Here is a 72,089-nt window from a genome sequence, read left to right on the forward strand (position 1 = left end):
CCTGTCTTCTGTTGCCAAGGTCTTCTTCAGGAATGGTGTGATACTCTGCCAATAGTGATGCAGGAGCATTCCTTACTTCCAGCTCCTTCCTAGGCCTCTGGGTTGTGGCGACACCCAATATTTGTAAACTTCCTGGTCTGCCATTATCATTCTGCATCCATAAAGCTCCTTTTCCTAATTTTTGATTTACTATTAGGTAATCACAATTTTGTGATTTCCGATTTCCTAATTGCGAATGCGAATCCATAGGAATCGCTATGTGTGAAATTTTGTGATTCCCACCCATCGATTTCTATGAATTCGCGCTTGGGAAATCGCAAATGCAAATTTTCATACATATGGCCCTTAGCCCCTAAAGTATAATTAAGAAAGTCTCAGTAGGTCTCAGTCTCAGTAGTGATTTATGTACTGCTCAGGCACAACAGAATATGGATATTCACAGAGGGATGCAAAAACTTTCACCTCATGAACATGAATGAGGGAGGTTCGCATTTTGTAATCCTCTATGAATAGCTGCCAACCAACAAATGGAGGCCTTCAAGGGGCAGCAGACCTCCATTCCTGCATTCATGTTCCCTGTTTATAAACATTGTTTAAGGTAACCAATGCCACTTAAAGGAACAGGTGTACTTTTTTCTTTTAAGTTGGCTTGCAGGCAGACTATGAGGGAACATTTATAGCTCCCACGGGACCACCATCCCTTTTGCAAATCAGTTTCTCACCCAAATCAAATTGATAACTGATCAATGATTTGCATCTTTTAGTACAGTCTCAAACAATTGATGCATTTCACTGCAACTCCCAATTATAAGTAGATGCTAATTTCAAAGCCCCTCCTAATTGTAATTCTGAATGACTCACAGAACCCATTTTGCTGGTCATAAAGTCATTTCCGACTCGTTAAAAAGGGTTGAGTACATCAAAAAACACCTTTCGTGTTCTCAAACATTGTGATTTTCTGAAGGTCGACACAAGGTGTGTTTTGTACATGAGGACACGAGTGATAAATGTAATTCATGAAATGCTTTAGTGTTGTGTTCAGAGAGGAGGAGAAGCGTGATGTGTTTTTATCAACCTTTCTGTTTCCTTTAGTCATCTTTTTATAGCAAAGAAGCATCAAAGAAAACATACACGGAAATCCAATTACATTTTATCTGCCTTCTTATCAGTTATATTTTCTAACCAGTTATATATAACCCACTGTCTGCCTCACCAGTATCACTGGCCTCATTCAAGCAGAGAAAATAGAAAGGTAGGCTGAGCTGGGATAGTGTCTGGATGGGCATGATCAATCAAACATTTTTCTTCCAGGAGATTAAATATGAAATTCTGAAATTTTCCTTAATCCTATTCATTTATTTGCCAGGCAGTTATTGATAGGATTTCATGAAAGTACACGGGCCCCTTTTTGATGTCAGAGAGAAAGAAACATTTACAAATTGCAGCAATATATATATGTAAGCTGTTTCCCTAGGGATGTCTTTGGTTACAGAGTGAGAGCGTGCATTTACAACATTTATTGCCACTGAACTGATTCGCCACTTTATAAAATTAGCAAATTCTAGCACTGTACGATGGTGGGACACAAGAATGAAACAAGTGCACATGGAATAGGATGCAGCTGGCATGCAAGACACATTGAATAGGATGCAGCTGGCATGCAGGACATCCTGGGTTTTTGCATACAAGACGTGATTGGCCAAAGGAGAATCTTAGGTTTGTGATGGAATAGGAGGCAGTTTAGAGGAGAGCAAAGTTTCATTGAAACATAGATCTTGACAAGGGGAACACAGAATGTTTTTAATGCATTTGTTTACTCCTTATCATCACAAGGCAAGCAAAAGTAAATACATTATGCACATGCACAGTAATGTTTTGGACGGGGTCATGACCCAAAAAGGCAGAGAAGTTCATGTAGGCAATCCCTAGGATTTCAGTTTTCCATTACAGTGAGGTGTGCTCGCAGACTGGGTGCACAGAAGTCAGAAGCAGTTAGGCCATTGGAAGCAGATAAGTGTTCGGTTGAAACAGGAAAAGTCGTGGAAGTTTCCACAGAGTCCAAGGCCAGAATTGCTGGAAGGAACAATGTATGGGCATGAATGGAAAAGTAATCAACCCACCAGGAAAGGATGGGGAGCCAGATGGCACAGACAAGAGGTACCGCACCAGTTCAAACCTCTATTTCAGTGGGCTAAGTTGTCTTCTGGGAGGCCAAACACATAACTAATTCACATAATCACCTCTCTAGCACCTTGGGATTCCTTCATATGTATCCCCATATCATATTACCATCAGTTGAGCACTGGGCATCAACAGACGTTTAGTGGCCCAGAGATGGTGCTCAGTGATGATGCTGAAAGGGAGTATTTGGGAAACCCCTAGTATCCTCCAAGCCATGCCAAAGAGGTAAGTTCAGTGTGTACACAAACCTATGAAAGGAGTAGAAGTGAATCATTGATTACGTGAAATGCAGCAGGAACACACCGGGTTCAGCAATCTGTGCACTCTCCAAACTCACTTTGAAGGCTAAAACAACTGAAGATCCCATACAGATATGGTGGTCGAACAATTGGAAAATTCTATGTGTTTGTTTGGGCAGAGGAGAATAAATATAGATTTCTGGAGATTCAGTTAAGTTTTATCAGGATCATACATGCAGCAGTATCATTCAGGCACAAAGGTAGTAGATCAAAGATCTTAGGGTGACGTTCTTCGAATAAATGTGCACATATAATCGGCAAGTTAATGGAAAGTAATATAGGACTGTATAATTTCTGGAATGCAAATGTCACTTGCAGAATTTCTATTTATAAACTAAATATAAAATTCATGTTCTCTAAAGGTGAGTGATTCACTTTCCATGTGACTATTGCAGATCTGATAATAGCTTAGTTACTCACCGATGTTGCTTTTACCTCTTCTAATAGCCAGCTTGGAGGGCGTGAGACACTCACGTATGAAAAGAGAGGTACAAAACAAATTTGGCAATTGCAAAAATTATGAATCTACTAGAACAAGAGATGGGAGTCAAACTCAGGTCTCCAGTTTTCAATACATCCTCGCTGTCACATGGCTTTAATGAAGAAGGAGTAGGTTATCATCTAGAAAGGTAGCCAACGGGAATAACAACCAGTCTCCAGTAATCTGGCAAAGTTAACAATGTCTTTAAAAAAATACAAACTACTGCCCTTTCCCCCACCAAATTTGAAGGGAATACAACTTAGCTGGCTCAGGTTATCTCGGTAGTTTTGCTTACCTCAATTGGAGAGTCCCGTTTCATCTTTAGGGTTAAGGGTGGGAGCAATTAAAGCCTCAGTGACAGAGAGGAGCTAAAGTGTTAGATACAATAGAGAAAACAGTGGGAAGACTCGTGTGCTATCCAAAAACGACCAACAACTCTGTTTTTAGCTATAAGGAATCAGGAAAGTGGGTTTTAGCATATAATTCAATGGCACTGAGAAGAAAACTGGCCAATTACATGTATAAATGTCTACCAAATACCAGCTTTATCAGAGTTTGTGGGTCCCTTTTCTTTCCATAACATTACTTAAGGTACCAACTTTCAAAATCGGGCCAAATGCATAATCCCTGTGCTTTTAGCCCGATATTGTATTGTATTGTAATTGCATGTATATAGCGCTTACTACCCCTCACGAGAAGTCAAAGCGCTTATTCGGCAAGTAGCACGCTACTCCGGGACCCATAGAGGATTAGTGTTGAATTAGTATAGTAAAACATGCAAGTACATCTTAAGTGGTGGATAGGTTAGTCAGTTATTTGCATTTGGAATGATAGCAGAAGGATAGAGGAGGAAAAAAGGTTTGTATTTATATAGCACTTGTTACCCCTAATTGGGTGTTGAAGCACCCTATTCAGGAAGCCCATAAAGGATTAGTGGTGAATTAATGTAGTGCGATATGAAAGTAATTTCAGTGGCGGATATTAGTCAGTTATTTGGAGTGAGAAGGATAGTGGAGGGATAAAAGGGGAAGAAAGGTTTGCATTCATCTAGCACTTGTTACCCCTGATGGATGTTGAAGCGCTTTTCTGGCGAGTAGCACGCTATTTCGGAATCCATAAAGGATTAGTGTTGAAAGTTAGTATAGTAAAATATGAAGTAATTTGAGTAGTGGATATGTTATTCAGTTATTTAGGTAGAGAAGGGGAGGTGGTGGGATAGTGAAGGGAAAGAGGTTTGTATTTATATAGCGCTTGCTACCCCTGATGGGGTTTTGAAGGGCAAGTAGCACGCTACTCTGGAACCCATCAGGATTAGTGTTAAACTAGTATGGTGGATATGTTAGTCAGTTATTTGGATTGAGAAGGGTTGGGGAGGGGTAGAAAAGCAGTAAGAGTTTAGAAAGGTTTGTTTTGGGGGATCGGTGTAGTAAAAGAGGTGTCTGATGATGCAAGGAGGTTCGGAATTGGACAAGTCACATTACTGCCATTTCTGACGTTAATATAACAACTTTCTTGCCTCCACACTTCACTCCTTGTATCATTTGGGTCTTCTGCTTTTTTAGATCCAAACACATTAGGCACAAATTTTGCTTGGAATGTTCAGCTCTAGAAGCAAGAAGCCCCTTGCAAATGGAATCTTTGAGAAGAGAGAGACACACCCTCTAGAACGTTTCCTCAAGGAAGGGCTGAACCAATGCCACAGATCTAGAAGACGGCTAGTGCGTGCGCGAGAGGAAACGTCATAAGCCATCGGCGCACATGGGGCCTTATTTATGAAGGCCTTGCGCCGCCGGTGCGTCACTTTTAACATTGGAAAAAGTGACGCACCGGTGGCGCAAGGCCTTCATAAATGAGGCCCATGGATGCAAGACCTGGCGCCCCTCCTCTGGCACTGTGCCAGTACCGCACCAAGAGACTTCACCTGGCGAGATGTCACTAATTACCAAATCAAGAACCCCTCAAGCATAATGAATCCATTCCGTATGACAGACAGAGGCGGCCAATTCCCGTTAAGCCACTCAGCTTTAACAAGGAACGCAGTGGCAAGGCTGGGATTAGAGCGCAGTTTCCTCATGGTTTCAAAACAATAAATATGGAAATGGAATGATAAATAATTCAAAGACTTCTTCCTCCCTCTTCTCCCCAAATGTAGCTATGAATAATTAATGAAAATACTTTTTTGACAAATTATTGAGTTTAACATTTACAATTATATATGCTGCCCTTTCTCTTCGCCACTGACGCCTATGCTGCTTTAACCTCGCTTTTCACCAAGTCCCCCGCCTCTATTCTGTAATAAATCAGCACCTATTGTGTTTCTGATGTGTTAATTTGTCTCTATTTTACATGTATTAAGATATCTGCTACCTTTTTGCAGTCGGCTCAGGAGAGCTCTGAAATTTGCGAACTTTGCTGATTTCCTCAATGTTGCTTGGGAAATGGTACAACAGGTTTTAGAGAAGCAGCAGAAAACAAAATAAATAAATGAAAAAAAGAGCAAGAGCATAAAGAAGGTGCTTCCTCATTCCACAAGTGTTCCGTATTCTACGGATACAAAAGTATGCTCGCTGCTGCTATATGATTGTACACATAGCACTTCTATGCACACAGTACAGTCAGTGCTCCGTGTAGTATACATATGTAGAGAAATAACACCAAACGCTTCACTTGAAGTGCGAGTGTGTTGATGATGTGTATACATTTATGCATGAGTGGTGCATATTTTATAAAACCCATATTGAGTGAGATGCAACAGTGGTTGCTGTGTCTCTCAGTCGCGCTGATGTAATGCGGAATACAAATTGGCAGATTTCCAAGCCCCTTGCGCCACTTTTGCATCACTTTTAAAATGGGAAAAGTAACGCAAAAGTGGCGCAAGGGGCTTGTAAATCTGCCTCAAAGTATTTCCAGTCGCCGCTCGAGCAGGTAAGTGGGGTTAGGCGGGGGGAAGTGAGAAACAACAGAATAGGGGAATGAAGTAAGGTAAACTGCTGCAGCACGTTTACCTGCACTAGCCACCACTGAGTATTTCCATGACATATTTGTGCAGCACCAAAGCTCATTTGGAGTGTTTAAGCACCACCTCCTCGAGCTGTGTAAACTAGTGCCATCTTAAGGATTTTGGGGGCATTGGACAAGACATATTTTAGGGGTCCTTGTTCGAAACAACTTTAAATTCATTGCCTATTTTCAAATAATTCAAGCCCTCATTATGTCAAAAATATTGAATTATATTGCAAACGTGTCCTCAAAAGCAAGCTGCCCATTGTCTGCCAGCCAAATAGTACTATAAGAAAGGTTGAATAGGCATTGATAAAGCCATTTCATTTTTGTGGTTGGATCTAAGGGCCAGATGCATGAGGAAACATTTTTGCGATTTACCAATTAGGAAATCGCAAAACTTCATGCATGAAAGTGTGTTGAATACTATTTGCGATTCCTAGGGGATCGCAAATGATATACCTCATGAATAATAATGAGGTAGGTCGCAATTTGCGACCACCTAGGAATTGCAGAAATCAGAGGGAAGGTGGCCTGCTGGGGGGCCCTAGAGGGTGCACTGCAGGATGGCTGGCTGATTAGACTGCTCTGCCGGACGGACGCATGTCCCGCTTTTCATTCAACATCACTCGGCGGTGGGCGCCATCTTGAGTGAGGAAGGTGAGGTCAGCGCTATAGTCGCGCCGTCCTCCCGCCCTCCCATTGTATTTAGGTGTGCCCTCTCCCAGCGCTCCCTGCCTTACATATGCTCTCCCTGGTGAGGGGAACTGGGGCTGCGAGCTGCTGATGAGCTGGATAATCGCGATTTGAGGCGCATTTATTTCAGCCTTCCCTGCATAGCAATTGGAGCGTTTTTAATACCTTTTTAAATCCGTCGCTTTTTAACTTTGGGGGCTGTGAGATTAAGGGGAATTGAGAAGACAGGCACACTGACACCTCTTACACCTTCTCTTCCTCTTGTTTCAGCCCAGCCGCTTTTCATTCAACATCACTCGGCGGTGGGCGCCATCTTGAGTGAGGAAGGTGAGGTCAGCGCTATAGTCGCGCCGTCCTCCCGCCCTCCCATTGTATTTAGGTGTGCCCTCTCCCAGCGCTCCCTGCCTTACAGATGCTCTCCCTGGTGAGGGGAACTGGGGCTGCGAGCTGCTGATGAGCTGGATAATCGCGATTTGAGGCGCATTTATTTCAGCCTTCCCTGCATAGCAATTGGAGCGTTTTTAATACCTTTTTAAATCCGTCGCTTTTTAACTTTGGGGGCTGTGAGATTAAGGGGAATTGAGAAGACAGGCACACTGACACCTCTTACACCTTCTCTTCCTCTTGTTTCAGCCCAGCCGCTTTTCATTCAACATCACTCGGCGGTGGGCGCCATCTTGAGTGAGGAAGGTGAGGTCAGCGCTATAGTCGCGCCGTCCTCCCGCCCTCCCATTGTATTTAGGTGTGCCCTCTCCCAGCACTCCCTGCCTTACAGATGCTCTCCCTGGTGAGGGGAACTGGGGCTGCGAGCTGCTGATGAGCTGGATAATCGCGATTTGAGGCGCATTTATTTCAGCCTTCCCTGCATAGCAATTGGAGCGTTTTTAATACCTTTTTAAATCCGTCGCTTTTTAACTTTGGGGGCTGTGAGATTAAGGGGAATTGAGAAGACAGGCACACTGACACCTCTTACACCTTCTCTTCCTCTTGTTTCAGCCCAGCCGCTTTTCATTCAACATCACTCGGCGGTGGGCGCCATCTTGAGTGAGGAAGGTGAGGTCAGCGCTATAGTCGCGCCGTCCTCCCACCCCCCCTCCTTCCTATATAATGTGTCACTCATTCAGACGGCGCAGCGGGCTGGCGCAGCGGGCGCGCCGGTCGCGCGCCGAAGCCGCGCCTAAGCCACGCCCGTCTTCGCCCGTCCGCGCCAGGAACGCGCCGGACGCGGGCCATGCTGCTCCTATACTCCCAGCCCTCAGGTACGACTCTATTGCGCTGCTTTCTATGCGCCCGACCTTATCTAGTCCTTCTTGTCATGTTCACTCCTTCACAGACCACCTCTGGGGCCCTTTTTCCTGCCGATCATGCGGTTGGTCATCCTCTAGTCCCGTCAGTCCTATCCCTCCCCTTCCCCTCCTCCCTCACCACAAAACGACCTCTTTCAACTGTGGTCTCATCAATGCCAGATCGTTAGCGCGTCACGGACAAGACATCCATGACCTTATTGTGTCAGCCGATCTTGACGCCCTATTCATTACTGAATCTTGGCTGCATGATGCTTCCAATCCCGATCTCGCAACCGCCCTCCCTCCTGATTTCACCATCCTAAGGCAGGACAGACCTATTGGTCGGGGAGGCGGGCTGGCTATCATTGTAAAGAAATCCTTCAAGTGCCATACATTCGACCTGGCCCCCCTCAAGGATTGTGAGTCCCTTGGATTTGTTATCCAAATCAGTCCTTCTTCCGCCTTCTCAGGAGGACTCGTCTATCGCCCCCCCGGGAATGCCGCATCATTCTTGAACTCCCTCGATGAAACTCTGGCAGCTCTTCTGACTCACTACCCCACTTTTACCCTTCTGGGGGACTTCAACCTTCACTTGGAATCCTGCATCGATCCCCACACCATTAATTTCTGTCACTCCCTTGAGATTTTTGGTCTTTCTCAATCAGTCTCCTATCCTACCCACTGTGCCGGGCACACCCTGGACGGCATCTGCACAAACTTGGCTTCCTTAGATGTTTCTCCCCCATTACCACAAATATGGACAGATCATTGTTTCATTCCCTTTTCCATCAAAACTAAATCTCTGCTGTCACCTACCACCAAACACTCTCACACCCCCTTCCCCATCAATTGGAAGAAGGTAGCTGAGTGCATCAAACTTAATCCCCAACCGGCTGTCCCCCCCCCTCCCATTACTGGAGATGCATCTCAAGACTCCATAAACTTTCATCTGTGGATTGACAGAATGGTCTCTGATAATTCAAAATCTACTACCCAAAAATCAGTTCGAGGTAAAAAGAAGCCCAATGCCCCCTGGTATACTCCGGCCCTCACAGACTGTCATCTCAAGTGTAGGATTTTGGAGAGAGAATGGAGAAAAACCTACGACCCCACTTCCAGATCCATATACATTCTCCAGAGGAAATTATATCTTTCTAATATAAAAAAAGCAAAAAGGGCATTCTTCACCCTGGCAATAGACTCAGCCAAACAAAAACAACAAACGATTTTCAATATAGTAAAATCTTTCACTCACCCTAAGGCATTAGCACTCGAAATCCCTCCTTCACAAACTCTCTGCGATCAAATCGCAGATTTCTTTGAGGAAAAAATCAATAATATTCATAAGGACTTCCCCCCTCCACCCACTCCAACCCAAGAGACTGACACAACCATTCCCTCACTAAATCAATTTACAACAGTTTCTCTGCTGCAAACGCACAAAGCCATCTTGGCCTGCAAATCAGGTGCCCCTACGGATTCTTGCCCCCCAATCATCCTACACCATCTTATCGAGGCCGTCAACCCTCTAATCAATGCCATTGTGAATGAATCTCTTAACTCTGGCATTGTCCCTACTGAGTGGAAGAAGGCCATAGTTAAGCCCCTCATGAAAAAGCAAAATAAATCCCCAACTGATTTGTCTAATATGCGCCCAATTTCCCTTCTCCCAGCGCTAGGTAAAATTACCGAGCAATTAGTTCATGAGGAATTAAAAATTTTTGTGGAAGACAAACGCATCCTGCACCCACAGCAATCCGGCTTTCGCCCTGGCCATTCTACAGAAACCGCTTTGATTGAGTTATCAGACACCATCAAGTTCTTGCAGGATGAGGGCAGGCAGGCTGTCCTCATCCTGCTCGACTTAACCGCGGCCTTCAACACCATCTCACATGTCATTCTAATCAATAGAATGCGTGAGATTGGTGTCTCGGGTTCCGCTCTTGCTTGGATAACATCATTCTTGTCCAACCGCTCTCAAACGGTTTCCTTAGGCCCCTTTCTTTCTGGCGAACGACCTACCATCTCAGGTGTGCCCCAGGGTTCCATCCTGAGCCCTCTCTTTTTTAATATATATATGGCCCCCCTTCTCACATTGATCGAGTCCCATGGGATCCTTGTGACATCCTACGCTGACAACACCCAGCTTGTCGTCACCATTGACAAAAGACTCCCGGATGCTGCCCTTAGATTTCAAAACTGCCTTTCACAAGTCTTCTCCTGGCTTAACCTGAATCATCTTAAATGCAACAGCGCCAAAACCGAAATAATACCCCTAGGTAAAGGCACACTCTTTTCCCCCAAAGACTGGTGGCCCCATAACTCCGATGCACCACCGAGCGCGGTCTCTTCAGCCCGCAATCTTGGAGTTCAATTTGACGCATCCCTCAGCTTCGATGAGCATGTGCGCATTACCGCAGGGCGCTGTTTCAGCCTGATCAGGCAACTAAAGAAATTTTTCAATTTTTTGCCTATTTCAGCCAGGAAATCAGTCGCGGTGGCGCTTATCCTCTCCCGGCTGGATTACTGTAACGGCCTCCTAGCAGGCATCAAGAAATCTTCCCTTAAAAAATTACAAAGTGTTCAACACGCAGCAGCCAGGCTTGTCCTGAAACTCCCCCGTAGGTCCTCGGCCTCTGCAGCCCTCAACGCCCTTCACTGGCTGCCCCTCCATAAGAGAATCTTATTCAAGCTTCTAGTCACTGTCTTCAGATCCACCAGGAGCACAGGTCCATCTTACCTGATTAAGCGCTTCCAGCGTTATATTCCAACCCGCTGCTTGAGGTCATCAGGTGCTAATCTAATCACTGAACCCCGAATAAAACTAAAAACCAAAGGCGGAAAGACCTTTTCATTCCTGGCTGCTAAGGCATGGAATCGTCTTCCCCCCAACCTCAGGCATGCCCCCTCAGAAAGCCTTTTCAGGAAACTCCTGAAGACTTGGATTTATTCTCAGTCTGACTCATCGGTCCTCGCAGCTATCTGATCCTTGCTCCCCACAGTTGATCTTCTGTGTGCTCAGCGCCATGATGCTCCCTCCGGAGCAAAAGTAGCGCTTTACAAATGCTAATAAATATCAAATATTAAAACTGCAAAAACTGCAGCATTAAAGGCGCTGATGACAGAATCGTGCATCGAAATGCAAGGTGCAACTGCGGAGTCGAGTTGAAAGTAAATGCGACCGGAATTGGCGGAGAAACGACCTCCGTAGCGGATGAGAGCTGAGGACAGCGCTAGATAAGATGGCGGCCAACGATCGGCAGGAAAGCTGAGCTACGCGTCTGAATGTCTCTGCCACTGCGTCTGAGGAGATTGCTCCGGAGCTGAGGTAACAATTACCGGCGGCGGGAGCGTTCAGCAAAGCGACGGCGAACATCAGGAGTTTTTAAATAACGGGTGGGCAGAAAGCGGAGATAATGCAAAGGGCAAGATAAAATGGCGCTGCCCATTAGGCACTCGGACTCTAAGCACTGAATAAATATGTGCATGCCAAAACTGCGATACACTGCAAGAGCGTTGTCTTGCTGACACAGTGGCCCTGGGATAGCGCAATCAGCATACGGCTTAGGAGCGCTGCCGAACACAGGCCGAATCAGCGACAGCGCAAAACCCCCTCCATATAAATAGCGCGTGAGGATCGCGGCCTAAAGATTACCGATACACAAGTGTGTAAGTGACACACCCGTACCCAGGCTTGCTGTAGCGAGTCTCAAACATCGCAAAGCTGAACAGACTGTGCCCTATAAGCAGTATTGCATGACGCCACTAAATTACTGTTCCTGCGACGGCACAAGGCCCCAAGATGGTGACCATAAGCGGCCATTTTGCCTGCATGTTTTGAATGGGAGCCACTGAACAAGGATAATGGCCGAATGTCCCTGAATCAGTATAACACCGTACGGCTTGCAATGAGCACACTAATGATGCCGCTAAACGCTTATAGCCCACGGTGCGCCATTTAATAAGTAACTCAACGGCCTGACCGACTAGTCGTCTGTCCAGCTGCTCTCACCTACTCAGCACTTGGGGATAGCGAGAATCTGTCGCCATTATTGCCAACAATCAGAACGTCAACACTAGCACCTGAACTATTTCGCAGGAAACTCTGGCAAGAGGTAACTTTTAAATACTAGGATCTCACCCGCACAACCCCCAGCTCCGAGTGTGTAACCCCACCCGACTTACATGGGCACACGATAAGGACTGCAATAAGGCACTAGCACTAACAGAAATGTACTGAGAGAGGGGATATTAACAACGTGCCCAGGAATCTCTGCTGGGGATTTATTGCGAAGACATAAAGACTGCGTACCATGGGGAAACCTGACAGTCAACAGCCGCAGCTGACTTTTGAACGGCGGAGATCAGTAAGGGGCTCCGCGGCTACCTCGGCTAATGAAGTGGAAACAGAGAGTGCTTCCGAAAATGGCATGGAATCCATCCTGAAGGCCATCCAAACTAGCCTTCAGGACATAAACGGGAAGCTTGATCATCTCACATGCAGAGTGGACAACATGGCGACAAACCTAGACCGTCAAGGTGAGAGACTGGATGAGGCTGAAACTCGCCTGTCTGCAGTCGAAGACGAAACACGCACTACCACGTCTAAATGTAGTGGGATGGAAAAGGTACTAGACGTGATCAGAAGCAAAGCGGAGGTCCTGGAGGTGCGATCGTGCCGCAATAACGTCTGAATAGCGGGGTTCCGGAGTCAAAAAATATGGGTCTTATGGAGACATATGTAGAAGACCTCTGCCGGACCATATTTGGCGCAGATCAACTCTCTCAATTGTTTATATTCCAAAGGGCCCACAGGTCACTGGCCCCACGCCCACCACCAGGCGCGCCACCAAGGCCCATAGTGGCCAGGGTATTGAACTATTGAGATCGTGACAGCATACTACAGATGGCGAGGGAAAAAAAGCAAGTGAGCTACCAAGGTATCCAGCTAGAGTTCTATCCGACTACACTATGACCGTGCAACAGGCGCGCAAAGAATATACAAACGTCAAGGCGAAGCTCAGAAGCATGCAGATAGAATATGCAATGCTCTACCCAGCACGCTTGAAGCTCACCTGGGATGGCAAACCCACACTACTCTCCACACCGAAGGCGGCTCACGATTTCGTCAGGAAGATTACAAATCAACGAAAGGAGCGACGAATGGCTGACCAAACACATGCTCGGAATAAGACGTCATTGATGCAAAGCACTCCTGCGCCGACTGTGCTCGTATGTATATGGACGATATTGTAACCTCTTAGTGGGTCACCATCTGTTGCTGCACAACTGATTAGACCACACTACTCCTAGGCGGTAAGTCTGCCTCTTGGGTGACACTCCTTCGTTAGCAGTCGAACTGTAATATATACGAACATACAGCGAATGCCCTTGGTCACATGAGGTACAAAACGGTTTGTTAGGGGTCTGAACTGTTAAACTGCCGCTTGGGAAAGTGATATATATGGGGCTGTAAGATTGAAGCTGCGAAACGGTAACCCTGCACAGAACATAGGACAGTAACTGTGTATGACACCCCCACATCAGAATACCATGGGGCAATATGTGTGATGTTATGAGCTATGATACCTGACACGCTTCTGTATTCATGGGAGGTAACTGTTCCTTACCTGAGAGTACTGGGGACTCACGGATACCCATTAGGGTCTGTTTATAATGAGGAGTCACGATATAGCACATGCTGAAGGTTCCTATGTGAAAAATACAATGCTAAATTCTGATACTACATACCTGCAGACCATAAGTGACATTGTTTATAGCCAAGACAATCATATAACTAATGTGCTACTGTGGGACTTACTGCATATGATGCCCACAAGTAACAAAGGTGACTCTATTCGTAAGCTAGAGGTTCAATCCTGTGGAGCACTGTTTTATAAAATACTTAGCGGAACGATTTTGTACACCTGCCAATTTATTATTACTATTCCACTATGGTTTGCCATATTACTGCCTATAACTAAACTAAGGTCTGTCCACATCCATTGATTTGGATGGTGTCGTGCAACCTAGGTGGACCCCCACATGGGTACTCCCCACAAGGTTTATGAGTTACTGGAATGTTAGGGAAGGGATATGGCTTTGGCAGGATTGGGCTGCTGATGTGGGTGGAGGGAGGGGGGATGGGAGAAATGCTCTTGTTCAAGGACCGAAGCACTTAAGATGCATTGCTGAAATCCGAGTTGTCAGCTTTACTTATGTTGTAGTCTTTGTATGTACATGCTGCTGGTTCTGCACTATAGGAGGGCATAAAGTACACCACTCATACAGAAATATCTCTAATTATCCATGTCAAACATGATTAATAACACTCCAGGTAGGGCGGCTTTGAACTTGCTTACATGGAACATACGAGGATTTGCTAACGCGAAGAAAATCAGACAAATATTTGCATGCATGGACAGATGGCATGTCGACATCATGCTGTTGCAGGAAACTCACATAGCCCCACGCACACATGCAAATCTTGGCCGACGATGGGCAAAATCCATTTATAATTCCACATACTCTTCCTACTCTAGAGGGGTCTCAATATTGGTAAAAAAGGGTACAAATGTTACAATTGAGAACACGATCACAGACAATCAGGGACGCTATCTTATACTCAAAGGGACAATGCGAGGCCAGCGCCTAACACTTGTTAGGACCAAATACAGACTCCCCTGACTTTTACCATGAAATATGGCAGCACCTGCATGAAGAAAGGGATCGAGCATTAATATGGGGAGGTGACCTGAATCTAGCTTTAAATGATCAGATGGATAAATCAGGTGTGATGACTGAACTGCATAGAAAAGCGCGAGCTAAAGTGCTTGACATAATGGCCGACATGCAGCTGCGCGATCTACGGAGGGTACGAAATCCAGGGGTTAGCGAAGAGACGCACACATCAGCGGCACACAACAGCTGGTCCCATATAGACTATTGGCTGGGCTCCGAGGCAACACTTTTATGGACCACGGGTATTAAACATATGCCTAAAACACTGTCAAATCATAATCCCACCATGTTATCTCTCCAAAAACCGCATTACACATCGCCTCCATAGAGCTGGAGATTTAATGCCACTGCCATCACGGACTCAGTGTATGCAGATACTATAGTCCAGGCAATCAAGGACTATTGTCAGTTGAATGAACAATCCATGGATGACCTATGCCTGCTCTGGGAGGCCTTCAAGGCCACACTGCGAGGGGTTTGCATAAGCACCACGGTGGGGATATTACGAGACATTAGAACACAATTAACACGCTGTGAGACACAATTAAAAACCCTAGAGAATCAATACGAGAATACACAAGATTCCACGGTACTGGGGAAGATACGACAGACGCTCACGGAGTACCAATCTTTTGCTGAAGATGAGATTAAATATATCCAAAAACGCGCCAAGGTCAGAACGTTTGGTGAAGGAGGCAGACCAGGTAGGGTGCTGGCTTCCAAGATCTTTGAGGGGCGTAAGTCCCAAGCAATACTGCAAATACGAGACGAACATGGACGCACCTGTACAGATCCGCTGAGTATTCTGCAGGGGTTTGTTCAAACATATGGCAAGCTATACAACTCACACCCTACTGCGTTATCAGAGGAAATACTACACTATCTTGAAGATGTAGCCATTGCATGGCTTTTGGACACACAGAGAGCCTATCTCTCACTCCTGATCACTGTAGAGGAAGTTTCGGAAATAATAAAATCATTACGAATGGAAAAGCGCCTGGCCCAGATGGGTTCACATGCGAATTTTACAAAGCATACAAGGACATGCCAGCGCCTCATCTGGTTGAGATGTTCGGCGATGCTTTTGTGGAAAAATATTCTTCCTCCAACATTGCGAGAAGCAGTAGTGATATCACTCTTAATAACAGCAAAAGATCCAGAGTTATGTGACTCTTATCCTTAATCAATGTGGATTCTAAAATCTAGCCAAAATACTCGCCGTAAGGTTACAACCCCTTATGACCAATCTGCTCCTCCCAGACCAATCTGGCTTCATACCCTCAAGAGCCACAACGCATAACACCCGGACACTGTTCGCTCTGTCCCATTACCTGGTCCCAAACACTAAGGCTGTGGCGGTCATGTTGGATGCCAATAAGGATTTCGTCGACTCTCTTGAATGGTCCTATATCATCACAGTACTTAACAGGATGGGGTTTCCCCCGATATTCACGCAATGAGTTAAGCTTCTATACACTCAACCAGTGGCTAGAATACGGATTAACGGCTATATTTCCTATGCAATCAATATAGAATGTGGGACGCGGCAGGGATGTCCATTGTCCCCATTATTGTTTGCCCTCGCCCTTGAGCCGCTTGCCTGCAAAGTCAGACAGCAGCATCACTCATTTGCACTGCAGTTTCCAAGCAGGCCTCTGCAGACTTGATAGGAAAAAACGTAAGGGGGGAGGAATAGCCATTATATACAAAAACCACTTCAAAGTCAAGTTTACCAACTTTAATTATAGCGACTGCGAGGCTTCTTCCTTCTCCATCAGAATCTCCGATACCCAATCATTCTCAGGCATCCTACTCTATCGCCCTCCGGGGTCCAGATCGAAATTTCTTAATAACCTCAACACTTTAATCGAGCTCTCCGCAGGCGCACAACATTTCACCATATTGGGCGATTTTAATTTTCATCTTGAAGCCTTATCTGACCCTGACACCTTGATGCTAACCAACGGCCTACAGCAAATTGTCACGCAGCCCACCCATAAAGCCGGTCATACTCTTGACGGGCTATTCACCAGCAACCCACATATGACGATGTCAAATGTGACAACCCTCTTATGGACGGACCATTCAGCAGTCTGTTTCTCCCTAAAACTGACATCTTTGCCATCTCACCCACCACCTTACTCTCCTATCACCATAAGAAACTGGAAAAACATCGAACCTCCTCACCTCTCTGCTTTGCTGTTTGACAGTATCACTACCACTGAACAGAATCCCTCTCTAGCTTCTGTCAACTACCTCCACAGCCTAAATAAAGCTTGTCACACCCTAGCTCCCCCTAAAGCCTTCTATCGCACCAGACTTTCCCCTTCAGCCCCCTGGTTCACACAATCTCTTCGACTGCAGCGTCAACAGTGTAGAAACCTCGAAAGACGCTGGCGCCGCCACTACAACGAATCGGAAAAAACTACCTACCAAAGTGCTCTCTCGATATACAAAGATCTTATTATTACAGAAAAATCATCCAATTACACCTCTCAAATCACCCAGGCAAAAAACCCAGCTAAAGAATTGTTTCAGGTAGTCACTCACCTCTCCAACCCACCTTCCCCCCGCTTCAATGGAACCCAATCCCTTTGCGACTCTCTCACAAATTTTTTTAAGGAAAAAGTCACTGATATTTTCTCAGCCTTCACCCTTGCACCCTCCGCTACCTCAACCAATCCTCCTTCTAACAACAATACACCCTGCCTCCCGTTCTTCGAAGCTGTTACGGAGGAACAAGTCCATCGACTCATTCTGGGTACAAAATCAGGATCACCTCTAGATCCTTGTCCCCCTGCCATTCTTAACCGAATCCCTGAAGCCATCTCTCCTATCTTGACGTCCATCTGCAATTCTATGTTCACAACGGGCATTTACCCCTCAGTCTGGAAGGAGGCTATTATTAAGCCGCTCCTAAAAAAACCACTCTTGATCCCCATCTCCCTGCCAGTTACCGACCCATCGCCTGTCTTCCCTTTCCAGCAAAGATTTTTGAAAAGGCGATTAACTTGCAACTATCTAACTTCATAGATAAAAATAACTTATTAGATGAGACCAAATTCGGCTTCAGACGGGGCCATGGAACTGAAACCGCGCTTCTAAAAGCAGCAGACGAAATCAGAATGACCCTGGATAAGGGAGGAGCCGCGGTACTGATACTACTGGATCTTTCTGCAGCTTTCGACACGGTCGATCATGCCATCTTGATCGACCGTGTCTCAGCTATAGGAGTCAAAAACAAAGCGAAAGACCTCCTCGCATCCTTCCTAGCTGATCGTCCCCAAACAGTCAAAATGGCCCATTTCACTTCCCAGACTTTCACTCTCCCTTGTGGTGTCCCTCAGGGCTCCTTGCTAAGTCCGACACTATTTAACATTTATGTTTCGGACTTAGCGAGAGTAATAAAATCTTATGGAATTGCCCTGACAACCTATGCAGATGATACCCAACTTGTGCTTTCTGTACACAACAACGGGTCATCAGTGGCAGCAAACTTTCAAACGGGAATGAGGGCTATAAGCTCCTGGATGTCATCTAATTGTCTCAAACTAAACTCTGACAAAACAGAGGTGATGACATTCGGGAGCCTGGACCCCATTTGGTCCCCTCACTGGTGGCCATCGGAGTTAGGAGACCCCCCCAACCCGTTACCAAGGTTCGCAACCTTGGAGTCATTTTTGATGACAAATTGACATTTCAGCATCACGTCAATTCAGTGGTCTCTTCATCTTTCTACATCCTAAAAAGAATCATAAATTGCTCCCTTACCTTCCATCATCGGCCGGTAGAACCTTGGTCAGTACATTGGTTTTTTCTAAAACTGATTACTGTAATGCCCTTCTATTGAACGCTCAGAAAAAGTTATTAACCAACTCCAACTAGTCCAGAACGCCTCGGCCAGAGTCCTCTTAGACATTCCCAAATTCACAACCATTTCCTCTCACATCCGTCAACTACATTGGCTCCCGGTCAGGAGCCGGACAATATTTAAGGCCCTGTGTATCACCTACAAGGTAGTCAATAACTTGGGTCCACAGTTCCTCAGAGCAGCTTTCCGCCCGCTTGTGTACTCAAGAACATTCCGTTCCTCCTCGGCACATCTGCTGAAAGTCCCTCGAACAAAAAAGGTTAACTGGGGTGACAGGTGTTTCACTATCTCTTCATCCAAACTTTGGAACACACTGCCCCTCCATATCAAAACTGCCCCAACCTTCCACAGTTTCAGGAAGAAACCAAAAAACATGGCTCTTCCCAATATAACTTATCACCTCAGCGATGGTTCTGTATTCAAGTGCCGAGACACCCCCGGGTATTTGCGCGCTCTAAAAATGGCACAAACATAAACATATTTCATTACATGCGGATGACATGCTACTGAGGGGCCAATTCCGATCCTGGAAAAAATATGTAGTGTAGTTCCTAGTTTCCCACTAGGCCCTGCGCATTGGAATAACATAAACAGTAGTATCGACGTGGAACTGGCTATATTCCAGGCCTCCACTGACTATGCTAAACTTAATTGGGTTGTGTTACCAACTAGCTCAGAGGTCACTGGAAACTTTCTTCTCTGCATAGGAAGTGATCAGCTTCCCTGGCACAGACAAGAAGGGATTCAGTTTTCCAACAACCGTGCAACATGACAACTTTGCTCCTCAGATCAAGAGTCGATCTCTAGGGTCGTGTGAAACAATAGACATAGATTTCACTCAGTCAGTCTAGTGCAGTTTACTTTCACAGTATGTAGAGAATAGAGAGACGGGCGTTTATCAATAAAGGGTTAACATTTATTGAACAGTCTTTCTTCTCATACAAGAGAAATGTATTGCCACAATTGCAATAACTGTTATTATAAAAAGTACGTACAGTAAGATAAGAATAGCGAAATAGAACTGTAAAAGCATTGATATGGTTTCTGAGCCATACAATGGTTTAAAAGTAATAAAACATATATACAGTCATATATACATTAGGCTAACATACTCAACTGGTGCTTCTAACTAAGCCTACCCCGGTGTGCCTGACCTAAGCCTAACACGTGAGAAGGGGAGTAAGTAAGTAGCTTAAGTTAAGTTGGTTTTGCCAAGGTTTGTTTCAAGAATTCTCTTCTAAGGGTTTAGTCAACACCATACCTCTGAATAGAATGATGGAGGATTAGTATCTCCTTCAGGGGTCTCTCTCGATATCCCAGTCACCCGCGAGGGTAAACCGGAAGCGCCGGGACTGGATTTCTCTGCACGAGAAATGCAGCGGCTTCTCTTCAGCGCGTCGAGGAAGGAGGGGTGACAGCGTCCGCGGGCAGCTGGGCTGGATGTCTTCGCAGAGGACGGCTGCACGGCTCCTCAAGCGTACTGAACCACAGTTCGCGCTGTAGCGGCGATAATGGTAATCAGTAGCTTCACCACCACAGGATAGCAGGCTGCAGCGACAGAGTGCTAGTTTTTACCAACACTGGTCATGCAGGCAGCTGGCATCAGCAACAGTAGCTCTCGCTCAACAGCAGCTAGCTTCGCTCTGTTCACAACAGCTCACATTGCTTAAGGCAACGTTGGTAATATTTATACCTGACAGGTGCCGGGTTTGACGCAAGTTTGCTGGACATAAGACGTCAATTAAAGATGTCACTAGGAAGTGGCAGCTATCAGTTGCTCATTAGAGTTCTATTACTAATCAAAACATAGCAAGCGGGGATTTCCAGGTTTGCTAAGTTTTTATCTTGTTGAAGAACTCGGAGTATTATCTAGGAATATCAGATAGTGACTGCTGCTCTGTCATTGCACTAATTGGTCGCAAAGGAAGTAGCAGAGAGTCATGCTGGAATGTGGCTCTGTGGCTCTGCTCGTGTGAGGCCAGAGATGACTTTTCAGAAAATCGTACTTTGAACGGTTATGCCAATATAGGGAATAAAGGGCTTTATAGCCGAATAGGGGCATAAGGTCACAGTATCGATCAGGAACCTAGATAAGCACATGACACCCACTCCACGAATTCATGTCCATCAAAATTACTAAAACTAAGCAATTAGATGCATGTGTATCATTGTGTAACATAGCCCACCCCAAAATACATAAATGCATTCGAAATAGGCGTACTTGTAATACATGGAATTTAGGTACTGTACGTTTTTTAAAGCATAGTAATCATTCAAAAATTATTGCATATGAAATCAATGAACGATTATGCATAAAGAATCACACATGAAGTATCTCTGACAGAAGAAATGCGAGATAAATCATCACATAAAAATGCATTGTAATAACATGTGTGCTAGAGGCTGGTGTTATGTTGTTATGTCTCTAGATGTGTTTAGAAATAGAAGTGTGAAGCTTCTGTTCTCTAAGAATAGTTTTTACGTTAAGCAAAGAATTGTTCGTGCCAAAAAAGAAAAGGGTCAATATTTGAAAAATTGTCCAATTCAAAGAAAAATCAGTTTACCAAAGCTCCTGGCAGTTTTTTGTTGATCAAAACTGAAGGCCGAATCCAGAGTTCATAGGAACGCTGTGTGTCGGAAAGCTTTTCAAAAGTTATTGTTTCTCTATGGGTGAGAACATCGTATCAGACAGGCTCGCAAAGAATTGGTCTACAAAATCAGGTGATAGTTCAACCAAATTAGATAGCGCTGTAACTTGGCAGGTGTGAGAATGATTGCTGTCATCATATTCGGGAGCAGCAATGCTCACAGCTCGCTGTACCTGGGTGATGTTGCTTTTGTCACTCGCTCCACTGTTACCACTTGGCTGTAGTACAGGAGTCTCCACGAATGCCGTCATCAGGATTGGTAGCCGCTGGGGACAACACAATGCGTGAGCCGTTATTGGACTTAGCAAAGTATCGACGTCCATTGGTACTGCTGATGGAAGTGAAAGACAGATGTCCAACACGCATTCATCGCCGCAAAGCATACACCGTAGCACAGGTAAAATGCAATTTTGCCATATCGGTCTGAATGAAAGGAACCAGGTCATGTTTAGATCTCTCAGCCTGGCCAATCCAAGGACGTTAGTTATCCTGTCCCGGTAGCGCATTGCTAGGATTGTTTCTTCCATTCCCATGGGAGCTATGTCTGAGCCGAGGCTTGCCATAACGTAGCAGGATGGTCAAAAATAGAATCCCTGCGATGAGTCCAAAAAATAGTGGAATACCACCAAAGATGGAGTGCACAAAATTAGGAAAGATTCCCAAAATTGCCTGGAAGGGTGTTAGCAGTCCCGTAAAGACTGTCTTAAATATGCCTGGGATGCTCGTGGCACTAGACATGTTAAGGAGTTGGTCGAGCATTTGTACGAAATGCACGGGGCAATTTGTTGATAAAAGGTCATGGACCTCAGTAGCCGTCCTTGCGACTAGAAGATCATACGTCTCTTTAGATGACGTTATAGGCACTGTTGTCTGTAAAAGCACAGATTTCATTTTGCTTAATGTATCAATTCGTATAGAATAGAGATTCAGACGAGGCCAGATGGGAGTCACTATGTCTGGAGGCCCGCTCGGGAACAATGCTTGCATACAGCATTTGACCATGGACGTTACTTCTACTAGATAACTTAGTCCGGGCGCGAGGCCACAGCACCTGTGATCCGTTCTTAGAATGTAACTCCCGTTTGCGAGTTGCATAAAGAAGGGCTCTATCTGAGTTGCAGGTGTGACTAGCTGGTGGCATGAAAGGTTGTTTGAATTTCCATCACATGCTCCGTGTAAATTAATACCCTGACACAAAAGTATACCGCTTAGTGAGTGTTTACAGTTGTCACCACTAAGAAATACATTTTTGTCACTGTCACTATAGCAAGAATGAGTGTATGGTAATTTCCATTCGGATTTAACATATCCCTTACCCAATTGTTCATACTGGCCAGCAGGTATGTACTCAAGGCATTTATGAAATCGGAAAGTTGTTATCGGAATTGTGATAATTCCGTGTATTATCCATTCAATGACAGGGCTCTCTGACATTGTCAATGGTAATCTCTCGAGTTTCTCGATGCTCAAGATTGTATAGTCTGCTCCTTTCTGTGCCAAACTGATCTGTTTATCAGTAAGGTTAAAAATGGAAAACAATGACGTTGTGTTTATCAGACGCCAAGGCACATAGCCTGAACGAAGATTTTGCAGCGTCCAGCCTAGTTCTATAATAGAGCGTAATTGAGACTGGCCATGTTGTAACATTAGCAAATCTCTGTCTATCACATCAAAGGCAGAGGATACAATATTGTCCAAAGAATATATTCTGGAAGACAGAGTCATTAACCCATTGTCTACTACAGAAAGTGTTTTCTCCAAATTAATACGATCAATTTCTCGTATTTTTTCAGCAGTTTCAATTTGCTTTACTTTCCAAGCCTCGTTGTAAGCAGCATAGATGCTGGTCGCTATGAAACGCTTTTGACGCTGTTTGCGTGGTCCAAGAATGAAATCGCGCAAATCAGCACCATCTTTTAATAAAGACAAGTGTTGCTTAATTTCAGCCAGTGTGGATGTAGTTAGCCATTCTAGGCAGAGTTTACCTACACTGTATGTTGTTATAATCCCTGGATGTTGTCTCTGGGAATATCTTGAGTCTAATCTGGTCATTTTTAAACCCTGTGTTTTATTCAGGAATCTATCTTGACAGCTATTTGTGTCTGTAGGCCAGATTAACCACTTTTTCCAATCAGGATGTGTTCTGTTGAAATGTAAAATGTGTGACACGTCTAACTCATTATCTGCAGTTGCATTCTCAGCTATTGGCTTTGGTATAGACGGTGTTTTCATTTCTTTGTTCTTAGCTAGGCCAAGACAGGATGTTTGGTGTACAGTTTCATTTAAAAATAACATTTGTTCTGGTATCATGCAGGTTCTAAATAGTGCTTCAATGCCTTGCACCTGCCAATCTTTTGTACCCCAAATTGTTTTCGTTTCAATATTATTTTTCCAATAATCAAAACCAAATGTCATCATTTTATCATAAAATGCTTCTGAATATATCAATTTAGAATTTGTCAGCATTGTTTTCATTCCTGTTTTATCTAACAGTTTATAATAAAACGTTTCTGCATCACTGGTGTTAAACCCTGAGAAGTATTTGAATTTCTCAAAAAATGCTTTAGAACTGCTTTTAGGTGGTGTAGAACAATGTTCCCACTGATTATACTTAAAAACATTTCTAGGCTGTGCAGATTTATGCAAGTAATGATCCCCATAGTGGGTGTAACAGAATAACTGCTCATAACTAGATGAACCTTGTAAATAATCATGATCTGTGAATCTAGCTGACATTACTAAATCAGACATCATGTCATTAATACTGTTAAAGTCCCAATCATCAGAGAATGTACTAGGTGTAACAAAGTCACTTAAGGAAACCTTTAGTTGATGAGGATACTTCAGGATTTCGACCGGACCATAGATCTCATAGTCTGTTTTCTCCCATACTACCCCACCAGGTATTGGAATTGCTGTGACATTTACTGTTGACAGTTCTCTTTTCTTCACGTGGGATGATCTGTGTGGTTTCAGGACTAGGTTGATGTTCTGACTTGCTGTGTCCATTGTAATATATTTTCCTTCAATGAATTTTCCCAAACATAGTACCATGATGAGCCAAAGCAGGAGGAAAAATACACCTAGACCGAACCAGAACTCTAGCCAAGGGGAAACGAAGTAGATTTCCTTCAGTTGATGAAAGAGTTCCGTTGCTTTTTCTTTAAAAGACTTTTTTGTTTCTGGCATCACTTCGGGGTCGTTTAAATCTTCAGAGAAGTTGTCGAAGTTGATGAAATAACCAGAGGCAGTTCTGTCAATTGATGGGATTGTTCTTTCAATCTGTCTCTCGGTAGCACTTTCTGATGCCACATCATTGTAGACTGGTGTTGTTTCTTGACGAACTGTTTCAATCTGTGTTTCAAGAGGCACGAGTTCCATGGCATTATTGCATAGTCCTTCATTGTGCACTGCAGGCTGATCGAATGTGATTAGTCTTTCAGTTTGAACCTCTTGGATTGTTGCAAGTTTGGGTATTCTGTTGTTTCTTGGGAGTCCACTGGGCCTACTGTTGATTATAGGCCACATGCTTGTGGTTTTACCAGATCGATGGACACGATTCTGTTCTCCTTTTTACCAGCAAGGGGCGGTAGCACAACTGATCTTGTTCCGGTGACTGCCAAGACAGGTACTGCTTTTCTGTAAGAAGGCCCAAATTCCTTCTTAACCGCGATCTTTTCTCTGACTAGATCCCCAATCTTTGGAATCCAGACAGGCCTTGCTGGGGCTGTTGCGGGTGGTGCCTCGTCAGTGGTACTTGGCTGTTGCTTTAACTTTATGTTGCTTAAGAATTTTCTTGTTTCATTCAGTTCCTGTAAAACAGCCAAACGGTCTTTTACTTCAAACTGCTTTGTTTCTTTTTGTACCACTGACATCTGACTATCGAGGTCCTGAACGTTCATTCTTATTCCGAACAATAGTTCGTATGGGCTGAAACCTTTCAGAGAATTTCTTGGCATGTTGTTAAGACTAGTCTGGACACTTATTAAATGTTTGACCCACCCAGCGCCTGAACCTAATACCTTCGCTGTTATAGATTGCTTTATGCCCCGGTTTTTTCTTTCTATCACACTATTGTATGACTGACAAGAATACCACAACCCAATTCCCATGCTAGCCATGGCCTCCTTATAGGCTCGAGAGCTGAAAGCAGGACCCTGGTCAGAATGGAACGTGGTAATTGCGTATGTGCCGATATGGACTCGCTAATCTTTTTATAACAGTTCTAGGCGTCAGCCGAGTGCTGGAGGCCTCATTATTTAAGTGTATTTCGTCTTAAACGTTGTACACTGGGACGCGCTTCTCTTCTTTGATTGCGCAGATAGACCGCCTTATGCTGTCTAGAAGGGATCCTGAAACTACACTGGCCTGTTCATTACTGCGATCTCTGTTGCAGTCTTCACAATTCTGAGCAAAACATTGAATGTCTATACTCATTCCTGGCCACCAGTACTCTGATTGCAATTCTTTCAGAGAGGCTTTGATTGTTTGGTGTCTCAGTCCCAACCCCATGTGTGCTTCCAGTAAGAGGAAGCCCCTCCTGCTCCTGTTTGGAATTACTCTATCCCCCACTCCAGGGATTCGAGCAAAAGGAACGGAGTTTGCATCGATTATGTATGCATAATTGAGTGGATAGTTTACGGGTAGTGCTGCACAGTCGCCTTTTACGGTCGTTCTTACTGCCAGCATGGTTTCCCCGTCTATATACTTATCTGTACGCTTTTTTGTGGCTACGGAAGCCGGGTTAGTTGCTTCCGCGGTGGCTGTATTAGCCAATGAATTCCCTGCAACGTGAACGCCATCACGTTGAAGACTCTGTGCGTGAATCACGTGAGTCTTTTGTAGTTCTTTGTGTAAAAGAGCTACCTCGTTCCAGAGCTTTTTATGCTTTATTGTGGCACCTGTGTCATCTTTGTAGTCGTTTTCGATCCAAGTCTGCAGCTTATTGTTGTAAGAGTTGACGCAAAAATGAGAATCGCACACGATTAGTGTGGGGAATTCGCGTTCTGCATTTTCGAGCGCCATCTTTAAAGATCTGATTTCAGTTCTTTGAACCGAACAGTTTCTTACAGATTCAGTTTTTGTTACTTTCGGTCTGAATTTACCGCACAGCCAACGACCTTTAATGATCGCACATGCTGCATCGTAGGATTTTCTCTCTACGTTGAAATGCTGTACAAAGCTATCTGTGTAGATTATACAGGCGTATTGTGGGAGAGGCAGGATTTCGATTGGCAGAGGATATTCTTCTTCATAATCTAAATCATTCAGTTCTGTGTATTGCGGGGCGAAATAGTATTTCACATCTTCCGCTCCTAGAGAATCTATGCACTGTATCCATTTTGGATTCAGTGACACTGTAGGCAGGTTTACTGGGCTGAATAGCGCTTCGAAGGCGGATTCCGCTGTGAGGATGTTAATCCTTTTGCCGTGTGCTAGTTCTCTTTCATTTGCTAATGCGATTTGCACTGCATTCACAGTTCTTTCTGTGCGACTGAATGTTTTTTCTGCTTGTGTGTACAAGTGAGATTTAATTGAAATAGGTACCTTTTCTCCCTCATTAGAGGTTAGGTACGTGAATCCGCATCTTCCTGGGATGACTCGGATTACCAGATCGCGTGTGTTGTCACGTGTATCTAATTTTGTTTTTGCTAACATGTCTGTTTGCAGTGATCTCAAAATTTCTGTGTGTTTTTGAGTCCAATTGATTTGTTTTAAATCAGGTTTAATTAGTTCGTAGAGAGGTTTAACCCTCTCTGCGTAATTTAGGATGTAAGTTCTTCCGAAATTCAGAAAACCTAGTATTGATTGTAAATTCTTCAGCGTTTTTGGAGCTTGGAGTACAGCGCACTTCTCTAAGAAGTTGTCCGCTAGGCTTTTCCCTTCACTTGATAATTCGTACCCTAAAAACAGTACTGTCAGATGGGCAATTCGGGACTTTTTAAAGTTGAATTTGTAACCCTCTGCTGCGAACCCAAGTATAATGGTGTTCACTCTTTTCAAGTGAGTATCCAAGTCGTCGTCTGTGAGATAAATATCATCTACGTAAGATAATGCTTCATCATCATAGATTTGTAGTAACTCTGTTACCCTAGCTGAGAATAGTCCTGGGCTGTTCTTGAACCCCTGTGGGAGTCGACAGAATTTTTTCTGCGACCCAAATGCGGAGAAAGCGGTCAAGTATCTGCTTTCTGGTGCAATGTTTTGACAAAAGAAACCATTAGAAATGTCTAATGTCGTTTTGTATTTTTTCCTAACTATGTTATTCATTAGGGCTGCACTATGCGAGTTTTGTACTGCAAAAGTTTTGCAACATGTATTAAGGTGTCTGTAGTCCAAAACTAGACGATATGAATTGTCTGGCTTGGAGACAGGAAACAAAGGATTGTTCATTTGAGAGGTGCATGTTTCAATCACCCCCTGGTATTCAAGTTGATCTAAGATCTCCCTGACCTGTTTTTTAGCTTCTTGCTTTATGGGATACTGCCGTTGGGCAGTTGGTTCACTTTTTAATTGGATTTTGTGAGGCGGAGAATCCTCATCCCATCCTACATGATTTTTATACAATGCAGGTGCCTGGGCTACTGCCCATTTCCTTGCATATGTGTATTTTTTATGAATCGGTATGTGATTCGAGAAGGCAGGCATAATCACTTCTTCGCCACGAGGGCACTCCCTGACAAACTCCGGGGGCCAATCTTTTTCAGCTAACAGAATATCATAGCCTTTTGAGAGCTTATCCCAAAATAGACCCTTAATTTTCCTAGTCTTATCACCCTCCATACGCAATGTTATTTCGTATATTTTATGGGGCTCGCTAAGTCTGGCGTCGGCAGTTTCAACCTGAATGTATTCTTTCGTGTCCACTGTCTCCAGATGACTCATCAAGTTCTTGCGCGCTATACTGATTTCTGCTGCACTGTCCAACATTGTCAATGCCCACTCCCCGTTTTTCAACTGTGTCCTCAGTATTCTCGGCATGGTTGATTACTCTAATACTGGCTACCTTCTTTTTCTGAAATTGAGATTTCTTATTTTGAGCAGGTTCCTTGTCTTTGGACTTGGTGTGCTCTCCTGGGTCTGACCGTCCTCTTCTTTCCGAATTCTGTGGAAGAGATCGAGAGGGACGTGTATCAATACTTTGATATCTATCAGGTCTTTTTATATTATCCCTATTTCTAAGGTTATATCTTTTCTCAGAGGGGTCCCGTTGGGGAGACTGGCGTTCTCGAGTCGGAGTTCTTTCCCTCCGTCGAGGAGACCTTCCTCTGGACTGGAAAACTTTTTCCTTGGGAGTGGATTGTTTATTTCCATCCCAGCTCTTTTTAGGAGTGTTTGAATTATTTTTAATAAATAATTTTTCTGGATTTTCGAGCAGTTGGGGTTTAACTGGTTTTCCACCCAAGCTGTCTCTACCTAATTCTTCATAGCATTTTTCTATGATTTTTGCAAGCTCAACAGGATCTTTTATATCTGTTTCCCTCAACTTCTGGCAAATCGCCACAGATGCTGTTTCTCCCTTTATATTGGCTAATAATATAGCCGTGACCTGCTTGAAATCTTTCAGTAATTTCATACCTAGATTTAAAGCTGGTTCTGGACCGAATTCATTTTGAATCTGTTTTAGCACGTCTGGTATTACCGCCATAGACGGAACACCGTGTGTTTTTGTGTAAATGGAAGCAAAGACTGTACCCCAAGTGTCGCAGTCCTCCACGTGTGGTGCGATTCCCATAGGAAGGCAGATTGTCAAGATTCTGTGTTTCTCAATAGGGGTAGTATCAGGAAATACTGCCTCTATTTGAGTGATTTTCTGGGCTAACCAGAAAGGAATTTGTTCCCGTTTTACGGGTGTTTTACCAAGACATGACTGTATGTTTTGTGGTGTAATTTTATTTGTGTTCCCCTGATGAGGGGTCAGCTGTGGTGAATTAACAGCTGGCTGGACTGTTGCAGTCCGTATTACATATTGGACTAATTGCCTATGTATTTTTATTAATGTGTTTAGCTGTGCTAACAGCTCTTCTCTAGACATTCTTACAATGTCAGGATGTGGTGTGTAGCTGGCTAGAACCGGCCACGTGGCTCCTGGTCTACCTAGTGGACCGAGCCTGGTAATGTGATTATTGTGTTTTAGGGCGCCATTAAACCAGAGCAGGTGCTCTTGAAATTTAAGTGGGATTTCAATCTCCTCGAAAGGAGCGTACTCTCCCGGAGGTTCCTCTATTTTGTAATAGTGAAACTCTTGTGTTATTGCGTTTACCGCTGGAAAGTTTATCCATGAATAGAATACCTCTGTCTGCCGATACTCGTGAGCCTCTATCACGAAAATTACTGTACCACCTTGAGGTGGCAGTCCGTTTTCTATAAGTTTTAAAGTTATAGATCTTCTTAACTGGACCGGGATGATAATAGCATCCGGGTCTGCTTCGAGGAGACTTGTGTCTTCCTCTATTAGTATGGAAGCTAGTCTAACTGCTTCCTCATTGTCTGACCTTTTAAAAATGCAGTTTTTGCAGAGTAGGTCTCCAAGGAGACAAAGATTAGATGCACAATATTTTGGAACACTGTATCCTTCAACGTTGAATAAACCGGAGCTTTACATAGGAATCTCTTCCTACTAAGGTCGGGCGGATTTTAACCTTTCACCCACTCCAGACGTCTATTGGAGTATTTACGGGTGAAAGGGGTGTGAAATATGCACGACTGAGTTACTCTACAAGTCTTACGTTAGTTTATCGCCTTACCAAACGTTGGGCGCCATGTAGTGTAGTTCCTAGTTTCCCACTAGGCCCTGCGCATTGGAATAACATAAACAGTAGTATCGACGTGGAACTGGCTATATTCCAGGCCTCCACTGACTATGCTAAACTTAATTGGGTTGTGTTACCAACTAGCTCAGAGGTCACTGGAAACTTTCTTCTCTGCATAGGAAGTGATCAGCTTCCCTGGCACAGACAAGAAGGGATTCAGTTTTCCAACAACCGTGCAACATGACAACTTTGCTCCTCAGATCAAGAGTCGATCTCTAGGGTCGTGTGAAACAATAGACATAGATTTCACTCAGTCAGTCTAGTGCAGTTTACTTTCACAGTATGTAGAGAATAGAGAGACGGGCGTTTATCAATAAAGGGTTAACATTTATTGAACAGTCTTTCTTCTCATACAAGAGAAATGTATTGCCACAATTGCAATAACTGTTATTATAAAAAGTACGTACAGTAAGATAAGAATAGCGAAATAGAACTGTAAAAGCATTGATATGGTTTCTGAGCCATACAATGGTTTAAAAGTAATAAAACATATATACAGTCATATATACATTAGGCTAACATACTCAACTGGTGCTTCTAACTAAGCCTACCCCGGTGTGCCTGACCTAAGCCTAACACGTGAGAAGGGGAGTAAGTAAGTAGCTTAAGTTAAGTTGGTTTTGCCAAGGTTTGTTTCAAGAATTCTCTTCTAAGGGTTTAGTCAACACCATACCTCTGAATAGAATGATGGAGGATTAGTATCTCCTTCAGGGGTCTCTCTCGATATCCCAGTCACCCGCGAGGGTAAACCGGAAGCGCCGGGACTGGATTTCTCTGCACGAGAAATGCAGCGGCTTCTCTTCAGCGCGTCGAGGAAGGAGGGGTGACAGCGTCCGCGGGCAGCTGGGCTGGATGTCTTCGCAGAGGACGGCTGCACGGCTCCTCAAGCGTACTGAACCACAGTTCGCGCTGTAGCGGCGATAATGGTAATCAGTAGCTTCACCACCACAGGATAGCAGGCTGCAGCGACAGAGTGCTAGTTTTTACCAACACTGGTCATGCAGGCAGCTGGCATCAGCAACAGTAGCTCTCGCTCAACAGCAGCTAGCTTCGCTCTGTTCACAACAGCTCACATTGCTTAAGGCAACGTTGGTAATATTTATACCTGACAGGTGCCGGGTTTGACGCAAGTTTGCTGGACATAAGACGTCAATTAAAGATGTCACTAGGAAGTGGCAGCTATCAGTTGCTCATTAGAGTTCTATTACTAATCAAAACATAGCAAGCGGGGATTTCCAGGTTTGCTAAGTTTTTATCTTGTTGAAGAACTCGGAGTATTATCTAGGAATATCAGATAGTGACTGCTGCTCTGTCATTGCACTAATTGGTCGCAAAGGAAGTAGCAGAGAGTCATGCTGGAATGTGGCTCTGTGGCTCTGCTCGTGTGAGGCCAGAGATGACTTTTCAGAAAATCGTACTTTGAACGGTTATGCCAATATAGGGAATAAAGGGCTTTATAGCCGAATAGGGGCATAAGGTCACAGTATCGATCAGGAACCTAGATAAGCACATGACAAAAAACGCCATACGATTCGTATTCGTAGCCGATTCCGTACGAATGGAAAAAAGCCTTCTGACCTGCGTAGTACGATCCATTTTCGCCTATTCCCGTAAGATTATCAGCGATCCGTACGAACCACAGTCGAAGCCCCGTACAAATTAGCGTCGGAAATCAACCCGTAGGATTTATAAACCTGCCGTACAACCACACAAGTACGATCCAGTTCGGGAACCTAGTACACGAATTGTACGGCCCAAAGTAGTCGCCCATGAAGATGGATTCGTACGGGATCCTTCGCCTCACAGCAAGCGGCATCAATACATACCACACGTGTACCCCTCGCGCAAGCCCACGCGAGCCCCCCCGCCAACAGCCCGTACAAGTCGATCGCACACACAAGTACCACAAGTACACACCCCCAACCAAGTCAATCGCACGCACAAGTACCGCACGTACCCCCCCAACCAAGTCGATCGCACACACAAGCACTGCATGTACCCCCCCAACCAAGTCGATCGCATGCACGCAGCCCCCCAACAAGCGTACGCGAGCCCCCCACCCGCCAACGGCCCGTACAAGTCGATCGCACGCACAAGTACCGCACGTATCCCCCCAACCAAGTCGTTCGCACGCACGCACCCCCCAACAAGCGTACACAAGCCCCCCCACCCGCCAACGGGCCGTACAAGTCGATCGCACACACAAGTACCGCACGTACCCCCCAACCAAGTCGATCGCACACACAAGTACCGCACGCACACCCCCAACAAGCGTACGCGAGCCCCCTCACCCGCCAACGGCCCGTACAAGTCGATCGCAAGCAAAAGTACTGCACGCACACCCCCCCAACCACGTCGATCGCACGCACAAGTACCGCACGTACTCCCCAACCAAGTCAATCGCACACACAAGCACCGCACGTATCCCCCAACCAAGTTGATCGCACGCATGCATCCCCCCCAACAAGCGTACGCGAACCCCCCACCCGCCAACGGCCCATACAAGTCTATCGCACGCACAAGTATCGCACGTCCCCCCAACCAAGTCGTTCGCACGCACGCACCCCCCCAACAAGCGTACGCAAGCCCCTCCACCCGCTAGCGGCCCGTACAAGTCGATCGCACACACAAGCACCGCACGTACCCCCCCAACCAAGTCGATCGCACACACAAGTACCGCACGCACACCCCCAACAAGCGTATGCGAGCCCCCCCACCCGCCAACGACCCGTACAAGTCGATCGAACGCACAAGTACTGCACGCACACCCCCCAACCAAGTCGATCGCATGCACAAGTACCACACGTACCCCCCAACCAAGTCGATTGCACACACAAGCACCGCACGTACCCCCAACCAAGTCGATCGCACGCACGCACCCCCCCAACAAGCGTACGCGAGCCCCCCCACCCGCCAACGGCCCTTACAAGTTGATCGCATGCACAAGTACCGCACGTACCCCCCAACCAAGTTGTTCGCACGCACCCCCCAACAAGCGTACGCGAGCCCCCCCACCCGCCAACGGCCCGTACAAGTTGATCGCACACACAAGTACCGCACGTACCCCTCCAACCAAGTCGATCGCACACACAAGTACTGCACGCACACCCCCCAACAAGCGAACGCCAGCCCCCCCACCCGCCAACGGCCCGTACAAGTCGATCGCACACACAAGTACCGCACGTACCCCCCAACCAAGTTGATTGCACATACAAGCACTGCACGTACCCCCCCAACCAAGTCGAACGCACGCACGCACACCCCCAACAAGCGTACGCAAGCCCCCCCACCCGCCAACGGCCCCTACAAGTCGATTGCACGCACAAGTACCGCACATACATCCCCCCAACCAAGTCGATCGCACGCACAAGTACCGCACGTACCCCCCCAACCAAGTCGATCGCACACACAAGCACCGCACGTACCCCCCCAACCAAGTCGATCGCACGCACGCACTCCCCCCAACAAGCGTACGCGAGCCCCCCACCCGCCAACGGCCCATACAAGTCGATCGCATGCACAAGTACCGCACGGACCCCCCCCACCAAGTCGTTCGCATGCACGCACCCCCCCAACAAGCGTACACGAGCCACCCCACCCGCCAACGGCCCGTACAAGTCGATCGCACACATAAGGACCGCAAGTACCCCTCCAACCAAGTCGATCGCACACACAAGTACCGCACGCACACCCCCCCAACAAGCGAACAGGAGCCCCCCACCCGCCAACGGCCCGTACAAGTCAATCGCACACACAAGTACCGCACGTACCCCCCCAACCAAGTTGATCGCACACACAAGCACCGCACGTACCCCCCAACCAAGTCGAACGCACGCACGCACCTCCCCCAACAAGCGTACGCGAGCCCCCCCACCCACCAACGGCCCGTACAAGTCGATCGCACGCACAAGTACTGCACATACCCCCCCAACCAAGTCATTTACATGCACGCACCCCCCCCCAACAAGCGTATGCGAGCCCCCACCCACCAACGGCCTGTACAAGTCGATCGCACACACAAGTACCGCACGCACACCCCCCAACAAGGGTACGCGAGCCCCCCCACCCGCCAACGGCACGTACAAGTGGATCGCACGCACAAGTACCCCACGTACCCCCCAACCAAGTTGATTGCACGCACACACCACCCCCCCAACAAGCGTACGCGAGCCCCCCCACCTGCCAAGGGCCGTACAAGTCGATCGCACATACAAGTACCGCACGTACCCCCCCAACCAAGTCGATCGCACACACAAGTACCGCACGCACACCCCCCAACAAGCGTACGCGAGCCCCACCCACCAACGGCCTGTACAAGTCGATCGCACGCACAAGTACTGCATGTACACCCCCAACCAAGTCAATCACACGCACAAGTACCGCACGTACCCCCCCTAACCAAGTCGATCGCACGCACGCACCCACCAACAAGCGTACGCGAGCCCTCCCACCCGCCAACGGCCCGCACAAGTCGATCGCATGCACTAGGACCGCACGTACCCCCCCAACCAAGTCGATCGCACGCCCCCCTCCAACAAGCGTACTCGAGCCCCCCACCCGCCAACGGCCCGTACAAGTCGATCGCACACACAAGTACCGCACATACCCCCCTAACCAAGTCGATTGCACACACAAATACCGCACGCACCCCCCCAACAAGCGTACGTGAGCCCCCCCACCCACCAACGGCCCGTACAAGTCGATCACACACACAAGTACCGCACGTACCCCCCCAACCAAGTTGATTGCACACACAAGTACCGCACGCACACCCCCCAACAAGTGTACGCGAGTCCCCCCACCCGCCAACGCCCTGTACAAGTCGATCGCACACACAAGTACCACACGTACCCCCCCAAACAAGTCGATCGCACACACAAGTACCGCACGCACCCCCCCAACAAGCGTACTTGAGCCCCCCCACCCGCCAACGGCCCGTACAAGTCGATTGCACACACAAGTACCGCACGTACCCCCCCAACCAAGTCGATCGCACACACAAGTACCACACGCACACCCCCCCAACAAGCGTACGTGAGCCCCCCCACCCGCCAACGGCCCGTACAAGTCGATCGTAGGCACAAGCACCGGACCAAGCAAACACGTCGCACAACAACACTGAACATGTCTCCTGTGTACACACCATTGAGTAAGAATGTCCTGATCACAGCCAAACTGGCAAACAGAGGTCAACACTAACACCCACCGCATATATACGACACACACAAACAATTCAAAATAAGCCACACCCACCATTTCACCAATAAAAGGGTCCACACATACAACCCATCATCCTTTGCAACATACCCATTATTGCGAAGAAACAGAGAGCACACCAACTATTGCAGCAACATACCTTCACACATACACCCTATCACATCTACACCCACACCACCCCTTCACAATCAGAACCACATACCCTCATCCATACACACCATCACCCCCTCAACCACAAACACCCCACACCATGACCACACCCAAGAATCCAAAGTTCACCAACCCGGAGAATGAGATCCTTACAGATGAAATCATCAGAGTCGAGCCACAGCTGTTTGGCGCATTGATCAGACAGACCAGCATGGCTGAAAAAACACGTCTGTGGGAGAGGATTGCAGACTGGGTCAATGCTGTTGCACCCATCAGGCGCACCAGGGGGGAATGCCAGTCTAGGTGGTATGATCTGCGGAGGATGATCAAGTAGAAGATGGACCAGGACTACGCCAATGCACACTACACTGGAGGTGGTGGTCCCCGCAGACCTCCTGTATACCATCCCTGGGAGGAGAAAGTCATGGCCCTGCTGCCACCGGTGGGAGTACACGGAATAGAAGGAGCCATTGAGTCTGGTGAGTGTACAATGAAAACATGTTACAGGGGTGTACTTACAACAGTGCCCAGAAGCATGGGATGGGTGGACATGAGTCCCAGCATGACAAAACAAAATAGAGTTTGATGCAAGGGGGAGGCACAAAGGGTGGAAGGTGGAGAGTAGGAGGCTGCTCTCATCCCATATGTCCCAGGTACACACCCAAGCACCATGCCCAATGCACAGGGATAGGGAAATATCACACAAGATAGTAGACCACAGTTGCCAAACAATTTCATGTGGTGGACACACCTTCCAGAAAAGCAATATTTTGTGACACAGTAAGGCAGTGTATCAAGCAAGCAAGCACAAACAACCTGTCACCATCCCTGTCTCCCTCTCCCTCCCACTCCCACTGTCGGCCACTCCAACTGTCGCCCACTCCCACTTTCGCGCACTCCCTCAGTCGCCCTCTCCCTTTGTTGCCCTCTCCCTTTGTCGCCCTCTCCCACAGTCGCCCTCTCCCTTTGTCGCCCTCTCCCTCTGTTGCACTCTCCCTCTGTCACCCTCTCCCTCTGTCGCCCTGTCCCACTGTCGCCCTCTCCCACTGTCGCCCTCTCCCTCTGTCGCCCTCTCACACTGTCGCCCCCTCCCACTGTCGCCTTCTCCCTCTGTCACCCTCTCCCTCTGTTGCACTCTCCTTTGTTGGCCTCTCCCTCTGTCGCCCTCTCCCTCTGTTGCACTCTCCCTCTGTCGGCCTCTCCCTCTGTCGCCCTCTCCCTCTGTCGCCCTCTCCGTTTGTCGCCCTCTCCCTCTGTCGCCCTCTCCCTCTGTTGTACTCTCCCTCTGTCGCCCTCTCCCTCTGTCGCCCTCTCCCACTGTCGCCCTCTCCCTCTGTCGCCCTCTCCCACTGTTGCCCTCTCCCACTGTCGCCCTCTCCCTCTGTTGCCCTCTCCCTCTGTTGCACTCTCCCTCTGTCGGCCTCTCCCTCTGTCGCCCTCTCCCTCTGTTGCACTCTCCCTCTGTCGGCCTCTCCCTCTGTCACCCTCTCCCTCTGTCGCCCTCTCCCACTGTCGCCCTCTCCCTCTGTCGCCCTCTCCCACTGTCTCCCTCTCCCACTGTCGCCCTCTCCCACTGTCGCCCTCTCCCTCTGTCGCCCTCTCCTACTGTTTCCCTCTCCCACTGTCGCCCTCTCCCTCTGTCGCCCTCTCCCTCTGTTGCACTCTCCCTCTGTCGCCCTCTCCCACTGTCGCCCTCTCCCACTGTCGCTCTCTCCCTCTGTCGCACTCTCCCTCTGTTGCACTCTCCCTCTGTTGCCCTCTCCCCCTCTGTCTCCCTCCTTCCCTCTGTCTCCCTGCCTCCCTCTGTATCCATCCCTCAGTGTTCCACCCTCAGTCACCACACCTCAGCTCCCTGGGCACACACACAGTTGCACCCAAGCACTGCACAGGCCTGAAAAACACCTTAGAGCAGAATGTCCAGGGATGTCTCCTAATTACCAGCAGTCATCTTCTATTTGGCTGCAACACAGCCACCAGTTGCAGTCGTCGATGTACTGTGTCAGGACACACATTTTGTAAAGCTCTGTAGTACACAATGGGCACAGGTGTGGGCACCACAAGTCCCTCCTGTGATCACTGCAAACGCAAACACCAGGACAAGGTCACACATCCTGTGCATGAACTCAAAACCACGATTATGCCAGCACGCTACATCAGGGGGCAGCCAAATAATGAACGATGGACGCTTGCAAATCACACGCAAACTACTAGCATGGCCTGTCATACACCCCCTTACAGAAACTCATCCCCTGGGGACAGGCATTGTAGTGCAACACTGACGTCCTAATTGTCATGTACCACAACTAAACACTCACTCATATGAATACACATACAACTAATACATGCACGTTTCAGAAGCTCCGGTCCATTGTGCCTCTCAAACAATGCACGTGCCCCATCTCATGACTGTTGTGGATGCACTTAAGTACCAACATGGACATGGGTATTGACAAGGTGATGTGTATTTGAGAAGTGCCACGTTCAAAAGCCATGATCTATAAGTGTGTGTACAGGTCCAGGGGTGTTGGCATTGTGTGGCCATCACGGAACAGCAAAAGACATCCAAAGTGGGAGATGTCATGCAAAATAATGATGCTCTGTCTCTTACATCAACATGCTGGATGTAAACTCTGTGCATGCTTGACGCAGACTTAAGGATTTACACCGTATCCTGGATGTTGCGTGAACCTGACTAATGCTTTACATGTGTTGTGCCGGCAAGACAATCCACAGCAATGGCTGTGTCAGTCATTGTCAAGAGAATGGAAGAATGAAAATACCCCTGAGTACATGTCAATTTACTACCACTACATACACAACTGAACAATGACAACAATGTAAAGCTTGTGGAACTGTGATGCAGATAATGGATAAATAAACAAGATGTCACTTGATAGTGCCTTAACAGTGTCTGACTCTCCCACACACAGGGCAACGTGTGGAGCCCCCCCCCAACCAGGGGGGAGAAGGATCCCAGTCCCAGACTCAGCAGGACCCAGACCCCACCGACAGCGATGCCACTCAACGCACTGTGGTTGACCCCAACCAACCTGGCTCCTCTGGATCCCAAAGACCTGCAGCAACTGTACCAGCTACATCTCTGCCAAACACCAGAACCATTCCCACCACATCCCAGCAGACAGGTCAGAGCCCTGCACATGACCCATCAGAGAGCCTGTCTGAAAATGAGGGACAGCCTTAGTCGGGCGCCCCTGAGGTGGCAGACTACCTCCACCCTGCCAGGACTCGGGGGGCCCGTCGATCGGATGTGCCCACAAGCGCAGGCCGTGCTCATGTGGGTCAGGGTGGTGGGAGTGGTGGAAGGTGGAGGCGAGAATCTGGCCAGTCAGCTGCAGGGCCCGGTATGCCTGAACTCACTAACATCCTGGAGGCATACCAGCGGGACACCAGGGAGGTAGGCCAGCTTGCGGAGGTCCTCAACCAGGTGAAAGAACAGCAGGCAGAGCAAATAGCCAGGCAACAACAACATTATGGACGGGTGGAGAAAAGTCTGGCTCAGCTCTTGACGGTGCATCGGGAAATGAGCAAATTGCTACGTCAGATAGCTGCCAACATGCAGCACCCTACCTGTGTCACAAGGCCAGCAACATCACGGCAAAGTGCGACACCAGCCGCAGGTAGGGAGGAGGAGAAACTCTCTGATGTAGCGTTCCATGCATCGTCCATGCCTGCACCTGAGGGTCCCCCAAGGAAGGTGGGTCGTCCACGGCTAAGACGTTGAGGGGCAGTGGGCCATGCACATCTCCCAGGACACTGGACCTGGCATATTGCCCCTGGGTGCAACAGTATCCCCTATGTGACTCTCCCACATGGACTTGCTGGTCACAGTCTGCCCAATGATGCCAAGCACTGTGGCCTGGACTCTGTTGACAGAAACTGTAAGGCATCTCATCCCCAGCAGTGAACTTTGGATAGCACCCCTTTCTGTACAGAACCTATTCACGTTTCCTGCACAAGATCACCAAATAAATACACTGAACCTCATACGCATTTGTTGATTTATCTTTGAACCACAGCATAAATTGATATGTGTGTGCAAATGTATACAATGCAAGGGTATCCAACAAACAGCAGCAATCCACACACTTGTATCCGAATCTGTGTGAGGACACACATCGGTCAGAAATCACTAACAACTACATACATGGATGGCAAGACACACCTATGTGGGATAGTAAATGCTGGAGGGGGGTTTGGATGCCAAAACTGCTATCACAGCCAGGCCCAGGAGAGTCACATTGAGGTGTACAGATCATTGTGACAAAACTAGTTGTCCACGTAGGGAGTACCTACAACTGTGTCCTCAGGTATGTGAACTATCATCAACATGATGCAGTACTGTGGATGTGATGAATGGCACACAGGACAAGGGTGGCAGGACAGACTGTGGGAAATGGGCTGTTGCACCCTACGCAAGCACACCTGACGAGGTGACCTACCCCTATGTACCTACAAGTACTAGACTCCTGTTATGGGAGCAACGCAAACAGAACAACTACCCACGTCTGACAAATACCTACACCAGACTGGGGAAATCACACTACACCCAAGAGACGTGGTCATGATGTGTGTCCCCTGTGGCTACTTGACTGACTGTGACAGCTATGTTGAAGTGGTGTGACCAGGTTGTGTACTGCCACGTGACTGTTAGCAAGATGATTTTTCCAGCTGTGGTGTTGACAAGGTAACACTGTACAATATTGTGCCTATGGAAGGTGTGTGTGTGCTGTACATGTCACATGACCTGGTGGTACGTAGACCCAATGTCATGTGAATCTGCATAGTCGTGCCAGTATGTGCTGCACACACAGGCATATTAGCTGCAATGGCAGAGTCAGAAGCATAGTGATACCAGGAGGGTGATTGTCTGGTGTTGTCTGTGCGCAGGGTGGCAGGAGCATGCTCTACAAATGGATGGAAGGAGGGTCATCCTATAGGTGTCTGTGTACCTGGATAGTATGCAGCAGCAGCAATGAGTGAAGACATGACGGCAGGATGGGTGTGACAACTTGCCAAACAACCACATACCACAAGGGCATATGCTAGCCACAAAGTGACATGTGTATGTGAAGGTAGGAGTGTCTGACTCACTCAGGGTCACTGCAAATAAAATGGCACAGTAATCACCAAAGATCACAGTCACTGTATCAGGGCCCTTACTGACAAGTGGGGCACAGGACACACAGCGTCAGCAGGTGTAGACTAAAGTTAATGTGTTGAAAGCTAAACAGCAGCTACAAAGCCATCGACCTTACACAAAATAAAGTATTCTAGCCTTCCCCAACACCATGCATGAGCCCACTGTACACGTAAACACATAACAAGCATAAGCTTACTACATGCCAAATAGTAAACATGCACATGAGAAGGACATGTCCGTTGACATGAAGGCGGCACAATATTAAAAATAAATCACACGTCATGCACAATATGATTATTTACATTGTGAGCCCATGGAGCCCTATCAAACATACATGTGCATTGGCAAGGACTCACTCAAAATAACACTATTAATGATGTCACCTGTAATGCCGCAGTACTATTATCTACAAGCCTGTCAAGGACTGGCCGTACCTTTCTTCATCAGAGTGGTGTGATGCTCAAAGGGTTCCATCTCCAAATAGCCCCTTGGTCTGAGTACAAACGACAGACACAAAAGGGTGATCAGGCGAGGGAAGGAGAGAATGGGAACTGCTGGGAGAGAGACTCGAAACAGGGGCAACTAACCATTAGGAGTAGATTCTCATGTCCCTGACACTACTAAAACCTTATTCGACACACTCTACCACTCACACCTGTGAAGTGAAATGCCTGGAGACAACATTAGATTAGTCATCATGCTATCACATGACATCCGATGCTATGACAAGGACACATAAAACCTAGGACAGTCTGTTATCCAGTAGAGTATTGTGTAACGCTCACAAGTGAGCTACCATGCAATGAGATCTATGTTGTTAAAAACCATTCACTGGCTCAGATGAGGTGGACCTTACAAACAAATGAAAACATTTGGCAATGCTACTTACGCAAACTGTAAAATCTGTATTTGATCATGTGTACCCATAAGGGCCATGTAGGCAAAATTGACTTCACCCACAACAGCAGTAAGAATCACATATGATGAGGAAGCTAATGACCTACTTGCAATGAAGGCACTCTGTAGCCAGTCTAATGAACTATCAACATGGCATTACAATGCTACACGATTTCATCCCCAGACTGTGGTGGCCCGAGAATGCCGAAATACCACCTCACACTACCTCCTCGGCTCGCAACCTTGGGGTACAGTTTGACGCCGACTTATCTTTCAAACATCAGGCGGCAAAAGTGGCAGGCACCTGCTTCGGGGTAATAAAAATGCTTAGAAAGTTTTTTGACCTGCTGCCCCTCGAAGCTAGGAAAACCGTCACGATTGCATTAGTCACATCCCGCATCGACTACTGCAACAGCCTGTATGCTGGTACCAATAAGGCGATTACCCATAAACTCCAGATGGTACAGCATGCGGCGGCAAGGCTTGTTCTGAAATGGCCAAGAAAATCTTCAGTAACTAAAGCCCTCAATGTACTACATTGGCTGCCTATAACCAAAAGGGTCCTCCACAAAGTACTGACAATCACCTTTCGCGCTGTGCATAATTCAGGCCCAATGTACCTGAGAAAAAAAATTGTCAAATACTGTCCAAACCGCACACTACGGTCTTCAAATGCTAATCTTTTGTCCATTCCAGGTTTCAGACTCAAGACTCGCGGGGGTAAATCCCTAGCGGTGTTGGGTGCCAAAGCATGGAATGCGCTCCCCCCTCCATTAAGAGCCCTGGACAAGGAATCTGATTTCCGTAAACAACTGAAAACCTGGATTTACAACCTTCCAGACTCAATGGCCAGAGCACTGGTATGACTTCGGTTTCAGTCTCCTTAAGCAGTAAGGCAACTTATTTCACCTGGTTGACCCTTTATTGGCGCCGAGATGCTCCCTGGAGCGATTGCTAGCGCGGTATAAATGGACCTTACATTTACATTTACATTTACACATGAGATGCAGGTAGAAGAAATATCAACTGCAAGTGATGTTGATCCAAACCACAAAATGATACCCTACCATTGCACATAAATGCTGCACGGGACTCGAGAATCATGTGAATGACCGCACTCCACTGGTGCAACACAATAATTAACATATGCATCATCCCAACATTGTCATGTCACAAGCAAAACATACATGGCAGCATGTGAATCAAAACAGAAGTGCTACTCACTGTGAAGGCTGGCGGAGCAGTATTTGCAACCTGCACTGAGGTAACAACATGACAGTGACATGATATACTGCAACAAGGGGCAATGCATCCATGGACACAGAATTACAGGACAGTTGTCTTAACATGTGGAACATACAGTCGGCCACACCTACACGACATGGTATTATGGCTACCAAACTGGACTGTCCTACAAGGTGGAGGTGAGGATCCAGTCACAATCATATGCACACAGTGAGGCTGCAATCCCCCACAGAGCCCGTGTTTGAGACCTCTGACACAATGTCAAACCATGGTATATGCAATGTTGCAGTGTCAATGTCCACACACATTGATGCATTCACCAGAGTGTACAACTACAACAGATGACTGTCAGATGGGGTGACTATCCTGTCATGGGAGTGGGCATACATGTAATAAGTGACATGATGTTGTTGCATGTATTCATGGTCGCACTACATGCACATGAACATGTACCACACGTTTCTAAACATACCAACTCTAAACAGCCTCATATGAGTCCTTACCCAAATTGACTTCTCCACATGTCCATGCATGCTCCGTTGATTAGGCTGACGTTGCAATCATAATGAGCAATAGCAGGGTGACCACGATGACCCCAACGGACAACAGGCAGGGTGAGCTGTGGCTGAGAGTGGCACACAAGGGGTCAAGTTCTGTACAATGTCATTTTGACAATGTCCTGTTGAATATCCAGATGTTGTAGTACACCTGTACATTCCAAGTTCACACATAGCATGTATGTGTGTTGCATTACATCTGCACCTGTGTGACACAGCACAACAGACATCCAAGTTACATTGCATACAGTCTGCTGCATACACATCATGCTACCCATGCAACTCTGTAGTACATGTATTACATGAAAGCTGCTATGACTCACCATTATAAAAAGAAGTTGCGGATGAGGTGACTCCGGATATCATCTTCATCCTCCTCATCACTGGCATCCTGGGCAAGGCCTTCATCCTCAACGGGCGGATGTTCCAGCTCATCAGGATTAAGGTAGAGTGGCACAGCCTTCTCCACTGCCATGTTGTGAAGCATGCAGCACACAGTGAAGATGTCACACACCTTGCGTGGGCTGTATTGGAGGGCTCCGCCTGTCTTGTCCAGGCACCTGAACCGGCTCTTCAGGAGTCCAAATGTTCGCTCAATCACCCGCCTGGTCTTCCCATGAGCATTGTTGTACCGCTGGTCTGCAGCTGTCCTGGGGTTGCGCAGCGGAGTCATTAGCCACGGCATGTTTGGATATCCAGCGTCTCCTGCAAATCGACATCATGGAAATGAGTGTGTAATATGATTCAGATGTAGAAGTTGTGACATACTTACATACATAGCTGACAGAGTATACTCACCAACAAGACATGCCCGGTGGTTGTGCAGCTGCAGCATCATCTGTGGTACCCTGCTACGCCTCATGATGAAAGCATCGTGGCACGATCCTGGAAAACGTGCAGATCATGTTGGCAAGACACACCACCAGGGCATTTATCGAGTGGTAGTGTTTCCTGTTGCGATACGCTTGCTCCTGAGCCTGTGGTGGCACCAAAGTAACATGTGTACCATCAATTGCACCAATTACATGTGGCATGCGTCCCAGGGCATAGAATTCCCCCTTGACTTCTGTCAACTGTTCGGGAGTAGGGAATGTGATGAATTCATCAAGGTGGAGCAACATCGCAGCCAAAACATCAGTCAATACATAGCTGAACATGGTCTGAGACATCCCTCCCACATCAGCTATGGTCAATTGGAATGTACCTGTGGCAAAGAAATGGAGGGCTGACATCACCTTTACCTTGGGTGTCAGCGCAGTTGGATACCCGTGTCGTGGTTGCAGGTGAGCCTCCAGTCTGTCCGTCAGGTCCTTGATCATCTGTCTGGTGAAGCGATAACGACGGATGCAATTGCGTTCCCTCATGGCTTCCAAGTTAGGTAACGGCCTTTCCAGAGGGCGTGCCCTGCAATACACAATTATTCAAAAATGTGTTCAACTGTCTGACTAAAACAATAACAATGTACATGGCACAAGCAACACTGCTTCAACAAATCTTGACAACTTTGAGTGTGGCGTGGGAGACACACTGATGTAACATGTTCCAGCTCCCAACCACTCCTCCGTGAACAGTAAAAGGCCTGTGGTCTGTGGAATGGATATGACATGCAGACAAATGATCTGATGGAAAGGTCTTAGTGAGCATGACAATGTATCATGTCAGTGAGACACGTCATGTGAATGTTTGTAGGAGGTTGCCTGCACATCCAGACAGCTGACACCAATACACACACACACCACATGTGCCATAATTTGCACAGTTCTGACATAGTCATGTTGCGGTGTGAGATTTCCCTGACTATTACATGTACATCATCATACTGCATAAATGTTTGTTTGTCACAAATGGTCTGTGATGCCATCACACATCAGAGCGGTTCATTAACGCAAGTGGCATGGTGTGCGTACATTAGTAACCCTGCAATCACGGCAAGGACACAACATAGATGCTCCTACAGCAGATGTACTGAAATGTATGAACTAGTTACTTACCTTTTGTAACAAAATATCAGTAAGGAACAGTAGTTAGTAGAATATCCCGGACTTTGAATACATACCAATCTTCTCACAAATTTGCTTCCATGGATGCCATCGATGTGCCCAGTGAGTCGGGGATATCCAGCCCTCACTGGATGAAATACGGTGTCGCTGATTGCCATCCTACAAGTGCTTGGCCAAGAATTGCCCGTACCTACAACGCACACTCTGCCAGCAGTTACACAACCCTGTCCCACAGAGAGTGTGGGAAGCGGACAAAGAGGCATGTGATGTTGTAAGACCTCAGTCCCAGACTCAGTTAGGATGATGTCATCTTTCCGTACTGCTCAGACCTCTTGGATACCCTCTACAGCGGAGCTACCGGGAATGTGGTCTATGATTTGGAGGGCTGGATGCCCATGCTCTCTGGGGTGGGGTGGGAGGACAGGGAACATGGTCAGTCCGGGAGGGGTGTGGGCGTCTGACAATGTGCCTATCTACAGCCAGACATGCAGCGTGCCTGTACATGCTGGCCAATATAGATACAGTACATACCTCAGGATAGGCCTGCAGAGGCTCAGCGGAGAGTGACTGGAGTTTAAGGACCTCAGTGTGGAGGTTGGTCCTCACGGCGGCAACGGGGAGATGAAGGGGCAAGGCTCTGGCTGCCCACGTAAACATTACACTGTACGTTGGCCGCTCATCCATAAACACGTTTGGAGTAGAGACATCACCAGTGTCTGGCTAGGTGTCCAGACCACTTGCATCCCCCAGTCCACCTGTCCTCTCGTCTTGGGACTGACACTCATGTGTCAGTGGGTCTTCATGACCCTCCCAATACTCATTGACACCCATTCCCTGATAATCACGGTTGTCATGAGCTGTGTCCGGCTCGTAGAAGTTTAACCCCCCATGCAGCATTGATGGCGGTGTACTGCCGCACAGTTCCCACGCCAGTGCCGTACAGTGTGTGGTATCGGGGACAGCACCACCCGAGAACGGAGCCAAGGCTGACACCTGGGGGACAGTTGCCAGTGAGGTTGTGAGGTGAACCAGCGAGGACCGGGATCAACATTCAGATCCAGTCTGTCCCAGCGGGTCCGGCACAAATGCGCCGCCTGCATCAGGGACAAAGCGAGTGATGGCGTCAGGGGCAAATCACCAGACACGCTAGTGCCCCCAGATGGGTCCGCTGGGCCAGAAGCTGCCGCGTAGGCCGTTGGTGGTGTGAGGAACATCATGGACATGAGAAAGCGCACTTAGTCCTCCTGCGTCGCATGCAGGGCAGGGACCGGAGGTCGTGGTGCAGGCTACGATGGCTGCAAATCTGACGGAGCTGCGTGGGCGGTGTCACCCGAATCCCATGTAGCATTGCACGTGCATTGTGGTGATTTGGAAGTGTGATGACATCTCTTTCACTTATTTGGGTTACCTGACAACTTGGCCCTGGAGGACTGATGTCAAATCCAGGGGCTCTGATGTCTCAACACCCCCACCCAGGCACTCGTCCTACGTCCAGACCATGAGCTATTGTGGTGCAGGGCCAACTGCTGGAGTCTGAGCGGCTTGTGGGACCATTCACACCTGGATTCATATGTCTGGTCCCGGCAGTCGGAGCAGCTCTAGTTGTCTTGCTTGACGTGAAAACTGTGGAGACACCGACGGTGAGGGTCAGTCACCAACATGAGACGGTTGCAATTCTCAAAGGCTTTGAAAGGGACATCCCTATTGGCACCGTCCTGAGTCAGACATTCCAAGTAAAATGGTCATAAGTGATCGTACTATTATTTTGTTGTGAAAATGAGTTAGGTTACACTCATACGGGACCAGCGTAGGTGTTGTTAAAAAAGAGGACCTGACGTGAGCACGCAGAGGTGACGTATGAGTACTCCGACAACGTCATCAAGGCACACACAACGCCAACGACACACGGTGAGCCGCAGGACATGCCTACCGACACACAAGTGTACTGCTGAGCGGAAATTGCCACATCCAGGATGGCACGTGGGGATATTCTAAGGTGAGTAAGATGATACTGTCCTGAACATTTGCTAAAGGAATAATGACATGTCTTGCCAGCTCTTCACACATCAACTGAGGCACAAGGTCACAGTCCCTGTGCTTCTTCAATGTCTGCCACACCTGTGGCATGCTGATGTACGTATGCCATGCTGATGTATGCATCCACATGGTCAACATGAGGGTAGACTACATTCCTGCTATGTGATTTCCTGGAGTCACTCTCCCAATGGTGACATGACGGAGGTCAGGAACGCAGCCTACACAATCGTTCACTTGAGCATGTCTGACGCACTCTACCCCAATGGTACATGGTTAATACTCCTTTGTAACAGTAGGTGCGTGCGTAGGCCTCGTTTCCCGATAGCATTTCAGCCATATGCGAGCAAAGCGTACCCCAATGGTACGTGCGTGCGTAGGCCTTTTTCCCGATAGCATTTCAGCCATACGCGAGCAAAGCGTACCCCAATGGTACGTGCGTGCGTAGGTCTCGTTTCCCGATTGCATTTCAGCCATACGCGAGCAAAGCGTACGCGAGCAAAGCGTACCCCAATGGTACGTGCGTGCGTAGGCCTCGTTTCCCAATTGCATTTCAGCCATACGCGAGCAAAGCGTACGCGAGCAAAGCGTACCCCAATGGTACGTGCGTGCGTAGGCCTCGTTTCCCGATTGCATTTCAGCCATACGCAAGCAAAGCGTACCCCAATGGTACGTGCGTGCATAGGCCTCGTTTCCTGATTGCATTTCAGCCATACACGAGCAAAGCGTACCCCAATGGTACGTGCGTGCATGCGTAGGCCTCGTTTCCCGATTGCATTTCAGCCATACGCGAGCAAAGCGTACCCCAATGGTACGTGCGTCTGTATGCCTCGTTACACCATTGAATGGGTTGCATTAGCAACGGCAATGTCACCGTACTTGTGTGGGTATTTGAATAAATACATAGGGAACACATAGGTGAACATTGGAATGATCAGAATACAACCCCGTTGTCATGGATACAGAGAGTTTTGAGCCTCCTACAGGTGTTCTAGCAAATTCAGTTGGGCTAAAGTATACAATGTTGCAAAAGTTGCTGTTCAGCTCTGGCTCAGTTTTCAAACCATGCATATGTGTGTCATGGCCTTATGTGTGATTTGATTGGATGGAACATAGGATGCTAACTATGGTGGCCTATCACACACTACTCCTTGGACTCACGGCCCCTCTGCAGCACAGATATAAGGATGCATGTGGCTGTGGGAGGGCACTTGCCTGCACAACATTGGTGTGGTAACCACAGCTGCTGTCTCTGAATCCTCTGGACCCTGATTGGCTAAGCATGGAGAGGGCACCTGCATTCACTGATGGTGAGAACAAGGCCCTGCTGGATGCCCTCCTGCCTAACTACAGCAAGCTGTATGGGAGACCAGAGGATCAGGTGAGTGATGTGTGCAATACCTTGGAGTGTGCACCTCTTGTGTGTGTGACATTATAGCCACTGTGTCTGTATAGTGTCTAGATGCAATGTTGTTGGGAGTGAGTGCCACGGTGTACAGTGTTGTTTCTAGAGGGTTATTTGTTGCAGTCGGGTGTGTGACAGCGTGTCACGTGCTGCAGTGCACCCAGATGTAGCATACATTGGTCTGTGAGTGCCATGCTCGAAGAGTGTTTAGCACCCGTCATGTCATCTGTAGCCTTTCAATGGCATGTAATGCAGTAGTGTTTGCTCACAGGCCACATACTCCTGGCCAGTGATGCAAATGTGTGCAGCTTACGGTGCCCTGTTATCATCAAGTATCAGGTGCACATATGTGTGTCTTTGGGACATGGACCAGGTGTACTGATGCTCTTTTACTTTACATTTGTGACAGGTATCTGCCTATGAGAAGGGTGAAATCTGGCTGGACATCGCCAGGGCTGTCAGGAGTGAGGGGGGCCTCGCAGGAGGCTCAGGAACATCAAGAAGAGGTGGCAGGACATCCGGTGCTGGACCCACCGCATCGCCAGAGTACAGCTGAAGCTGGAAGCTCCACGCTGGCATGAAGGCACCCGCCACCTCACCCCCAACATGCTCCGGGTCCTGGAAGTGGGGTTCCCAGACCTCCATAGGCAGTTGCAGGAGGGACAGCAGCAAGTAGGGGGTAAGTTCATGTCTGTTTGTTGTGATGTGTGTCACATGCTCCCTGCAGTGCTCCAAGGCATGGTTACACTCCCGTAGTTTGAGTGGTGTGGTCAGACAGGCACTCCATGCATTGGCATCAGAATGTCCCAGTTTCTTCAGCTGCTTCTTTACATGCCTTGCCCTATTCCACATTTGACCTGCGCTTTGGATGATGTTTGTTTTTCACATGTACTCCTATGGTGCAATGTCTCTGTATGCATCTTCCTTTGCACATCATCATGTTGGAGGGGGGTTTGTGACACCTGTTGGAACCTTACATGTGGCACCACATGTGCACTGTGTCTGCCGTTCTTCCTATTTAGGCACTGATCTTGAGTCTAGACATGTGTCTTCTGCACGAGTCAGCCTCAGTGGCCTTTGTCCATGGTACTCTTTCAAATTGTCATGTGTTGGCTATAGGTGCACAATGTACATGTGCAATATTTTGGGCTTATGCATACTCACCCTGGGCAGTGCGTGTGTGCATAGTTGCAAAATAAGTAGAATGTTGTTTGTAGATACCATTGATGGTCAGTCACACAATGAGGATTGGGGTGTCAACAGCTGTGATGCCAGTGTGAGGTGATGTTACACTTGGTTCAGGTCCCAGGATGGCATCACATGTCAGCTCAGGAAGGACTTTTCCCATGTGGCACAGGTCTAAGCAAATTAAACATTTCCCGGTCTGGGTTTGGATGGCAGGGTGTGTAAATGAGCTGTGATGCATCAACAGCTATCCTGTTGTCAGGCAGTCAATCATCATTGTGTCGCTCATACATGATTTTTCCCTTGACTGTTGCTTGTATCCTACTATACATGATGCGTAGTGTCTCTCACAATTGGCCACAACTAGACTTATCATTGTGCAGTGTTCAGTGTCATGTGACTCATGATGCATGCCATGTTGAGAAATGAAGCCAAATGATTTGTAGCTGATATGCCTGATGTGTACAGGTGACTGATATGTTTTTATTCTTCAACATGAGAAAAACAAGGACCCCCTGGGTAGTGATTATTGAAGCTCCTAGGGCAGGGTAAATAATGTATGTGAAAAAATTCCTAGGTAGTCTCAATAGTAGACAACAAATGATGTGGACCAAGTAGTAATAGGAAAAGGCAAACAATTTAAAAATGATCAAACAGTCATTAATTGAAAATAAACATGTTTTTAATATATTTGATAAAAATCATATAAAGAACAAGGAAATTGAATTTATATGACAGTACAATAAAATGATATGCAATTAATACATACACTAACACAATATACAGTCTTTATACATAAAAAGGACACCATCTAGAGATCAGTGGTGCCTACAACCAGGGTGAAGAAACAGTACTCGACGCGCGTTTCGGCGAAAACGCCTTCTTCAGGAGCCACAAGAGTAAAATCTGTAATTACATATAAGGAAAATTATAAAAACACAATACTAAAGTGGCCTGTATTATCAAGTTAAATACTTTATATATGCAATTTATACAAAACAATGCTGTGAAAAAACATAAACGGTTACATCACACAATGCCTATAACCCAGAACAAAAAGGTCCAACATTCATGTTTTGTGTCTAACAGGTTGAGAGATCAACATATTTCAAAACAACAGATTGCAAAGTACTCAGAAGATCAAGTAATGATTAAGAACATCTCTATATATACAAATAGTTTTTAACAACTGTATTGGTCCGGTGTGTGACCTACAATATTGTTATGAAAGAAATTGATGTCGACTTACTACTGACAACAGGATAAAGCAGCACACTTATATCTTCTAGTGGATGATAAAAACACAATGTACCTAGAGAACAAATAATCTCTATGTCAGAAAGACCTACAAATTGGTGTGACGCATAATATGGAAAAAATGACATACATTTCAAAATTGTTGACACGATGAGAAAAATCACATGAACACATAAGCCACCATAACGCCAAAAGACATGTGGAGTGCTGTCATATAATTTAAGATAAAAAGACACATTCTATTTGAAAATATAACTAGACCAATATGTTGTATTCTGAGAGGTAAAACCACATTAGTGTAGAACCAGAACTGAATATGTTCAGTTGTGAAAATACCTGTTAGAGTAGATTCGCAATTCTCTTGATAGGAGTGGTACAAATTGAAACATAAATATCACGGATTCCTTGGTTGTGATATGATAGAGACCTGAAAAATATATAATTATATCTTTGGTCAATACGTGTGACCAAATATGGTTTAATGGCAACAAACAGGCTAAGTTATGATCCAAACGTGGCTAGTGACAGACTATTTACCTGTTATAATATCTCACAGAATGTAATTCTTGATGTTGGTACCGTGTAATCCACTTAAAGCGACAAAGAATGGTGCAGTACAAAAACTAAGGAATAGAAAAGAATAATTGTCAGATGTCATTATCTGCGCTCACAGCTGAAGGTTATCGGCATAATTAAAGGATAAAAACGAGATCAGCTACCTGAGGTCAATAAACGTAGTCAGAGTGTGTCGGATATGAGATGTTAAAAACAGAAGTGTTTCTGTAGTTAGCAGGATAATGACTAAAGATAAACGAGAAAGACAAGGCGCTTGTAAATAAAGGAGCGCTCAAAATGGACATATGCAGCAGTTGATGATAGTTATCAATAATAATATAAAACGTTATTGACTTAATTATTGGCAAAAGAACTCATTTCATATTTAACTAAACTGCACCTGTTAAAATATGCAGCGCCTGTAGATAAAGGGTCGTTCGAAGTAGTTAGTTATTCATGATGGTGACAAACATAAGTGACATAGTTAATAGAAAGGGAACGCGGTTTCATGTTTAACAAAGCAGCCTCCAACAACCTCCAATATTAGAAGGTCTCCGTATAAATGTGGCCGAAAAGTGAGGAACCCCCATAGTTTCCACTGCGGATTAAACGCCATGTGCAGGCAAGTTTGGGTGTGATCACACCCATGGAGGCACAAACTGTTGCTCAGACTTTTTTGGACTGGCCATTGGCCTTTGATGAGCAGGGACTCTTATTTGCTTTTCTTTTTTGGTGCAGCTGAATAAAGTTATTATGTTCATTTTCTGAAGTAGAGTTTGTGTGATAATGTCTGTAACTGCTGTGTGCCTGGGAGCTGGTGTGATGTTCAAATTTAGGTATGTTAACATGTGTCAATCTCCTGATGGTAATGAGGTTCACAATGGTATGTTGTTATGTAACAGCTGGGCACTGCTGGGCACTGGTGGGGGTGTTAGCCACACACACACTCTGATGCTGGGCACTGGTGGGGGTGTTAGCCACACACACACTCTGATGCTTGGCACTGGTGGGCACTGCTGGGCACTGGTGGGGGTGTTAGCCACACACACACACTGATGCTGGGCACTGCTGCATACTGGTGGGCACTGGTGGGGGTGTTAGCCACACACACACTCTGATGCTGGGCACTGGTGGGCACTGTTGGGGGTGTTAGCCACACACACACTCTGATGCTGGGCAATGGTGGGCACTGGTGGGGGTGTTAGCCACACACATACTCTGATGCTTGGCACTGGTGGGCACTGGTGGGGGTGTTAGCCACACACACACTCTGATGCTGGGCACTGGTGGGCACTGGTGGGGGTGTTAGCCACACACACACTCTGATGCTGGGCACTGGTGGGCACTGGTGGGGGTGTTAGCCACACACACACTCTGATGCTGGGCACTGGTGGGCACTGGTGGGGATGTTAGCCACACACACACTCTGATGCTGGGCACTGGTGGGCACTGGTGGGGGTGTTAGCCACACACACACTCTGATGCTGGGCACTGGTGGGCACTGGTGGGGGTGTTAGCCACACACACACTCTGATGCTGGGCACTGGTGGGCACTATTGGGCACTGGTGGGGGTGTTAGCCACACACACACTCTGATGCAGGGCACTGGTGGGCACTGCTGGGCACTGGTGGGGGTGTTAGCCCACACACTCTGATGCTGGGCACTGCTGGGCACTGGTGGGGGTGTTAGCCACACACACACTCTGATGCTGGGCACTGGTGGGCACTGGTGGGGGTGTTAGCCACACACACACTCTGATGCTGGGCACTGGTGGGCACTATTGGGCACTGGTGGGGGTGTTAGCCACACACACACTCTGATGCAGGGCACTGGTGGGCACTGCTGGGCACTGGTGGGGGTGTTAGCCCACACACTCTGATGCTGGGCACTGCTGGGCACTGGCGGGGGTGTTAGCCACACACACACTCTGATGCTGGGCACTGGTGGGCACTGGTGGGCACTGGTGGGGGTGTTAGCCACACACACACTCTGATGCTGGGAACTGCTGGGCACTGGTGGGGGTGTTAGCCATACACACACTCTGATGCTGGGCACTGATGGGCACTGGTGAGGGTGTTAGCCACACACACACTCTGATGCTGGGCACTGCTGGGCACTGCTGTTCACTGGTGGGTTGTTAGCCACACACACACTCTGATGCTGGGCACTGGTGGGCACTGGTGGGGGTGTTAGCCACACACACACTCTGATGCTGGGCACAGCTGGGCACTGGTGGGCACTGGTGGGGGTGTTAGCCACACACACACTCTGATGCTGGGCACTGGTGGGGGTGTTAGCCACACACACACTCTGATGCTGGGCACTGGTGGGGTTAGCCACACACACACTCTGATGCTGGGCACTGGTGGGCACTGGTGGGGGTGTTAGCCACACACACACTCTGATGCTGGGCACTGGTGGGCACTGGTGGGGGTGTTAGCCACACACACACTCTGATGCTGGCCACTGGTGGGCAATGGTGGGGGTGTTAGCCACACACACACACTCTGATGCTGGGCACTGGTGGGGGTGTTAGCCACACACACACTCTGATGCTGGGCACTGGTGGGCACTGCTGGGCACTGGTGGGGGTGTTAGCCACACACACACTGTGATGCTGGGCACTGGTGGGCACTGGTGGGGGTGTTGGCCACACACACACTCTGATGCTGGGCACTGGTGGGCACTGGTGGGGGTGTTAGCCACACACACACTCTGATGCTGGCCACTGGTGGGCAATGGTGGCGGTGGTAGCCACACACACACACTCTGATGCTGGGCACTGGTGGGGGTGTTAGCCACACACACACTCTGATGCTGGGCACTGGTGGGCACTGCTGGGCACTGGTGGGGGTGTTAGCCACACACACACTCTGATGCTGGGCACTGGTGGGCACTGGTGGGGGTGTTAGCCACACACACACTCTGATGCTGGGCACTGGTGGGCACTGCTGGGCACTGGTGGGGGTGTTAGCCACACACACACTCTGATGCTGGGCACTGGTGGGCACTGGTGGGGGTGTTAGCCACATACACAGTCTGATGCTGGGTACTGCTGGGCACTGCTGGGCACTGGTGGGGGTGTTAGCCACACACACACTCTGATGCTGTGCACTGGTGGGCACTGGTGGGGGTGTTAGCCACACACACACTCTGATGCTGGGCACTGGTGGGCACTGCTGGGCACTGGTGGGGGTGTTAGCCACACACACACTCTGATGCTGGGCACTGGTGGGCACTGGTGGGGGTGTTAGCCACATACACAGTCTGATGCTGGGTACTGCTGGGTACTGGTGGGTGGGTGTTCTACACACCACTTACACTTACAATCACATAGCAGACGTATGTACCATACATCAATTGCAGTGGTGTAGTGCGGTGACCTAGCGTACCCCGTGCTCGATGACGTAAGTGCGGCCTGCCTCCGTATTGCACTGATGTAGCACAGTGACCTAGCGTACCCCGTGGTCGATGACGTAGGTGCGGCCTGTCTCCGTATTGCACTGGTGTAGTGCGGTGACCTAGCATACCCCGTGGTCGATGGTGTAGTGCGGTGACCTAGCGTACCCCGTGGTTGATGACGTAGGTGCGGCCTGTCTCTGTATTGCACTGGTTTAGTGCGGTGACCTAGCGTACCCCGTGGTCAATGGTGTAGTGCGGTGACCTAGCGTACCCCGTGGTCGATGGTGTAGTGCGGTGACCTAGCGTACCCCGTGGTCGATGAGGTAGGATCGGCCTGTCTCGTATTACACTGGTGTAGTGCGGTGACCTAGCATACCCCGTGGTCGATGACGTAGGTACGGCCTGTCTCCGTATTGCACTGGTGTAATGCGGTGACCTAGCGTACCCCGTGGTCGATGACGTAGGTGCGGCCTGTCTCTGTATTGCACTGGTGTAGTGCCGTGACCTAGCGTACCTCGTGGTCGATGACGTAGGTGCGGCCTGTCTCTGTATTACACTGGTGTAGTTTGGTGACCTAGCGTACCCCGTGGTCGATGACGTAGGTGCGGCCTGTCTACGTATTGCACTGGTGTAATGCGGTGACCTAGCGTACCCCGTGATCGATGACGTAGGTGCGGCCTGTCTCCGTATTGCGTTGGTGTAGTGTGGTGACCTAGCGTACACCGTGGTCAATGACGTAGGTGCGCCCTGTCTCCGTATTACACTGGTGTAGTGCGGTGACCTAGCGTACCCCGTGGTCAATGACGTAGGTGCGGCCTGTCTCCGTATTGCACTGGTGTAGTGCGGTGACCTAGCGTACCCAGTGGTCGATGACGTAGGCGCGGTCGGTCTCCGTATTACACTGGTGATGTGCGGGAGTGTGTGGCGCAACATGCCCAGACATTACAATCATGCAATGGAGATGTGCGCGTGTTGCAACACGTACAGGTATGTAGGACTTTGTTGTACTCACCTTCTGCGCCGTCTTCGGTTTCTAAGTACGAGGTGGTGGGCGTACAGGATAGGGATGAGACGGACGATGGCGTTCATGTCCTGCTTGTCGCGTACCGGGTCGTGCCGGAGGATGGTTTTACGGTAGTTTTTAGCTCTCGTAGAAAAAGAGCCGTACGGAGTGTGTAGAACACGGATCGTACTTCCTGGTTCGGGAGACGAGGTCTATTTACGTTCGGATGTAGCGTGGAGCGTCAGCCGCCTGCAAATTGTATGGACTTTCGATTTGTACGGCGTTTTTTACATGACGTACGGAGTGACGCATTAGGGTTTGATCGTACTTGCAGGTTCGTACGGATATGCCTTCAGGTACAATTCGTACGGCGAAACACGCTCCGATCCGCTAATCGGACCGCCTTTTACCGGATCGGAATCAAGCCCATATGTCCGTGACCCTGAGAAACATTTGGCACCGCTCTTAAGAGAGTATGTCAAATTCAGAGGGCAGTCGGGACTCCAAATCAATTGGGATAAGTCCTCTATTATTCCTCTCACTGACACCACTACACCACATACTACTGAATTCCCGCTAGAATGGCAACACGACCGAATTAAATACCTTGGAGTATGGTACCACAGAGACCCGGAGATTGTTATAAGAACTAATTACGGTAGAGTGTTATCTTCACTAGAAGACAAAGTAAACAGATGGATTCAATAGCCGCTGTCACTTGCTGACCGTATAGCGATTGTTAAAATGGTAATACTCCCCAAGCTACTATACCTATTCAACAACATCCCAATTCACCTACCAAGGGAGGTCTTCAAACGGATATCCTCAGTAGTGGTCAGGGTGAAATGGGCGGGCAAGCAGGCACGTATCGGACTGCGCACACTGACACTGCCATACTCCAAAGGGGGACTCTGCGTACCAGATTTTCAACTATACTATTTGTGTGCTCAAGCACAATACGCCACATACTGGTACCACAAGATTCCATATCTAAATCACACAGCTATAGTGGAGGGAGACGCTTTACCGGTACCATTAACAGCAATTATAACGCACAATCGACCACCTTTACATGCTAAGGACATCAATGCACTTGATGCCACTAATGCTGCATGGAAACATCTAGGGCACTTAGCTAATAAACTGTCACTTTATGCTCCAACTTTACCTCTACACTTTCACCCTGCATTATCTGTCACTAACGAGGAAGTGGGTATGGGCCTATTTCGTCAAGTGGGACTGGATACACTAGGTGACCTTTATTCTGACGGGAAATTCAAGACAGTGCAGGACTTATCGTATATACAAAATCAAACACTGATGTTCCACTTTACCTATTATAGATTGCAAGAACCGGTCAAAACTGCATACAAGCTACCCAGATGAACCACCGCAGCTTGCCACTTTACAGCTTATGCTGACCTCCCCCAACACCACGCATTTAGTGTTGAGATTGTACACCGCAGCGCAGAGTGAAATAAATGATATTATTAATAAGGCGAGGGAAAGATGGAACACGGTGTTGGAAGATCAACTCACAGAGTCAGACTGGCAGACCACATGCACTCTGATCAAAACGCTAACTCCCAAAGGTAATTTAAGACTTGTAAATTTTAAATATTTGCAGCAAGCATATCACACGCCTGTAAAACTATATGGCTATGGTCTAAGGCCGGAAGCGAGTTGTAAGCGATGTGGTTTTGATCAAGCAGACTTCATTCACTTAGCATGGCACTGTCTGAAGATATATGCGTACTGGTCTAAGGTAACCTCAATGTTGACAGAAATGGTGGGAATTATTCCCAAGCCATATTTACAAGAAAGTCAACAAGTCCCAAAGAAATGACATGCTTTTCACAAGGAATATATGCAAGGCGCAATTCACAAGGAACACAGCAAGTCAAAATGAGAACATACACCTCACAAGCCAGATTCACATGGCGCTATAATTCAATGGCATCTTTCTGAGAGGGTCTTGATTTCTTTTTCCATAGCGCTTCCTCTACTCTCATAATGCATTCAGAATCCCATGTTCCCGAGATAGGCCTTCTGTACTTTTCCTCTAAATCCTTCGTGTACTCTACCCATAAGTCTAAAAACAAAATGGCGTCTAGCCCATGTTTGTTGTACATGAAATGACCAGGTGTGTCTCTAGGCGGGATGTTAACTGACTCTTCTAGTATTCCTTTCCTGGTCCCTATCTGACGTAATTTCGAAAACAGTGGCATGTTGAAACCAACACACTAAAAACTCAATACACAAGAAATAGACTGACTGAAACAATCATTCACACTACAACACTAAAACACTAAAACAGATACAGTCTAACCTGATACAAAAACATGTACTTGAAAACAGTTAACTTTATGCACTGGAATACAGTACAGCCATACCGGTCTCAGAAAGAGACACGTCTTTACCGTGCCCACCGAAGTGGACCCGTCTTTACCGTGCCCACCGAAGTGGACCCGTCTTTACCGTGCCCACCGAAGTGGACCCGTCTTTAACTTTATGCATTCCCCATAGTGGTACTCACCAGGAAGCAGAACTTGAAGGCCTCGGAAACTTGATACTGCGCATGCGCCGGAACAGGTGGGCCTTCGGAAACCTCGGACCTTGCTCTCTCACGGCTTGGGCTCTGGTTGGGATGATCCGCAATCCTCACCGCCTCGTGTGGATGCCTGGTCGCAGTCCGTCCTCCTCGTGGGCCTGAGGGAGTAAGCAGGAAGTCCCGCTGGCGTGTACACTTTGAAGTCCGTCACGGCTGTAGCAGGGGGCAAGGGCTGGACCTACATCGCCGGCGCGTGGGGAAAGGGATTAGTCCTATTCGGGCACCAGATTAATGTGGTAAATAATATATTACCCTGTCATAATTTCTATACTTAAACAAAGGGTCATGCATTAAATGAGAGGCAGAATCCGTGGTGTCCGATTCAAAAGGGCTTTATTTCAATAACTCGAGTTAATGGAGAATCGGGTTCCATCACCACTAAGGTTCAGGAAGGATCGTCATCTGAAGTTTATTCACAGAGTACATTATTTTTACATTATTCTCGTACATAGAGAAAAGAGGAGGACTCTAGGCGGAGCAGGAGAAAGAGATAAGAGCATGTGGGCGTGCACTTTGAGTCATAGGGGTGTCATAGGTGGGTGGATACATGGAGAGGGTTTGCATGGCCAGCTTGAACCTTTGACCTACTTGTGTGCGCAACCTGGTCATGACGTGCAATTGACGTGTAACTGGGGGAAGCTGGGGGGAGCTGACTTTCGGTCTAGTAGAGAGGCCTTCAGTGTCAGGGCGACCTGTACATCTAGTAATATCTGATATCTGATATCTTAGGTCCGGGGATGTATTATCTGAAGCAAAAGGTCGCTCATCACCATGAGCCAGTGTGGGCATATATTTCTCTGTTCATTGCGTGGGGGCTTTGGGCTTTCTATGGATGAGAGCTCTGTAAATCACTGAAACGGAGACAGAAAAGCTAGTTCCTATCCCTGCAGACGGTTCTGTTTACTTTCTTCACTAGGCAGGAATGTGATTCTGTAAAGCAAGCAGATAACTGTGTTTGCAAAATACTGTCTTGGCACCCCGTGCGGGGCCTCTCTCAGCTGAGCTAGAAATATGTGAAAGGTCAGGGATACGTAGCAGCAGCTTTCAGAGTGTCTTGAGCCAAGAAAACCTTAATTCGGGTCCTGGCTCAACTGAGCCACAAAAGGGTTCTTCGTGATATTTATTAAACGTGCACAATGCAAAACACATGGGCAACATGGGCCTCAGTGCAGAAGTAACATTTCTTTCATGAAAATCTTGATGACTGGCATCCTAATGCAGGACGCAAATGCAGAGGCATCATTATTGTGGCCATAGAGGGAAAATGCATGAGTGTCATGCACATATACTAAACGGTGGGGTACACGCAGGGGACATATTAGCCATGTAAAATTTCATTTTCCTCAATTCCCTGCCCTATTCGTGTGTGTATGTTGGGACTATTGAGCAGTGTCCGGGCAACGAAACGTACATTTTGTGCAATAGTGCTGCTGCCCGCCAAGCGACGAGTCTCTATGTGCTGGGAAAGCAAGAAGACACCTAGTGCCAAGCATTGGCTCAATGATATGTCCCATTGTCAAGCTACGTTGAAAACGTACGAAGAAGAATTACCCGCCCATTCTAGGCCTAAAGACTACTGGAAATACTTAACAGACTACCCAAATGCAAATCCTACGATGTAGGGATACAACATGTATATCCCTCCTGTCTAGTTCATTGTAACCTGTGTATTTATGCAAAGAGTATGCTAATGTATGATTTTTTATCACTTGGACGATGAATGCGGTAGTGCACTGGTCCGTTTTGTTTACTGTTTTACTGATTTATACCTTATGAAAACTCAATAAAAAGATTTAAAAAAAAAAAAAAAGGTGGCCTACTGGGATCAGTAGACCACCATGTCTGTGAGTGCTTTGAAAAAAAGCTATTTATTTTTAAAATGCAGCTCGTTTTCCTTAAAGGAAAATGGGATGCATTTCTAAAACAAAAATGAAAAGTTTTCTTTTCATTTTTTAAGAGTAGAGAGTGGTCTGTGGGACCACTGCCTACTCTTAGAAAACGCTGTCACAAACATTCAAAAAGGAGAAGAGGTCCCTTGAGGACCCCTTCTCATTTGCTTCTGGGTTACCACCTACTCAAAGTAGGTGGTATAATGCGAATGTTTTGCAACCGCATTTTGGTCACAAAACATTCCTACATACCAATTTGATTAGGAAGGATCACCCTAAAAACGCCCCTTCCTAATAGCGAATCACAAACTAATTTTGCGATTTGGTAACAGGTTACCGAATCGCAAAATATGGTTATCTGCATCTGAAGAGCATTTTTTGTTTTCGCAAATGGGCTGATTCTGCGTATCAGCCTGTTTGCGAAAACAAAAATGCTTAGTGCATGTGCGTCTCAATCAATCAATCAGGGAATTTTACGGTGCGCTACTCACCGGTGAGTGTCTTAAGGTGCGGGGGGCAGCAGCTCCGAGTCAGCCAAACAGTGATGCCTTGAGGCTCTTCCTGAAGGTGTGCACTGCAGCGTGGGGGAACATTTGATGTTGAGCGGCCTTCGCCACGACGTAGTAGAAGGCTTTTCCACCCGCTCTGGTCTGCTGTTTTGTGGGGTTTCTGCTAGAGTGAGGTCGCCAAAACAGATGTTTCTCTTGGGTACGTCTTTCGTTGAGGCATTTGGGTCCAGTGTTGTGGAGGGATTTGTAGGCGTGGGTGAGTAGCTTGAAGGTTACTCTCTTCTCGACGGGAACCAGTGGAGATCTCGCAAGTGTTGGGTGATGTGATTATGTCGTGGGACACTGAGGACGAGTCTGGCCATGGTGTTCTAAATGGTCTGATGTTTGCGCAGCAGGGTTTAGTTGATTCCAGCATAGAGGGCGTTTCAGTAGTCCAGCCTGCTTGCTGAGTGCATGACGGTCTTTCTGGATTCGGGGGATCCATTTAAAGGTATTTTGAAGGTTGCAGGATGAGGTGGTGGCGTTGATCTGGCGGGTCATGGTGAGGGAGGAGTTGAGTATGATGCTGAGGTTCCGGGTGTGGTCCGTTGATGTGAGGGGGTTGCCGAGGGTGGTGGGCCACAAGGTGTTGTCCCAAGCTGAGGGGGTTGGTCAGAGGATGAGGACTTCAGTCTTCTCCAAGCTGAGCTCCAGACAGCTCATCCAGGATGCAACGTCCTTCATTCCTTCCTGGAAACTGAGTCTGGTGGTGTTGGGTTCCTTCATGAGGGAGAGGATGACCTGGGTGTCGTTGGTGTAAGATACAATGCTGATTTCATGTTGTCTGACGATGGCGGCGAAGGGGGCCATGTAGACGTTGAAGAGCGTGGGACTGAGTGATGATCCTTGGGGTACTCCACAGTTGATCTCTGTGGGTTTGGGGAAGAAAGGAGGGAATCAGATCGGTTCTACCAGCGAGAAAGGAGCAGAGCCAGTCGAGGGTGGTTCCCTGTATGCCGGCGTCATGGAGTCGGACTGCCAGAGTGCGGTGGGAGACGGTGTCGAAGGCTGTGGAGATGTCTAGTAGGATAAGGACTGTGGTGTGGCCTTCGTCAATGAGCGTGCGGATGTCGTCTGATGTTTTTGAATTGCTACAACGATATTTCATGTGGAATTCAGCATCTAATCAGCCTGTTGTTCTTGTTGCAGTAGGTACACAGTAGGGATGATTTAGTCGGTGTGTAGCATTCTTGTGCATGCTGTTAAAATAAGACATACATACACAGTGCTTGAAAAAGTAGTTTAGTTGCAGAATTGTCTCTTTTGCTGCCACCTTGTTAGGACACATACCTTGGTAATTTCTACGTTCATTATGCGTTGGGTGAAGGAGTGTGAAGGTGGCAGCACCGGTGCAGACAGGAGTGCCTGGGATGTGCTTGAAAGTAAATATAGGATATCAAATACATCTGAAACTTGGGTGGTTTATGGTATATAAAAATTTTGCTATATTTGTTCTCATATTCAATTCTCTTATTTCTTGCAGATTGGGGATTCGGTCTGTATTTCTTGGGAATTTGATTTGCAGCTTCCCAGTTAGAGCTTTAGAATAAGTACTGACAAATCACATTGCCTTTGTAAAACTATTTAGTCTAAAGTACCACAGAAGAATCGCCCATTAAACAAAAAACGAAATGCCACGAGGAACAAAGTAATGTGGAAGAGATAGTCATAGGCACTTGGAAGGTGCATGGGTCAAGCACCTCTAAGAGGTTAAACCTCTAGTATTGATATTTTTTATGTTTTCTATCCCACTCAGATAATGATGAATTGTGAGCCAAATGTGTCTCCATCACGTCCGTGGATAAAATAACGCTACTACTGAAGTGAACAGAGATGAGCTTTGTACATGAAAATGTTTTCCGCTTTTTATTTCACTGGGATATCAATTTTTATGAGTGTTATTTGTTCCTTTTTGTGGCACCTTAAAATTGGCATTGCATAGGTGGTAATACATCTTTAAATGTGAAATACAAATAAATTCAAGAAAGGCATTTCAGTCATGAGTGATCAGGTACCTATCAGATATATTTTCCTGTTTATAGAGAGAGCAGTGACAATGGTGTATGGCTGAAAATATGTTCTATTTTATTTTAAAAGATCACCTCACCTTACCTCCATCTTGTCCACAGAAACAGGCTAGGGGCTTCCAAATGGAACTCATTGGTCTCCATTACTCTAGCTCACTCATATACACAATGCATGTACCACACCAGCCACATGCACAAACACTTACAACATACACCTGGGATGCTAGCAATAGGTAACTGTTATATCTGCTGCTCCTCTGCTGTAGAAGCAATGTAGATTGATATTAGATAATGTGAAGTATAAATCTGACTGTGTCTTGGCCAGATGCTCTCAGCCGTTGCAAAAAAACTCATTTCGGTGAGTAAACCAATCTTTTAGTGCAACGATGTTAGAAGAGCAAGTGAAGATCATTAAATGAGACTTTTCCCTACAGAAATGTGTCTACACCACCTCCCCTTGTGCAATATACAGACTATGTACCAACCGTGGGAAATGCCAAACTCTTTAAAATGGCTGCCCTACAGTTCGTGCACAACATGCATGAGGTCTTAATGTGTAAACAATCTGCACACTTGTACTCGCATGTTTAGCCAATCTTCCGTTTGCATAGATCATAACATATATATTTTTCTTTCTATAGTTTTATCTTCAGTGATTGCATGCTATCTGAGAAAATCTTCTTCTACCAAATTCCTAAAACTCATTTTAAAAATTGACTTAGACTTACTTTCGTTGATTCCTCTCCTTTCTATCATCAGAATGCCATCAGCATGCCATTTTTTCTGTGGCTAGCCTGCTGTCAGTCGCATCCTCTCTTATTATATTTCTGCAAATGTCTCAAACCTCATTTTGTAAATCACAAGCGCTTCTTCTTTAGAACCCTGTCTGTGTAACCTAACAGTACCTAATCACACCAGCATATATATTCATCTCACCAACCATTTGCATTAAACCACAAAGCCCCGACTAACAGCCACACTTTACACCTATAAATGTAATCTAAAACAGAGAAGCAGGAAAAAAATGCATGTAATGATTTCCTTAAAGCACATGACTAGTCACCATAACCAATAACCACTGGATTAAGCACTAACCTTGGTTCCAAACTAGCATGCTACATGCCTTAAACCACTTATAAATACAATTACAACACAATACGTATGTTGTAATGTTTTTGAAGTAATGGAGCGCCTATGCGCTCAAAGTTTGCTGAGCAAAAATCACAACTTATTGGTACATCTATCTCCCACTGGGAAGTTAATTCACATTTCCCAAAATAGCTTACTAATGGTTCGTGAAATTGAGTTAGAAGCTTCTGATATACTAACATCTGTCGCTGTAAACATGCACAGGGCCTGGTCTGTTAATGATAGATGTAATATTACTAGAGGCAAGGCGAAGGTTTTACATTTAAGGGCTTAGTGGAGGGATTTCAGACTTTTGGCAAAACCACTTGAAGTCCCCTTACTTCCCCAAAGTGAAGAATCTTTGCCTATGTCACGCATAACTAATGTTACAGCTGGAGGACTGGGAAAGAGATAAGTGGAGTTGATTGTGGCTTGGGTGAAGGGTAAACTCTGGTCTGTAGCTGAGGTTTTGTGTCTATGGAAAATGTATAAACTCTTTCAGTCTTTCTGCAAGGTGTTATTTACAAACATCTAGCATCCTTATCCTTCCCTAAAGAATGCTAATATTTGTGCAGACATTACTAACTCAGATGAGTACGAATGTAGTGTGGCCAAGAGCATCTGCATGACTAGTAAACATCTAAAAATTCTTCAAAACTGGGGCTTGTGTATCTGAGATGCAAGCGGCTGGCAGGATTCTTACTTGATCCTTGCCAAGCCAGATACCCTTAAAGATGTAGAAAACCTAGCTTTTGTTTGGACTGGGTGAAATTTCAATTCCAACTACTATATGTGCAAAATTACACAATTTTGCGTAATGGGATGTTTCCACAATTTCTCAAAATTGTGCATTACACAATTTCTCAAAATTGTGCATTACACAATTTTGCATACATTTTTTAAGCAATCATGCATTTTAATTGAGTACTCTCCTCATGGAGACATTTTGGGGCCGATTCCGATTCGGTAAAATCCCTTGAAAATAGCTGTAGAGAGCAAATTTCCCGTACGAATCATACCCTTAAACGTCCCCGTAAGTACGATGCAGTACGATTCGGACCCAAAGCAGATCTCCGTACAAATCGTACGAAAGACCATACGACTTAAAAATTGGTACTAATCGCATTTGGAACACGCAGTATGCGACGTCCGTACGGATCGAAGCAGTATTTTCCGACCCAGCAAGTACGATTCGTCTCGTCAACACTCCGTAAAACTCTTTTCCTATGGGAGCTCAAAATGTCCAGAAAAGCAGATTTCGACTCGAACCGCGTACGAAACGAATCCCCCCGGGTACGGTGCGTACACCCCATGATTGCAGGGGTACGGTGCATAGGGGTATGGTGCGTACACCCCATGGTTGCAAGGGTATGGTGCGTAGGGGTATGGTGCGTAGGGGTACAGCGCATACACCACATGATTGCAGGGTTACGGTGCGTATGGAAAGGGGCGACCACTCGGTCCCCCCGAACGTATGGCAGAGTGCCTCGATCCCCCCGGGAAGCCATTTTTGGGCGGGAGGCGCGTCTCGGCTGGTATGCCCGAAGCGGCGTAGCCGGGGCGCGCTTTTTCCCGCCCTAGAGTGGGCTGGCCTAGACACCGACGTAGCCAGCCCCGCCCCCCGGACGGGCAGGGGCGGGTCTACGCCCGCCCTGAAGACGGATAAAAGAGACGCAAGACCAGACGACGTCCTCTTGTTCTTGTGCTCCGAAGCTGCACCTCCTCGCTACACGTGAGCTCGGGACAGAACGAAGAGCCAATTTTGAGCGTTTTGATCTTTTTCTTTGTCTTCCAGATACTTCCTCGGAGAGATGCCAAAGAAAGTCCTAAAGAAAATGTCGACCGACCAGATGGTGCGGAACCTTTGCAAGGAAGTGTCCGAGATAAAGAAACGGTTGGCGGAGCGAGACGGGGAGGAGGGTTCGGCCCCTGCGCCGGCTGGGGGTAGACCTAAGAGACCGAAAAGGGTACCAGCCGGTGGAGACGTCCCGGTTCCCTCCGCACCGCTCGAGGCGCCGACCCCAGTTCCAATGGAGGGAAATCCAATCCCCGTTGTCGTCACCCCGTCACCCAAGGACGACATGCCCCCCGAGCTGGCAGCACAGCTAGCAGCTTGGTTGGGGGATAGTAATGATGGCGCCACGGCTGCCGAGGCACAGGCGCTGATAAAAGGGCTTCGTGAGAAGAGAGAGGCAGCTAGAGTGGCTGCGCCATTGGCGGGGATAGAGAAGCCGCAAGCGGCAGAAGCTGCGTCCAGTTCAGGTAAGCGGTCATTGCCGATTGCAAGGGACGAGTCAGCACCCTCTCGTAGAGAGAGATTGGGACAACATGTGCCTTTAGCCATGAAAGAAAAGATCTGGGCAGGGGAATACGTGAATATTTTTTCCTTGCTTGTTGATCATTATGATGTGGAGCATGTGAAAAGTCAGAAGGACTTAATGCATCCGAGTGTTTGGCGCGCAAAAATGGCCGCCTTTAAGGTAAATGAGAACATTGCCAATTGGGGCAATGCATGGGGTATTTTTACATCGATTTTGGGGGAACGTAGGCCCGAGTTGCTCCCTGAGTTTCCCGTTTATCAATCACGAATTATGGGTTACTCGACAACGTATCAAGGTAACCATTGGTTTTGTTACGACAATCTGTTCAGGAAAGAAAAGGAACATAACAAGAGTTTGACTTGGGATTGTTACGATTCTCTAACATGGGATAAAATGAAGGAATCGGGAATGTTAAGAATGCCATTGGTCGGGAGCAATGTTGTTGATTACTCCCGCCAAAATGTAGGGACGCCCTTTCGACCAAGTACGAGCACCGACGACCAGTCGAGGCCCGCGGGCAATACAGGGAGAAAGGGTTTCTGTTTTAATTTCAACAAGGGGAAGTGTACCAGGCCTCCGGGGTCGTGTAAATTCAAACACGAATGTAGTACGTGTGGATCATCCCATCCTGAGTCATCGTGCAGAGCCAGAACGAGTGAGAATGGGGGTAAGGGAGGCGCCAAACAGGTCTAAGCTAGGCCGAGGGGCGCCTTTACCAACCCCGATTGATACCCTGGCTATGATTCCCTGGCTCAGCAACTACCCGGATCGGACTTCTGCCGGGGTGCTGCGGAACGGTTTTACAAATGGTTTCCGCATCCCGGTAGGGGACTTTCAGGGTGTAGGGATGTGCAAAAATCAACTTTCCGTTTTACAACATACATCTGTAGTGCAAGAAAAAATCCAGAAAGAGGTTAGCCGGGGTCGGGTCGCCGGCCCGTTTAGTGTACCCCCGGTACCAGATTTCGTTTGTTCTCCGTTAGGGGTGGTCCCCAAGAAGGACCCGGGTGAGTTTCGTTTGATCCATAATCTGTCTGCTCCCCATGGTCTTTCGGTGAACGACGCAATTGATCCAGAAGTTTGTTCGGTGCGATACGCATCGTTTGATGAGGCAGTAGCCATCTTGAATCGCCTGGGGCCCGGGACGCTGATGGCGAAATCAGACATCGAGTCAGCGTTCCGGTTGCTCCCGGTACACCCAGACGATCAGCGTCTGCTGGGATTCGGGTTCCAGGGGTCATTCTACATGGATAGGTGTATGCCAATGGGATGCTCTATATCATGTGCTTACTTTGAACAATTCAGTACTTTCCTGCAATGGGTGTTCACTAAGAAAACGGGTTTCCGAAATGTAATGCATTACCTTGACGATTTTTTGTTCCTTGGCCCCGCCGGAAATCCCGCATGTGCACAGGCCTTAGCTGAATTCCGTGTGTTGATGGGTCATTTTGGCGTGCCATTGGCACCGGGTAAAACTATGGGTCCCACGACTTGCCTCGAGTTTTTGGGGATCGAGTTGGACTCAAGGGAGGGGTGTTTCCGTTTACCAGCTACCAAAATCTTGAAATTCAGGGCAGCCCTCCAAGTATGTTTACATGTATCCAAGGTTACACTACATCAGTTGCAACAATTAGTGGGAAAGTTGAACTTTGCCTTGAGGGTGATCCCAATGGCTCGCCCCTTTTCCCGCTCAATTGCCCAAGCGATGGTTGGCCTAAAAGAGGGTCATCATCGCACGAGGTTATCGGCCGAGGTCCGCCAGGACATGCGGATTTGGTTAGCATTTCTGGCGGACTTCAATGGCCGGGTCGTCTGGAACAAGCCAGCCGTGTCCTCCGAAGAGCTTGGGCTATGGACAGATTCAGCAGGAAGCATAGGCTTTGGCGCCATCTTCGGCTCAAAATGGTCGGCACAAAGGTGGCCCCTATGGTGGCACGAAAAGGGGCTGACGAGTAATATTGCCTTCCTGGAACTATTTCCCATTCTGGTGGCCCTGAAAACCTGGCCAGAAGGGTTGAGAGATCATTCTGTTGTGTTCTGGTCCGACAACATGACCGTGGTAGAATGCATCAATAGTCAGGCAGCCCGTTGTAAATTGATTTTGAGGCTGCTTAAAGAAATTGTCCTATTGTGTATGCAACTGAACGTGATATTCAGAGCAAAACATGTCCCAGGGGTGTTGAATCAGGCTGCTGATGCACTGTCTCGTTTTCACATGCAGGCTTTCTCGGGTTTCCTTCCTTCAGCGGACCCAGAGCCGGCACCCTTCCCCGAAGCTCTCTGGTCTCTCGGTGCCCCGAACTTCGTCACCTCGTGGGAGAGAGTCTAGCACCCAGGACAAGGAAGGCATATGAAGGGGCGTTTCAGGCCTATTTAGCCTTTTTAGGGGCAGAGAGAGGGGGACTTTGGGGTCAGGAAGAGTGGGTAGTACTTTTTCTGATGTCCTTACGTAGGGCTGGGAAATCGGTGGCGACGGCCCAAAGGCATCGTGCCGCCATTTCCTTTGTTGCCAGGGCCCATGGCATCCTGGACCCAACAGCGTCTTTTACAGTACAGAAAGCGCTGCGTGGGTGGCAACGTCTTGAGGGTCGCAGAGTGGACATAAGACGACCGATAGGTTTTGATAGATTGTCCCAGTTACTGGCCACACTCCCTAGCACATGCTCGTCCCCTTTCGAGACCTGTTTGTTCCGGACTGCATTTACGTTGGCATTTCACGGGGCTATGAGAGTTAGTGAACTAGTTGCAAGGAACAAACAGGATGTGTCGGGGGGCTTGTGCAGGGAACATGTTCAGTTCAGGGGTGATGCGATGGTTGTCTCCTTTCTCAGGTCCAAGACTGACCAAGATGGGAGGGGGGACTGCACGATCATTCGCAGGATCCCCGAGTCATCCATGTGTCCGGTACAGTGCTTAGAAGATTACCTAGCACGAAGGGTGGCATCATGGGGGGGGACATTGTTGAGGCATATAGACGCCACCCCGCTGACGAGGTTTCAGTTTCAGCGGGTGCTTGCAATGGCCATTGCCGCAGCGGGCTTGGACCCGGGTGAATTTGGGACCCATTCCTTTCGTATAGGGGCTGCCACTGAAGCTACAGCCAGGGGTCTTAATGTAGAACAAGTGAAACGTGTGGGGCGTTGGTCCTCCAATTGTTATAAGAGGTACGTGCGATTGCACATGTTGTGAAGCTGTAATCATGTACTCACGCTTCTTGTCTTTTGTTTGTTTTCAGTTGCGCAAGCCTACGCGGCAGGGCGGACTGTGCAGTTGACCCAACACCAGGCCAGCGGTCACACATCACCGGCTGGGAGAAAGGAGGTGTGGGTCGTAGGCCACTCATACGTGAGACGGGCCGCAGACGTATTCAAAGCAGGTGATATGATTCACGTACCTGGGGAATACGGGTACAGAGTGTCCTTCTACGGTAGGGGCGGTCTCTGTATTGACCAGTTTCAGGCATTCTTTGAGGGTTTGTTAGAGCGGATGAGGTCACCGCCGTCCATAGTCATAGTACATTTGGGGGGCAATGATTTAGTCACCACCGGTAGACGACTTCTCCTGGAGGCTATGCTTTCCACGGTAAGTTGGTTAGCAAGGAGAGTTCCGGGGTGTACAATTGCGTGGTCTCATATGATCCCACGAAAAGTGTGGCGGGGGGCTATCTCGATCCCTGCTTTGAATCATTCCGTTAAAAAATTGAATAACAAAGTGAGTAGGTTGTTCCGTTCCAAGACATTGCATTCGATCTCGCATAGTTGTATTAATAATGACAGTTTGTATTTGGGGGATGGTGTGCATTTGTCGAGGGTGGGCAATGAGTTACTCATAGGAGACTTCCTAGCTTGGTTAAAATCGTTAAAACATGACCTTTAGGTAGGAGTTTTGTGGGGGGTCCGGATAGCCGGTCAACTATCCGGACCTGTGGCGGTAAGGTCATGATCGGTGAGCACTAATTGGTAGATCCCTATGAGTGGGCGTCACCCAACACGGATGGGAGCGCTCGGGAGAGGTGGCCATTGGCCCCTCAATGGGGAGGCGGTCCCGTCTAAGGGCGGGTCGCCGGAAGTTAAGGAAAGGCGGTCAAGGCCCCTTCCTGTGTAGGAGGGGTTACAGCCCCCTCCTGGGGAATTTCCCGGGGCCAGTGTCATCTGCGACGGCAGATGCGGTAAGTTGTGTGGGGTGGGGGGAGGTCCACGATACCTTCTAGATACCACACACAAGTATTCGAACGACCTTTAAATGGCGTCGAGTCTTAAGTGCCCCCGTCAAGTCAAGGGAAATTGTTAGTAGTTGCACTTGAGGTAAGCCTCTGTGCTGTCGCCCCTCCCAAGTGGGACGGGTAAGTCTGGTTAGGGATCTTGACACCGGTTATGACCTTGCCGTTGGCCCTTAAACGTTAGGATGTACAATTTCAGTGTTTATAGAGAATGTTTTTGTAGGATGCTAGTTCGGCTAGGAGAACCTCTGTATTAGAGAATATGTTAAGGTTAGCCAAACATCGCAGTGTGATAATGAAATTGTACATAACATGAAACGTTTAATGTTTAATTTTTTGTTTTTAATAAATACGGCCGCGGGAGGGTCACTCCCTCCCACATCCAAAAACTTTAAAGAACTGTTTCCGGTTCCCCTCCTTTCGGGATCGTGTTGAGAGGGGGTGGCGGGTATCTCAGCCATATGGAAAGGGGCGACCACTCGGTCCCCCCGAACGTATGGCAGAGTGCCTCGATCCCCCCGGGAAGCCATTTTTGGGCGGGAGGCGCGTCTCGGCTGGTATGCCCGAAGCGGCGTAGCCGGGGCGCGCTTTTTCCCGCCCTAGAGTGGGCTGGCCTAGACACCGACGTAGCCAGCCCCGCCCCCCGGACGGGCAGGGGCGGGTCTACGCCCGCCCTGAAGACGGATAAAAGAGACGCAAGACCAGACGACGTCCTCTTGTTCTTGTGCTCCGAAGCTGCACCTCCTCGCTACACGTGAGCTCGGGACAGAACGAAGAGCCAATTTTGACCCACCCACCAGCCCCTGAGGACAGCAAGTTGTTGTGCAATAAAGTGAATTTTATAAGTATGTTTTTCTGTTTTCGTTTACAGGTTGGGAAAAATATCAGTTTGTTGTTGATCATAATAAAGTATGGTGAAGATCGTTTAAGTTGTTACGATTAAAATAACTCGATGTAGTGTTGCATTTTAAGCATGCTCTTTCGGTCGTAGCGACCAATGTTTTCATAGGTTCGAGTAAGAATTGTCGTATTTATTTTTTGGTAGGCGGTAAGGTCATGATCGGTGAGCACTAATTGGTAGATCCCTATGAGTGGGCGTCACCCAACACGGATGGGAGCGCTCGGGAGAGGTGGCCATTGGCCCCTCAATGGGGAGGCGGTCCCGTCTAAGGGCGGGTCGCCGGAAGTTAAGGAAAGGCGGTCAAGGCCCCTTCCTGTGTAGGAGGGGTTACAGCCCCCTCCTGGGGAATTTCCCGGGGCC

At 47.5% G+C, this 72,089-nt stretch overlaps 1 pseudogene; it reads left to right on the forward strand.

The window, feature by feature from the left end:
• Positions 1-12,256: 12,256 nt before the first annotated feature.
• On the forward strand, positions 12,257-39,125 carry LOC147731497 (uncharacterized; annotated as a pseudogene).
• Positions 39,126-72,089: the final 32,964 nt, after the last annotated feature.

This window comes from Lissotriton vulgaris, chromosome 2_1 (assembly GCF_964263255.1).
Source record: "Lissotriton vulgaris chromosome 2_1, aLisVul1.2, whole genome shotgun sequence".
Lineage (NCBI taxonomy): Eukaryota > Metazoa > Chordata > Amphibia > Caudata > Salamandridae > Lissotriton > Lissotriton vulgaris.